The sequence below is a fragment of the Gymnogyps californianus genome, chromosome 5 (genome assembly GCF_018139145.2).
Source record: "Gymnogyps californianus isolate 813 chromosome 5, ASM1813914v2, whole genome shotgun sequence".
Lineage (NCBI taxonomy): Eukaryota > Metazoa > Chordata > Aves > Accipitriformes > Cathartidae > Gymnogyps > Gymnogyps californianus.
Window position 1 is genome coordinate 501198 of NC_059475.1, and position 68224 is coordinate 569421.

Below are 68224 nucleotides of genomic sequence, written 5' to 3' on the forward strand. Positions count from 1 at the left end.
TCCTGTATGGTTTCTTCTGTGTAGGATAAGGCTGAGCCTTCCCTCCCTTCAGGCCCCTTCTGTGAAACCTTGTTGGGCTATATAATGTCTTTGAAATGCTTCACTGTGCCGCGGCTGATCAAAAGTAACCGGAGAGGGGACCTGGATGGGCAAAGGAGGACGCCCGCTCGCTAACTGCTAAGATCAGTCTAAAAGGCCTGTTGAAAGAGTCCCAAAGTCCAGCCTGGGATCTCATCACTTGCTAGACATCGTAGCAGGGCCAGCTAGATTTTCCTTGAGGGTAGATCTTCTGCCTTCTTCCTCGGCACTGGAAGAAAAGACGAGAGCGCATCCCTTTCTCTGCCATTGCTGAGAGGCCTCTCAGCGGAACAGCTCTGCAGGGGGGAAGGCTGGGGGCTTGGGCATTTTTGGTGTTCTGAATATGTGCAGGTAGAAACAACTGTGGACTGCGAGGCACGTGCGTCCCTCTCCCTCCCGACGGAGATGTGTGCGGGAACTGAGGGGCTACCGTGGCGGGGCCGCGAGTGCGGTGGTTCAGTTTTTGCAGAAGAACAGGGGAGGTGAAGTGGTTTTCCCAAGGTGATACTGGAAGTCTGTGGCAGGGCTGGCGCACGAATGCAGCTATGCTGGTGCTGCGCTTCAATTTCAAGTCCGTCCTTCTGGTACGCTTGTTCCCACACCCCTGCAAATCCGTGCCCTTCTAATGCAATCAGAATCAGGGCAGGTGGAGATACATAGCTCAGGACTGCTCGGCTTCCAGCATGGCACAACAAGGCTGCGCTGCCAGTTGCTTTAGCAAGAGGTGAGGGCAGCACGCTCCTGCTGCGGGGGACTCTCGTGCAAGAGGAATCTGAACAGCCCCTGGGAGCAGTGGAAATAGTTATTCTGGATTCCTCCAGCCAGGAACCTGCCGGCCAGTTCCTGCCTTCCAAAGTGCAAGGGTTGATTTGCCATGAAATTTGACCATTTTTTTTTTTGTCACAAAACTTGCAGGAAAAGAATTTCCTCTGCGGCTTCTCCCTCGCTGTCAGATTTGGCTGAAATTGGGCAATGTATTCAAAAATGGGATTGACGAGGGACAGGCAAGACAGAGGACTTGATTGCAGACATCTCATTTCCTTAGGAAATCGGGCTAAAAATAGGAAAGGAACATAACGGAGGCTTCTTTTTCTTGACAACCCCCCCTCTTCCCCAGCTGGGAATCGGCTTTTGTCCTGAAATCTGAGGTTTATTGCTCTTGCTGTCGTCTTCTGGGCTCCAGATGTAGTCAAGCCGTGAACGTGTCTCTCGTCAGCTCTGGAGAAGCGGTGCGGGAACACGGTTGTTGCGAGCGGGTGATGCACGGCAAGACACACGCGGGGAAGCACACACCAGCTTGCGATGGCAAGATGAATTTCTGGGTGAGGTCTGCTCGCTCTCCGAGGAGAGCCCTCCAGGCTCCCCCAGCACAGTCCCTGTTTTAACCAGGGCCCCCCCGCTCCAGCCAGAGCTTTGCCCCGGCAGCATTAGCAGCTACGGCTCTCCTGTTGGCAGCAGCAATACTTTTGATAACCCTTCTCCCCGTTCAAGGTGAGACACCCACTTAGGCGCTGGTTGTGTGCTAATGTCTTCTGTAGGCATCGGCGATGTTTGCTTTCGACACATGATACGGTCTATAAATATCGGGCGGGTTTCGTGTTACCTTGAGCACCGTCCAAGGCGGCGTGGATGGTCTGTGCTCTGCTGCAGGCAAAGTCACCCAAGATGGTCAGGCAAAGAGATCCTCGTGCCAGAGAAATGACTAAAGCCTTCGGAAAAGAGACTGAGGCCCTAGTGCAGGCATTTGACTGCTCCGCACCCTCGGTCAGGTCTCTTCTGCTGGAGTTCGCAGCGCTGGTGTCATCCGTGCATCTGTGCCGCAGGGGCAAGCTGCGTCCTGGAGTTTGCTGAAGACAGTCGAGATGTTGCAGGTCTTTTCCCCTTCTTCCCAGTGCTCTGTGCACCCACAACACACATCCATGCCCGCTCCGGCTGCTGCTCTGAGCAGTTACACATTACCTGTGCCCGCGCTTGTATATACACACGCACACATAACGCCTTGCTCTTGGGTACTCCTTTACACTGTTATTTAACAGCCTTGCAATGCTGCTGCACCAAAGCACATGCAAAGTTTGGTTCCAGGCCTGGTGTGAAGTCTTAGCTCTTTGATATCGATGGGGATTTAGTCGCTGATTTGCGCGGAGCCAGGATTCGCTCCTTACCTTGCTCGTGGTCGAGGCAAGGGCTGGGCGATGTGCTACCAGCCGAGTCTGGTGAGGACCACACTGCACCTGAAAGACGGGATGAGGGGAAAGACCGGGGGCTAAGCCAGCTGGTCTTGTCTTTATTAACTTGTCTTGCACACAGAAGTGGCCGAAGATGAAATCGTGATTTCATGCAGGGATCGGGGTGGGGGGGAAGGCAGCGCCCTGGCCGTGTTTCCCCGCCTGGGGAGGTGTTGCACCGCTTCTCCACTCTTTCCTCGCTTTGCCCCCTTTCAGGCGAGCAGCTCTCCAGGCCAGCAGCTGCCTTTCTTTTGGCGAAGGGTGCCGGCGAGAGCCACCCCGAGCTGCTTGCCTGCGGGGAAACTGAGGCGCGATGCCCGACGCGCCCCTCTCCCAGCTCCTGCGGGACGAGGTAGCGGCCGCCTCTGCTGCCTGACCCCGGGGGGCACCACCTCCGCGGGAGGAGGAGGAGGAAGAGGAGGAGGAGGAGGTGGGCATCAGCTGGGGACCGCCTGCACCGAGCCCAGGGGCTGAGCCCGGCCCGGCCCTCGGGGCGGAGCCGGCGGTGCAGCGCCCGGCGGAGCGGGGAGCGCGGCGGAGCCCCGGCCCCGGTCCCCGGTGCCGGTCCCGGTCCCGGCATGAGCTTCCCGCGGCCCCTGCGCCGCTCCGTGAGCCTCAGCCCGGGCCGGACCCTGCGCCTCGTCGTGCTGGGGCAGAGCGCCGTGGGCAAGACAGGTAGGACGGGGCTCCCCGGCATCCCTCCGGCACCCCTCCCCGCGCCCCCCGGGTCTCCTTCCCCGGGAAGAGGGGTCGAGCCCCCCCCGGAGGTCCAGCCGGGGCTGGGCAGCAGGTCGGGGGCTGTTTCAGAAAGCCGGGATGGGGAGCGAGTTCCTCCGGGGCGGCTGCGGCATCGCCCAGGCGGGACCCCCGAGCCCGTTTCGTGTCGGGGCACGGAGTTTCCCTCCCCTCGAGTGGAAGCGGTGGGCGCTCTGCGGCCGGGGGCTCGTCCCAAGGGGTCTTGTTCCATGCCAAAGCGGTCGCCGGCTGCGCGGCGAGCCCAGGGCGGTGGGTCAGGGTGGGAGGCTGCAGGCCGTGGGAGCTTTCAGGACCAAACGCCGAGCTCAGGTTGGTGCTTTACCGGGTACTTGGAGTTTGCTGCTCGTTTTTAGCAACAGGAGTGGGGTTTGCAGAGCCCCGTGTTGCAGCGCTGTGCGTAGCTTTCCTTTAGGAAAACCCTCTTTCCCTGCACTTTGCCCAGTGCTCTCCATCTGCAGCTGCTGGGGTGGGGATTTGGGATGCTGAGCCGGGAGCACCTGAGCTCTCTTCTTCACCCCCACACCTGCCCGGGGATCATCCTTCCACCCCTTCCCGCTCCTCTACCCCGGTCTGCGAGCACCCCGGGGTGAAGGCGGCCTCCGCTCCGTTTCTGCGCACCATTCAGCGTGCCCGGAACAGGGTCGAGAGGTGCTGGTCGCTGGCAAGGAAAGGTGCATGTCCACGTTGTTTTTATGGCAGTGGGGCAGGGGAGCAGCGCTCCACGCAGAGCTTGGGGGGGGCACATGGCCGGGGCTGCTGTGTCCTTGGGGACAGGGCAATGTCCTGCTGGCTTGTCGCTCCGGAAAAGGCATAACCTTTAAATACGCTGCAGCGGTGGCACCTCTGCCTGGCCCGCGGCCAGCGGCTTTGGCTGTTGGTGCCGCTGAGGTTGCGTTTCCATATACAGTAACCGGCGAGTTCCTCTTGCCCAGCGTTAGTGAAAAATCATGATTTCCCTGACTAAATTAAAGGAGGCAACTCCCAGATCTCAATTAGCAGCCCAGCGCCGGGGAGCAGGAGCACGGGAACGGAGCTCAGCTCCGGGCGTACCCAGAGCACCGGGGAGGGGGGGTCCATGCGCGGTGTTTGGCCTCAAAGTCCCTGCAAGCAGATGGAGCCGCGAGCGACCGTCGTACAAAGCGTACCAAGCGCTTTGGCTCGCCCCCCACCCCGGCCAGCACATACGCGTTTCCCCTGCCAGCGTTAATCCCACCCAGCGTGGAGCGGGCGCCTGGGAGCTTTGGGCCCCTCCTGCGGGCAAGCGAGAGGCCGTTGTGCCTCCTCTGTAGGGTCGGATCGTGCCGAGGGTCTTTAAAGGTTCCTCCAGCCGGGTTCGGCCCCGGCGCCCTCCTCGGTGGCTGCCGCGGCAGGGCCGGCTATCGTGCGGGGCCGATCTGCCTTGCAGCGGCTCAGCTCCGTGGGTGCCTGCAACCTTCGTGCCCTTCAGCAGCGCGTTTTTTGCCATCCTTTTGGGCTGTGATGGTAACACAGGCCATGAAATCAGGGCAGAGGGAGGTAATCGATACCTGGCTCATGCAGAGGAGAGCCGAAGCGTGCCAGGAACTGGGAGTAGACCCCAGGAATGGCAGGCACGCGATCCCCAACGGGCTGGCAGCCGCCCTGACGAAGGGCTCTTGCCATCTCTGTCCCCTTGGGTGCTGTCCTGCACGTCCTCTCCTGCAAAGGGACAGCACGTCATCTTCCCTGGGTGCTGTGCCCGAGCTGCCTGCGAGCCCCTGCGCCAGACGGAGCCGGGGGCGAGGAAACCTCTAAGAGCTTTCCCCTGCCCGGCGGGGCGGTTAACACCCTGGGCAATGGACCGTGAGCATCTGGCCTGAGGGACCCGCCTGTGAAATGCGAGGAAGGAGTCAAAAGCATCAGCATCATCGCTCGAGCTCCCGCGGGGCTGGGGAGGACGGGCTGCGGGAGGCGGCGGGGTGCTGGTCCCCAAGGCAGGGGAGAGACGGGGCTGCCCGAGCTGGCCGGGAGAGGAAGGGTGCGATGTGTGGGGATCCCCTGTTTTGGGGAGGGGAAGCAGGAGAGGGTGAAGGTGGGTTTCATCCAAGCCCATCCCTGAGTTGCCAAGCTCCCGGTCCTGGTGGGATGGGAGGGCTGCGAGCGGACCCCGTGCTGGAGCATCGCTGGAGCATCGCACGGGCGAGCTGTTGGCATCCGCCCCCTTGGGAAGCAGAAGCCAGGTTGGGAGAGCGGAGGGGGCCGAGGGTGTGAACAATCAAAAGGGCGATTAAAATCTGGGTGGCCGCAAAAGGGGGAAGAAACCCCACAGGTCTCAGCAAGAGAGGTCGATTTTTTGGAGCAGTTCAGAAATCTTCAAGATCTGGTGATCCGAGGTCCCAGATCCTCGGAGCGGGGACGGGTTTGGGTGCAGACCCGTGGCTGAACCCCGGCAGTAGTTTAAAGATTTGGCCGGGGCTGTGTAAATCACCTGCGGGAGGCTGTAAATCCAGCCCAGCCAGAGCTTGCGTTATCTTCTGTCTTCTGCTGTTGATGCTAGCCAGTGTAAACTTTGCCATACTTCAGAGGAAAGCTCTGCTTACAAAACACGAACCGAAGATGAATTGATGCTGTAAGCCGTTACGTTCGCAAGAGAAATGTGTTATGCAGCAGCATAAACAGAGCGGCACGTGGGCGCGCGGGGCTCGATGCGATCCTGGAGGTACCCAGCCCGTCCCCGCAATGGCAGGTTAATTGCGCGTCGAACCATCCCGTGGTCATCCCTAGAGACCAAACTGAATATAAAATTAACCCTTCCAGCTTTGGGGCTCTCCAAGGAGAGCCCTTTCTGAGATTATTGATGTTCAAGATGGGGGAAAAAAAAGAATTCCTTATAAGGCTGCGTGGATGTGCTGACGCCTTTCTGCCTGCATCCGCTTCTTCCGATTGGCAGCTTCGCTTGCGTTCTTGCGCTCCAGCCAATTTTTAATCAATTTAATTGGCTCCTCTTCTCGTACAGCACCATGCGCTCCGGCTTTGGGTGGCTGCCTAACATATGACACAGAATCAGGTGCTTTCTAGAAATCGAGCCTGACTTGTCTCGCTCTCCCCCTGATAATTTGGTCGCCTCTTTGAAGATGCTGATACATGCCTCCTGCGGGATCCTTGGTTATCTCCGCAGAGCAGTTTTGCTAAATTACGTGCTTGTTCCATCAAATCCCTTCTCTGACGGGCAGGGTTTGAAACCCAGGGGTGGCTCAGAAGGCGAGAGGATGGTGAATTGCCCAAACAGGAGCCAGGCAGGTGTAGGAGGGCAGGAGGAGCCGCTTGGGGCAGAGATGCTGGGGCTGAAGAAGCAGAAAGCCTAGTTCAAGTGGGAAGCCACGTTCCCGGGGCGAACGCACAGATCCGGACCGGCGCGGTGTGGGTGTGCAGGGGCGAGCCATGGGGAACGTTGGCTGATGGCCAGCTGGGACAAACTGCCCCCGAATTTGCGTGGGGAAAGCAAGCTTGGTGTGGGAGTGCATCAGTCCTGCTTGGTGTTAGCTTTTCATCAACTTCTTGTGGTTTTGAGGGGGTTTAATGTCGTGTCCTGGGTTCGCTGAGGTTTATTCTCCCCTCACACTCCCCTCCCCTCTGTCTCCTTCCTCCTCCTGCGCTGCTGCCTGCTGCGCAGCTTCTCCATCCTGTCCCTCCTGGGCTCTGCACCCCTGCCTTGCTCTCGCTGGGTTTTTTTCCCCCGTTCCCACTCGTTTTCCACCAATTTCACTTGCTGCTCCTGTTGCCTTTCCAAGCCAGCTCTCAGCCTCTCCGCTGCCTTTCACTCCTGTCCCCACACAGCCTGCCCGTACTCATTACCGTCATTAACACCTTGAAGGGCTTAAGCATCACTTCCATTAGCCGTGCTCCTGTGCTCCCTTCAGCCTCCGAACCATGGGTTTCTCTGTCTACACCAGAAAATCACACCCAGGCATCGATGGTGCATTTTCAAAGCAGCTGCGTTGAAAAGGTGTTACCTACAAAAGGCCACGTGGAAGGTTTTGCTTTGAACCGGCGTATCGGCAGCATCAGGCACGTGGATCGGCTCCTGAGCACCAAGGCAGCCTGGAAGGTCCTTTGAATTAGCTTAGACCTCGAGGACCAAGTGTGACGATTAGTTGTGTTGCCTCACTCTTTCCAAAGGCAAGACGTTTCTGAAACAACATCTGAGAGGGTGTTTGCGCTGCTGCCGACTTTTCTCCCCAAAACGCAGCTCCCCTTTTTGCTCTGTGGGGAAGATCTGAGAGCCAGAGGAAAGCTCGCTCCTCTGCAAGGGTGGAGAGCTGCTTTTGGAGATGCTAGTGCTTTCCAAGGCCACCCTGTTGCATCCTAAAGGCAACTCCCTGCAGAAAGATATTCCGAAGGGTAGGGATGGAGATGAGGGTGAGTAGAAAAATAAGCCTTTGGGCTTGGCCAGGGGGTCCTTCACCAGCAGAAGGGATCTCAGGAGATGCAGGTGGTCACCTGCAGTGATCTCTTCTCAAGACTGGTCACTTCTCCTGCTGATGCGAAAGCTCCTCCAGTGCCGGGGAGTTTCACTGGGGCAGGACCAGACCCTGCACCGCCTCCTTTGATGTTTTCTGAGCAGAAGAGGTGTAACGTTTGAACCTCCCGTTGCGTTTGCTCCCTTGCTTTTTCAGCTCCATGACCCAGAGCCGAGTTCCCCGTAGCGCTGCCGTTACGGGACTGCTCCCAAATTATCCCCCGGCAGCCAGAGCTGCAGAGTTTCTCCTCAGTCCGAGCCAAGCTGCAAACGGCAGCCCCGGCATGCAGACACATCCCCACCCGCCGCCTCCACGCGGCCACCGGTCTCTGCCAAATCACCGCCACCCAGCAATTATCCCATCCTGGACGAGATGACCCATTTTAGCGAGCCGCCGCGGGCTCTGTATGCCATGCCCTCACTCTGTGCGTGGCCGAACAGCACCGCGGCTTTGCTGCCGTTCCTCCTTCCCCGTGAAAGCCCAGGAGTGACCGCTGGCTCTCTGCAGTCACAGGCTCCAGGCCATGGTTTTCCCTTGCTGGGCAAAGGAGTTCTCTTGCCGTCAGTCCCTGGCATAGCCTTGGAGGCAAGTTCTCCGCTGCTGGTAAATTGACGGCAGCCAAGCACCACCCGCTCCTCCTCGCCTCTCCAGTATCTCCCCTTCAGCCCGAGCATCGTGGCCTCCTCGCAGCTCTCCCGCGGCTTTTTTATGGGCTGCTTGAGGCTGCAGGTGTGAAAAGTCAAGTAAAAAGTATGTCGGCTTTGCTTCAAAGCAAGAACACGTCTCTGGCCAGCTCTTCAGCACCATGTTCCTGCACCCGCCCTTGGGATGTTGCTAGCCTCGCCGCACTCTTCCCAAAATGAAGCCGGCGTGGTAGCATCTCACCAACGGCTTGGCAGCATCTCACCTGCTTCTGCCCACTTGCACGAGCACCAGTCTCCTCTTGTCACCTCCCCGTGCCACCCAGGGTGCCAGCATGGGGCCCGCGATGGTCCTGCTGTGGCGCCGGGGGCTGCTGCGGTGCCGGGGCAGGCTTCCCCGTGTGCCGGCTCTGGAGCAGGAGACGGTGATAAAACCCAGCACTTCTCAGGGCAGGGACAGATGCGTTTTTGTGGCCCTTTGGCCACATCGGGGACACCGAGCGAAGCTTGGTGCTCCGTTAGCAGGAGCGACAGGCACGCTCTGGCTGCCTCCCTGCCCTGTTCAGACCAGCAGGATTTTCAGCACCTCCAAATTGCTTCATTACTTAGAAAGCCTTCGCTTTTTCCCCCGTTTCCCGTTGCTGGCCATTTGCCAGCTGAGGCTCAGCCCTGTCTGCGGTCCCCCTTGCTGGAAATACCTGTCTAGAGACCTTGCACAATGGCAAAGCTTTTGCTGCCCTTTCTGGAGAAATGGAAGGAGTCTCTCCGATTCCTTTTTGCAGTCCCTAGAGAGCTTGCCCACCTCAAACAAGCCCTTGCTGTGGAGCCGAGGTCTGTCTCCTTCAGCCTGGCCGGATGGAGAGAGATGATGAGAGGCAGTACTTTTCCCCAGCGAGGAGAAAGCCCTTGCCATGTTTGATGGAGCTATCAGGCAAGCCTCCAGCATCAGCAGGCCTCCACCCAGCCTAGCATTAGAGCGTAATTTGGGCTTTGCATCTCCCGGTCTCTGGTGCAGGGAGATGGGGTAATTGGATAAGAGGGGTTTAATTGCCCGCACTGCTGTGCTGCGGCTGTTCCTGCCTTTCCTTGCCCTTGCAAGGAGGAAAAATCGGGCCAAAGGATTCAATCTCCGTGTTGATGCTGTGCCAGCAGACGGAAGGGGCAGGGGTGTTTTCGCGGTGGGGGGTTGCTTCGTCCCGCTGCGTGCCGGGGAGCTGCCGGGCAGCAGGACTCCTCGCAAGGAGGAAACAGAGTCAGCGGTCCCCGCTTGTGCCCAGCATCCCCGTGCTGGGGACGGGGATGCCCAGGCGCAGGCATGGCAGGAGGGTGACGTGTCTGCCCAGGGGTGGGCTGGTCCTTGGGACGTCTGCTCGGCTCTTGCTCCCCCAGCTCCTAACGCTGCCGGGTGCCTTGCCGGGGCTGTTTTTGCTGCAACGCGTGGCTGGCGTAAGGGGGACCTCCCGGTTTGCCGTGCCCTGTGTTCCTCCGACTTTGGCCTTTTGATGAATTTGATGAGATTTGGTGCCAACGGCCTTCCTTTCTCTGTGCGGTGTGCCTGGGTCAGGTTAAACAAACAGTGCTGAAATTCATGGGACCCATCCAGGCAGTTATACCGTCAGCGCCGGTGATATAGAGGGAGAGCCTGGCCCGGCACCCACTGGCCCCCACGCTGAGCTCGCCATTGGAAAGCGGTTGGCTGGAGGCCGCCGAGGGGATCGCTCACCCGGCATAAAATTTAAGCACGCGCGTAAATCTTTGCAGGATCGAGGCCAGAAAATGCAATTTATCAGCCCCGGCCGTGCAGGAGGGTGAATTCCACGTGCGAGGAGCCGCCTTCCGCCTGCGCGCCTGGGTGCGTTCGCAGGGTGCGGCTCTGCCTGGGCTTTGCCTGCTGCCTTGCCTGCTGCCATCCGCCCAGCGCGGTGAAACGCCTGCGGTCTTGGCCGCCTCCGGCAGAGCCCGACCGCCTCTCGCTGCCGCGTTCGGGGCTCCCGAGCTGCCGCGTCCGCACGACCCAGCAGGACGTTTCTGACAGCAGCAGCGCAGGAGAGGTTGCTGTGCTCCGGCAAGGCGAGAGGTTGGGTTAGCCGGTCTCGGGGGAGCCGCCGGTGCTTTCCATTGCCGCTGGGCTGCATTTCATTGACGTGACGGGCGTTTTGCTGCCGACAATGAGCAGGCAGCTTTGGGCAGAGGTGCCTGGTGTGTCGCTCATGGAGCTGGGCAGAGACCTCTTCCGCTGTCTGGGGCATCTCGTCGCGCAGTGGGTTTCGGTCCTTGACGTAAACATTTGCAAAGAACATGCAAAAACCATCTAGCCTTTTCCCGGGGCTGCAATGAGGTTATTTTGAAATGCCCGATGTCTGCGAGCTCTGGAAATGTTTTAGGCTGTGTAGGAGCGGTGAGGTGCGAGCTGTCAGCCTGGGTGGGCTCCTGCCTGTCCCGACACGCTTTTCCTGCGTTGTACATGGGGTAAAGCAAGGCAGAGGACAGCCTGCACTGGGCTGTGCCGTCATCTGAGGTCTTTGGGGGGAGAAAAGCGGGCTTGTAGCAATCTTGGTCCAAGGCACCCACCTGGGCAACCGTGATCCTTTCCCAGTCTGCTTCACCCTCACCTTTTGCCACCAAGATCTGGCAATTTGCCGCTTTATTGTAGTCTTCTCTGGTCATCATAGGGCAGCCCCGGCCAGCATGCAGCAGTGACCCAGCCTGCCTGGGAGCCTTTGAAGACACTTTTCCCATCCCTGCAATCACCTGGCCCTCATGGGGCTGGGTTTGCAGCACCGCTGCTGGGATGTCTTCTCCTGGTGCCCACGTGGGCACGCTCCATCCCTCCTGCCTCAGTCGGCCGATGTTTCTCTGCAGTTTGATCTGACAACCGTAACTGGGTTTGTTGTGGTTTTTTTACAGCATTGACCGTAAGATTCATCACCAGGAGATTCATTGGAGACTACGACCCAACCCTCGGTAGGTAAAGTCCTTTTTCTTGTTGCTGTCGCTGCTGCCACCGGCTCAGCCTGGAGACTCCGGTACAGCCAGCGCCGCTCCCACAGAGCTGACTCTGCTCCCAAACTCACCGGATTCATTCCTCTTCTTCCTCGACCAGGCTGGCAGCGGTCAGAGCCACCAGCCGTCGTGGCACCTCCCTGGCTCTTGCATCCCCTTTTCCTTTTATGTTGTTTTGTTAAGGCAAAATCTGTTGGGGCGAGCCATCGGCATCGCACAAGGAAGCACAGCGTGCTCAGTCATCCTCAAGCAATTTGCTGGGAGATGGCTTTTAAGGGGAAGGAGGTATCCTATCTAGGAGCAGTGGCTAGTGCTTTCCTGTCTTCTAGGGGCCTGGGGGGTTTTTTTTTTTGCACTTGGGTTTGAGTTTTTTTGGGCACTGAAGTCATGTCCCTGCTGAAGTATCCCAGAAATGACCAGTTGCTGGCTGTGCATCCTTCTGCCTAACTCCTGCTGTCACCCGCCGGGCTGGGAAATTGGGGATGTCTCTGCGTTGTTCTAACCCAGCTGGTTCACGGGGGACCCAAGGGAAAGGCTTGGTTTGAAAAACAACCCCGCTGTTGCCCCGTCTGTCCTTTACATCCCTGCTGCTCGCTTGTTATGGTGACTGTCGTGGTTTAACCCCAGCCAGCAACTAAGGACATGACCGATGCTTTTCCCCCCCCCAGAGTGCAATTTGTTTTTCCTCTCTGCCTGCTGCTGCTTCCTCCTGTTGGGCTCGCTCCGTAAGATGTGATAAAAGACAGAGACCATACGGGGAGCATACCTGGTGCTCCCCCGTGTTGGAGGAGGGAGAGGGTGCCTGGTTTATCCCATAGATGGCCAAGCCAAGCGGGTGGCACACGAACCCCGGTGTGACCGAGGTGCTCCATCTGCACAGAGCGAGGCGTCCCGTCAAGCAGCGCTGCGCCCAGAGCGGTTGCTAAGCAGAGTGCCGGCTGCTTTTATTGCCTGATGATATTAGTGAAGCTCGAAGCGGTTTTTGTGCTGGAAGAGCTGCCCAGATGCACGCCTCGCAGCCGCTTTTACTGCTTGGTTAGAACTGAGCCGCTCCCCCGCTGCTTCGGAGTAGGAGTTCAACGCCGGCTGGGCAAAGGGCTGGCTTAGGAGCATGAGCAGGGTCTCAAAACAAAACCCAGCTTTTCATACCCTCCTGCTGAGCCCCTCTTCCTTTGCAGAAGCATCGCTCCATGACCCCTTTTTGCTCCAACGCTTCGGTCACCGTTGCCCTTTTATTTCCAGCAAAGTGAAAGCTGGCCGGGTGCTGGCTGGGGGTCTCCGCTGCCCATCGTCGAGCCACGGGCTCGATGCCGTGGGCGCAGGGCTGCCCTTCCCAGGCGTGGGGAGACAGGCTGAGGACCAGCTCAAGATGTGGACTCGAAACAGAGGCCACATGGGCTGTAGGTTGCAGCAGGTGAAAATCGACTTCTCCAGCACGGCTTGTATGGAGGCCACCTGGGCTGTCATTTGCCACCCGGGGGCTTCTCTCACACACGCTTTTCTGTCTGTCCTCCTCCAGAAATGATTTACAGACACATGGCCGTCATCGACGGGGAGATGGTGCACTTCGAGATCCTCGATACAGCAGGACAGGTGAGCTCACGCCGTTTCGGAGCTGGCTGACCCTGGAAAATACCATCGGGGAAGCGCGACTTGCCGTTGAAGGCAGTCCCTGCTCTTCCACTAGCTTTAATCTGTTGTACCCGAAATATTGATCAAGATCTGTTTATCTCGGAAAAAGGATGTTTTGGAGAATTTATGTCTCTCTAACATCAATTACAGTGTGGCTTCAGCTAAGTATTTCCCCATTCCCCTTACCGGTGTGCGGCGCAGCTCTGCTCCCCGTGTCAGTGGAGCATCCTGACGGCAGGGAGACAGCTGAAGGGAGCAGGAGGGTGCTGGGTCGAAGGACCCACCACGCACCAGGATTGCGGGCGATGGAGAGCCCTGTGCTGGCTTCCCCTCTAGCAACAGCTCTGCCTTTGCGTACCCGCTTTAGCAGCACTAACTCTCCCCTCGTCCACACCAGGATGGGGCTGATTGCCGTCTCCATCCGTCATTTTGCCCAACCCATCAAATTCCTGCCCTGGGCTACCTGTGTTGCTTTGCAAGTCACTGCTGTGTGCAAGCCCAGGGCCAAAAACCTTCAGGGAGATGGTGACGGGCCCCCTTGGGAGGTTTTCTAGGTTGCAACCAGCGGTGTTGGTCTTTAGGAGATGCTGGGGCTTCTGGTGTTAATACGAGCTCGTCTGCCCCGGCAGGAGGAGGATTCCCTGCAGATCGAGGAGAAGATCAAATGGGGCGACGGCTTCGCTGTGGTCTACTCGGTGACGGACAGATGCAGCTTCGATGAGGTCATGCGGCTGTGTTTCCTCATCAACCACATCCACTCCAGCCCCAAGCGGAGCAGTGGGAGCGAGCAGCCACCTGTGGTCATCGTGGGCAACAAGAAGGACTTGCAGTTTGACAGGATGGTGTCCACGGAGGACGGCGAAAACCTCTCCAAAGCCTTGAAGCTTCCTTTCTATGAGATCTCCACCCGGGACAGCTATGAAGAGACCGTGGCGGTGTTCAACACCCTCTACCAGGAGCTCATGAGACAGGGGCATTTCTCCCCGGGCTCCTTCAAGAGGAGGACAGTGTCGAAGCTGATGGAGAAGATCCCTAAGATGCAAGCCAGCTCCACCTTGAACTCAGCGGGCCGGAGCCTCAGCTTTAACTCCTTCAGGGACTACATCCCCGAGTGAGCGTCCCCGGTGCGGAGGCGAGAGCGACGGCCAAGCCGGGACGGAGGGACAGGTTATCCTGCTGCCAGGGCGCCTGCTGCTTCAGCCCCGGGGTTGAGAGGCAGCTCGTGGGGCTGTGCTGGCTCCCGGGAGGGGAAGGTCAAGAGGTGGGGAGGGTGGGATTGGGGTACAACAGCCTTTTAAAGCCCGTAGGTTTTTACAAACGGGCTTTGTGTCAGCAGGGAAGATGTTCTTCGTCCGTCTGACCCCTTTGCTCCCGCTTCCTCCTCCTGCACGGCTGAAGTCAGTAGCGAAGGTGGTTTGTGGTGACTTCAGTGGTGTTGGGTCAACCCTTGGAGGCTCAGAAGCGTTTCGGCGGGGATCAGACCCAGCACAGATACGTCTGCCTGGGTTTTCCCGCTCCCCTAAGAAAGCCTGCTGGGTCTGTTTGTGCCCCGAAGTGTGCACCCCACAACGCCGGGGTGACCCCAAGGGTCGCACGGGCTCCCGGGCTGTCATCAGCCATCCCTCCCCTGGGGAAAATGGCTGTTGCTTCTGCTGCTTGGTGTTGCTGGTGGGTAAAATCCTCTGGCTGCTCAAAACCTTTCCAGCCTGGCCAGCTGCTCCGGGGGGTGGTCGCTGCCCACATCCCCCCCTCAGTGCCCCCAGACCCACCCGCCGCAGGGGTCGGTGGGTGGCGGAGGGCTGCGTCCCCCTTTGCCTCTGCTGTGGTCCCCCCGAAGAGCCGGGCCAGCCGGTTTGCCCATCTGCAGCCACCAGCGTCCGTCTGTCGGAGCCCGGGGCTGCGTTTCCGTACTGGTTTTCCCCTGGGTTTGTGAACTGAAGGCGCTGCGGAGGGGCAGACCCCCCGTGTCCCCCAGTGTCCAGCTCTGCTGGAGCCCTTCTCCCTCCCTGGCTGCTCACAGGCTGGCACCCAGGGCCTGTTTAAAACCAAAACAGAGCTCTGTTTACAGTGGGGGGGGAGAAAGCCTGTTAATCCTTGGCTTTTCTAAAAAAACATTTTTTGGCGCACTCTCCTTTAATAACACTGTAAATAAAATCCTGGGCAAAGGGCAGTGAAGGCGGCAGATGTTGCTGCTCCATCTCAGGCTGAAGGCACCGCGTGCTCGGTACTTTGCTGGGGTTTCTGCCTTCGCCGAGTCTGCCCCTTAATTTTACATCTCCATCTCGCTCGAGGCAGCCCGTCTCCAAGGGGAGGCAAATCGGACAGACTGCATTTCTGGTACACATTGAAACCTTAGGCTAAGATCACGCTTCTCCATCCCAGCGGAACAGTATTCCTGCGGCAGCTTCTCCCGTTAATGCCTTTGCCCTGCAACTCAGCTGAGCGTAGCGCAAGCAGAACCCCCTGGGTGGCAATTTGAAGCATGGATGCAACGGAGCTGATGCCAGGAGGTGCAAATGATGCCTCTAGCAGGGACCCCCTTGTCTGCTTATTGATTGCCCCATCCCCAAAGGGGAAATGGCTGGGGCCTGAGGATTTGTCTCTTTGCACAGAGGCAGGGCAGCAAAGGCACGGAAAGGAGCAGGGCTTGCAGCCGGCAGCATCTTCTCCCTGCAGCACCACTTCTCTCCCTCCCTCCCGCCTGCTGCGGAGTGCTGCGCTGCCGTTCGAGGTGAATGTGCTGGAAGACCTGTGGTGTAACACGCCCGTGTCCCCCCCCGTAGCGACCTGTTGCATCGTCTGCTGCTGCGTCCTGTGACAATAAAAGCCGAGTTAGCAACCGCCTGCGATGCTCTCGTGCCTGTGAGCGCGGGGACGGGGTTCTTTTATCGTGCTGTTTCCCTTTCAGGGAGACTGTAGCAAAGGGGTGCGCAGTGGGCAATACACCCTTTAAATTAGGGCCAGGCATCTCCCTTACCTTCTGCCCGAGCCCCAGCACCACGTGCCTTCCTGGCTCCCTCCATCTCGCAGCGATGGGGAAAGTGCAGGCAGCGATGTGTGCCCAGGGAGCGTATACAGCAGGGCTTCCTCCGGAGCATCGCAGCCTGGGGAAACCGCTTATCCCACCTCCCCTCCCCGCTACGAAACCTGCACAGACACCCCTTCCCCTCCTACAGCTCCCAAAGATGTTTCCTGGGGCTGCTTGCATCTAGCCAAGGGCTTTCTCTCCAAGGGTTTCATTAAATCCCACCTTTGTTCATATACTCACATCCCTCCCGTGGGGTGAAAACGAAGCCCGTCGAGGGGCTGGGCCAAAAGAGCAATTTGGGACTGCTGCTTTCCAGCATCTTAATTAAAATCCTGAATGCCAGCAGTTGAATTGCCTGAATTGCTGCCGGGGGCTGCTGGTTCAATCACGGCTCTGCGTACGGCGAGAGCAAAACTGGGGGCTTTAAAGCCTTGGAGAGCTGGCCAAGGGGAAGCGAGGGCTGGGGGGGGTTTTTTGTTTGTTTTAATTTTAGGGTTTTTTTATGGCATTCCCAAGCAAGCTGAACACTGCGAGCTGGGCTTGGGGTTTTGTGGTCTGGCAGCCGGAGCGGGTGTTTGCTGCCCGGCTGGCCGGGGCTGGCTGGAAAAGAGTCGCTTTCTGGAGACGCTGAGCTGGCTGCCGCTGCCACATGCCAGGGACCCGGGTCAGCTGAGATCCAGCCCGACCAGGGAGCCGCCAGGACGGGGACAGAAGAGCCCGGTAACTACAAAGACGCAGCCTTCAGCCTCGCTCGCTGACCCCAAACCCAGCAGCTCGGGGCCGCGTTAACAGTCCAGCTCAAAAGGGATTGAAAACCCATTGGGATGCTGAACGTATGCTCGAGCCTTTCACCACGCCACAGAGGTTTTGGGTGTCTTTGAGCACATCGCTTAAGTCCCTGATGTCCCCAAGGCTTGTCCAAGTATTTCCTTGCTGGCTCGAGCTCCAGGTCGGTGCAATGCCGGGCAAGGCAGAAACCCCCGTTATTCGGCATGAATTATTCGAAATGATGAATGAGAGAGGACCAGCCGCCGGGAACAGCATCCTTCAGCGCTCCTGGTCTCTGGGAACAGAGGAGCACTCGGCACAGCGAGGATCGCTGTCCTGAATTAACCCCAGCACTTTTTTTATAGCACAAGGAATTCAGAAAGGTTTTCAGCCAAAAGCTCAGTGCGGTCGCTGCCCGCGCTTCAGCCCGCAGCCCCCTCGCCGAGGCCAGGAGGCAGCTTGGCCTTGCACGCCTGCTATAATTAGCAAGAAACCTCATTAGTATCAGGCTCAGCTGCCTTCAGAGAGGCCAGGGGGAGCTCGTCAGGGCTGTTAATTGCTAATTACTGAAAGCCTTTAGTGGCTCTCCTGGGGGAGTTTCCCCTCTCAGCTACAAAGCCTTGAGGGTGCCACATCCATCATGGGTGGGAAAAGGCTTGGTGGGGAGGGTTGTGTCGTGTTGCTCTTGGGGTGGGCTCTCTGTGGGGACCCAGGGATTAAAGGTGCCCTTGGGGGTGATGCATTGGGGCAGCCCCATAAATCCTAAATCCCTGTGGTGGGGGCTCTGCAGGGCTCAGGCAAGAGAAGAGGAGGAAGAAGAAGAAGAAGGTCGGTCTCTGCCTTCCTCGGAGCAGAGGCTGCAGCTTTAGAGGCTCGGGGAGGTGAGTTAAAACCAGATCCCTGGGGAGGAGGTGCCCAGACCTCCATTCTGCAGCCCCGTGGAGGTGCTTGGTTCTGTGGGGGTGCGTGGACCTGCAGCCTCCCCCTTGCTGAGAAGGGCAATGCCACTAAAATAACGTTTAAGGGGATTTTGGGGGTGGAAGCCAGGAGTGTGTGGAGTGAGGGGCTGTGGTTTGGTTTGCCTTGGAGACCTCCAAAAAAAAGAAAAAACAAAACCCCACCCCTGTGGAAGAGCAGGCTCCAGGGCTGCTTAATAACCCATGCAGGAGAGAGACTGATGGAGCTGGGGTGTCCTGTACTGATCCTCTGGGCAAATGTTCCTGTGTGTTGTCGGAAAATGCCACCCCCCTGGGGACAGGGGGGTGTCCAGAAGGTTGTCCTGCACCTGGGGACCATCGCTCCTTCGAGCCCGATGTCCGGGCTGTCCTGGCTCAGCTCCACGGAGAGAAGCTGAAGAGTTTTGGTCTCATCATCCAAAAGGCATCTCCAGGGCAGTGATTTAATTTGGTGAGCATGTAGGCTGCAAATCTGCTTACCAGATTTCTGGGAAGCTTGGAAGAGGCAAATGAAACAGAAATGTCCTTCCCAAAAGCTCCCTCGCCTGCCGGTCACCACCAGCAGCTCCCTGGCATGCCAAGCCTCCTCACTACCTCCCCTTAACCCCATCTGCAAACGCCTTCACTGAAAAAGCAAGGTGTGTGTGTATCCCGTGGGCTGAGATCGGTACGTATAACGTATTTTTTTTTCCCCTACGTTGCACTCGGGTTGAGCCCTCTGGAGTGAGACGGGGCAGGAGCTCTTTGTGCGGATGCTCGAGTCCTGACGGTACCTGCTCCTCTGCTTACACGCCCCGTGCAGTTTTGGGGAGCTTCCTCAAAAATTAAGCCAGCTACGGGGCTGGGACTCAACTCTAGCAGCCAAAGCCTTGCTCAGAAAGATAAAACCATGCTTAGGTGGGGATGGGAAGGCTGACTTCAGCGGGAGGTGTGATCACCTCTTAGCAAGGGGCACAGAATAAGCCTACGAGGTGGAGTGGAGCTGCTTTCTCTTTGCAGCTGCAGCCTTTATCATCAAGCTTGTGCCCTTTTTTTTTTTAAATAAAAAATAGTGGGTTTGGGCTTTTTGAAGGCTTTACCCGGAGGAGCAGTGTGTGGATCTGGCCTTGCCGCAGCTCCAAACCAGTTCCTGGGGGCGAGGGGGAGAGCGGAGCTGCTAGTGGCATCTTCCCAGCAGGCGCTGCTTTTAGAGACCCAAAATAAGTGAGACCTCTCCTCCTAATGAATTGCTTTGATTTAAGCTCAGAGCAGAAAGATTGAGATTGTCTGGGCGTTGCAATGTTTCCTGGCTTTAAGATGCCCGAGCTGGGTGGCTGGGGGTTTCTGGGTGCTGGGTCTGGGGGTGCAGGAGGGCAAGTGCCCGATAAAGGCGGTTTTCCTTGGCACGGCAGGCTCCTCTCCCCCAGATTAGCAATTTTAGGTGAGTCTTGTGCCTTGAGTGTGTTGGGCACATGGGCTCAGTCCCTGCCACCCGCTCACCACCCTGGGTGTCCCCTAAATATCGGGCTTTGCCTGGGGTGAGAGGGGGGACAAGGGGTACACGGGGGCCGTTTCCATCCCATCGGCACCGACCAGTGTTGGCAGCCGGAGCCTGTGACTTTCCAGCTGCTTCGAACGGCCGCTGTGACACATCCATGGGTAATTTCGGGGAGCTCAATACCTGCGGGGTGCTCCGTGCTGTCCCCCCGCCCACCCTCTGCCCGAAAAACTGCTGCTCGATGCGAGACCGCGCTTAAAGCTCAGACGGGCTGTGGAGGGATGCACACAACTTCTCGCATCTTGGTGCTCCTGGTTCAGGCGGACGCGATGCGGGGCGGGAAGAAACAATAGTTCCGAGCAGTCGTTTCCAAATGCTGTTACTATTTATATGCCCACGTTTTCAATGCGAGTCCTGCTGCTTGTTTTATTGCCATTATAAATAGCTGTGAAGTTGCCTGGGAGTTCATGGAAATTTGGGATTGCTTTCCAGGGGGCTGAGATTTAGGGTTTTCAGGAGCTATATCACCCTTTTCTCTTTTTTCTTTTAAACTGTTCAATAGCCGAGCTGTAATAACGAGCACAAGGCTCTATAAGGCACAGAGAATTTCAGCACAGCCAAAGGCTTTTGCTGGCCCTGAAAGGAAAGGCTGGGAACTGCAACAGGGAGAAAAGCAAAAGGAAAATGCCCACTGCAGCGCATCAGCTGGCTTGCTCCTGGGTTTGATTTTTAAGGCATCTCCTCCAGGTTGGGCAACAGCAGATAAACCACGGGTAGGTACCGCGGTGGAGGTGCGGGCAGGAGGATGGGTACATCCGTGCTGTCAAGGTTTGGGCAATCTGCTTTGGCTCATCACTATATCTCCTGGTGTGGATACATAATGGAAAAAAATTGGGGTTTTGGGTGTAGGCTTTTAAGGTAACGTAGGATCCATCCCCGCAGTGAGAGCTTGGCCGGAGCCTGGGGGATGAGGCTGCTCCCCCCTGGGGAAAACTGAGGAGAGACGCCAAGTCCTGGAGGCACTGTGCTGCTCCCACCAGTTTTCTTTTGTTCTTGGCCAACCCACACATCTTTTTTTTTTTTTTTTTTTTAAATAATAATATTAAAAAAAAAAAAAAGAAACAAACCCAAACAAGCATCCGCAGTGTAGGCTGGGCGTACTGCTGGGAAGCCGTGGCTGTAATCACTGGCGCTTTGAGGCCACAGGAAAATATTGATGGTAAGGGCTGGTCCTCTCCAAGTGCAACCCTGTGCTGCTCACCTCTGCTCATGTACACAGAAAATCCCTGTGGCTGTCCATGCTCTCTGTTTTTCCAGCCAGCCTGAAAGGTAACAACAGGATTTTTAAAAGGATGCTGTATGCAATCTACAGGGCATACTGCGAAGGAAGCCTCTCTTAAGGGCCGCTGATCCTAAATCCCAATGGGAATAAGCCTTAGTCCCCGTTTTCTGGGTGTTTCACCAAAAAGCTTTGATTCCTGAGCTCTGCTTATTGATGCTGATGGGTTAAATGTATTTCCAGCTGCCCACCCCTTCCCCGGACACCAGCAGCTCCTAGGAGTTGCATCCCACCCACCCCAGCAAAAGCCCTCGAGCATTTGTAAATCAAAGCCTTTTGGAGGTGGCACACATGCCCCTCAGCGTCCATGGAGCTTGGAAAGCCCCATCGGATGCAAAATGGGACACTCAAGGTCTTTTCAGACCTGCAAAGTCAGGAAGGTGGAAAAGATGCCCCATTTTGCAGAGGAGGAGACTTAAAACTGTAAAAAAAGAAAAAAAACCTCTGCAAGAAGAGGGGCAGGTCAGCTTGCTGGAAACCAGGCGAACTGCCCCAAAATGTTTGTTCTCTTGCGACCGCTCAAGGAGAAGTGGTTTTTCTTGGCGGTTTGAGGAAGATTAACGCAGGCAAAGCGGGGCTTCAAGCTGTTCGCGGGAGCCAGGTTGTGCTATGATTTGTGACGGGCAGAAAAATCGGTAAAAATATTCCTCCACCCTCAAAAAAAAAAAAAAAAGAGGTGATGAGAGGGTTCAGCCCCGAATCCCCCGCGCAGCCGCCTATTTGCAGAGCTGGGGGGGGGCTAATTTGGCAGGGTGTGCAAGGAACAGATTTGAGCTGCTTTTTAAGAAAAGCTTTTTAAAAATCCCCCCATTTCCCGGGGATCCCACCCGGGTGCAGCCCCCCCTTAGCCCGTTGCATCGGCACTGCTGTGCTGATAGCAACCGCTGGACTCGCCGTCCCTGGGTTTCTCTAATCCCATCTTGAAGCGACTCACGGCCCCTCTGCCATCCCACAGCCACAATTTAATCGTGCACCGTGTGACAGAGCGTTGCCTGGAGCTGCTGCTAAATAACCCCATCAGTCACCCCGTCACACCCCCCCCCCCCCCCAGCCCGTTTTGGGGTGAGGAATGGGGAATTGCCGATCCCTGTGCAGCTCCTCTGGATTTTTAGGGCTGCCACTGCATCCCCATCCATCCCTCTCTACCCTGGACCAGAGGATTAAACCTTCTTGGTGCACCGGGGACCACAGCCCCATCCCAAAGATCATTTTTCTGATCTCTTCTGCCCCATTTCTGCATGGTTTTTAGCCAAATCACACTCTTGCTAGGGCAGATGGATTTATAAAACCTCATAAAAAGAGTGGCAAATCGCACCCTAGTAATTCGGTCGGCTCGGGTTTATGTTGTAGCTGAACAGCTTTGAATCACCACGGGATTTTATTAACTTCTACTTGTTGCCTTTTTCCAGGTCGTGGGCTGTGTTGAGCAGCGCAAGTCCTGTGACCTTGCTTGTAACACCTTTGGTGGAAAAAGCACCCCTTCTTCCTTCTTTTTTTTAATGTTTTTCCCTTTGTTTTAACTAGTTTTCAGTCCATAACCTTGATAGCTTTTTTGGGGGGGGGGTGGGGGCGTCCCGTGAGAGTTGTGACCTCTTTCCTTAGCACTTCACACCCAACCCCGTCTCCATCACCTATAGCTTTGCTATAATCTCTTCTAACCTGGCAGCTGGAGAGAGCGTTTTCCCAGGTGATCCCGGTCCCTTTTTGGACGGACATCATTGTCCTCCGCCTCATCTCCAAGCTTTTGGTGAAGCCTGCCTCATCCTTTCTCCTCATCCGGGATCCAACCTTTTCTCCCCGCTCTGGAGCCCCTGCCAGCGGCTGGGGAGATGCTTGTCCCGATGTGATCGACCCATTTCCCCCTCCATCCCATCCTGGATGTTGCCCCAGCTGAAATGAAAAATTAACCCTGGAGGTGCCTGTGGGAAAGACCCCTCCAGCGGCTTATTTGGGGCACGGCCAAGGATTTTCCCGGTGGATTCGGCAGTCCTGAGACTCTCCCAAAGAGCAGTGTCTCCTGGGGTGAGTAGTGCTTTTGTCTTTGGGTTCAGGGCTTGGGGCTGTTGGGGTTTCACCTGGATGCAGGATGGGGAAGATCTTTGAAATCTCTATTTTTATTTTTTTTTAACAGCTTGGCAGCCGACAGGTTGTAACATTGCTTGTAAAATCCCAGTCTTCCCTGATCACCCACAGGCAGGGGGAGGACTGGTGGGATGAGTGCGTGGGGCATGGAAAAGGGGATGGAAACCCCAGATTCCCAGAGTTTTCTGCACTGGTGGGGATTGCAACGGTCCCAGGTGGCTGCTTGCCTCTGCAAGGGTGCTCTGCTTTCGGGTGCAAGCAGCACCCATGTCTGCAGCCCTGGAGATGACCCGAGGGGGGCCCCAGCAGCTCATTTAGTGTGAGGTAGAAACAGGGAGAAAATCCTCCAAAATATAATAATAGTAGTAGTAATAATAATAATAATAACAGAAAAAGCCAAAGCAGCAGAACGGGGAGGCTTAGCGCTGCCACGACTCCCTCGCGTGTGGATTCGCAGGTGTGTAGTAAGGGCTCAACCAGAGCCATCTCGATAACTTTGCAAAGAATCCCTTTAAAATTATTCCTGTATAAATAAATGCTTTTTAAAATTATTTTTTTAATTTCCTGCCTCTGTTTCTAATGTAACGACCTGAGGGTACGTGCAGCCCGCGAGGGAGCAGGGTGGGAGGGAGCATGCGGTGTCTCGTCTTAGATAACGCTCTTGGATAACGCTCTTGGGTTAGTTTGGATCAAGTTGCCTCGGCTGCAAAGGTCTCTGACGTGGCCGGGAGGAAAAACGACCCTGAGGGAAGAGGAGAAAAACCCGCTGCCCAGCCCGACAGCGGGAAAAATATTGGGGCTCGAGCGCTCAGTCGGCGACAGCCGCTTCTGGGGGCTGCTAAAGCATCTTCTAACCTGCCTGTAGGTAAAAGAAACGCCGCTGCGCCTTTGCTGGGAGGTGGTGGCGGGGGGATGCGACGGGTGGGTGCGCTGAGCCGGGGAGAGGTGGCACCCGTCCCTGCCGCGCTGTCGGCCCCCAAAGGCAGCGTGGCAGGCGGGGGCAGCGGTCGGGGCAGCCTGGGGTGCGGGGAGAAGCCGGTCCCACCCCACGAGGTTGTCACTGCAGGCGGGCAACCACCCCATGAGGTTGTCACCGCAGGTGGGCCCTTGCCTGGGTGCCCGTTCCCTCGAGCGAGGGCTCGGCCAGCGCTGCTGGACCATGCCAGCAGGTAATATTTTCTCCCTGCTCTGTGCGTTAATCAAATACTTTTACAGGCAAGAGGGAAGGGGGATGGAAAACCGGTGTTGCATTCCCCTCCTCTTTCTCTAACCACCCCTGCAATATTTCTTTTTTTCTGCGCCCCCTCAGCTATTTACTGCTGCTTTGCAAACTGAGAAGCAAAGCTACGCTGCTTCACGAAGCAAAAACCCAAATATCCGCGGAGGCTCGAGCGTTTCCCATCGGCTGCTGCCCCGTCTCCCCTCCCCGTGGCTTTCGGCCACGCGTGTACTTCTCCGCGGCCCCGGACGGCGTCGCTGAGCGGATGCCGCCGGCTGTGCCAAGGGGTTGAGCTGACACCCGGCACGGGGTTTTGTGGTTGAGCCGTCGTCGCAGCCAGCGCCGAGCCCGGCAGCGGGATTTGCCGTGCAGCAGCGAGCAGAGGGAGGCTGCAAAAGAGATTTCTCTTACCTTTGCGTTACTGCAAAGAGAAAAGAGTTGCAGCTTAATTTTTTTTTAACCTTTTTTTTTAATGTTCTTTTGGAGCAATCCAAGAAGAGGGTTTTCTTTCTGCTGCTGCTGCAGGAGAGGAGAGAAAGAGGAGCCGGAGCATCCCCCTGTGATCGCACCATGCCACTCGCCCGCCCCACCAGCCGAATCCCCAACGCCGCTTGGACCTCGGGCTTCAGGGAGATGACGGAGCCCTGGAAAGGTGCCGTCGGCTGCCTCGGCGTGGCAGTCTTCTTCGCCATGACCATCGGCATCATCTCCTGGCAGGCGCTGGAGCAGTCACCGGAGGAATGGGTGCTGCAGGGCCGTGCCGGCGGGATGCTGTGGGAGCGTCGGCGGGGTGCCCTGCTCCTGCGGGCTCTGCCGGCAGGGCGGACGGTGGCAGTGATCGCGGTGGGTGGCGTGCCGGCTGCCGAGCCGCCTCCGCCACGGGACCGCTGCTGGCACGACGGTGGGCAGTTCTGCTACGCCTGGGAGGAGGATGCCGAGCTCCGGCTCTCCCTCGAGCCCCCGCCAGCCCCCGCCACCGAGTGCTACGGCGTCCGCTGGACCCCGCTGCGCCCCGACGTGACGCTGAAGGTAACGGGGACCCCCGTGCCCTTCTCTGAACCGTGGCGTTTGGGGTAAAACGAGCCAAAGTGGGGAGGACCGGGCCTGAACACACAACTTCCCAGCACAGTTATGGGGCTGCACCATGGGCTGGGGGCACCCCATCTCCCAAAGCCTCCAGCACGTGGAGGGTCCTGGATGGGGAAAGCCCCTTGGGAAGCCTCGTGCCCTGATGCTGAGTTCCCAAAACACCGAGGGGCCGCGGCTGCCTCCTCCCGGTGCCGCATTGGTAACCCCAGGGTGGGAGAACCGTGTTTATATAGAGACTGAATAAATAACTGCTTAAGATCACAATGTTGGCGAGAAACGCGAGGAGCTCAGAAAGGTCTCTTCCAACCACACACACAATGTGGCAGCTCTCTCGGGATGGGATTAATCCATGTCCGCTGCTGCAAAAATTTATGGGGGCTTTTTTTTTTTTCCCCTGTGTCCTTCCCAGTTTTCTCCCTCGGTTAAATAAAAGCAGACTCTGAAAAGGAGCCTTAGGGAGGAGAAGGAAAAACCCCGCCGGACCGTGGTGCCCTGTTGTGGGGAGCCCTTGGGACAGGCAAGGGAGCAGGATGGGATCCTGCGGGGATGGGGAATTTTTCCCCTTTAGCCATAAATTGCCTGTTGACATCGTTTTGGGCCGGTGGAAGGTGTTGCCTGAACACAACCGCTGCGCGCGGGGCTGGTTTTCCTTTGCTGACATCAGTTTGGGGCAGTTGAGAGGATGAGCGAGATAGAATAGGTATTTTCCCACTTTAAAAAACAAACAAACAAAAAAACAAAACAAAAAACAAACCCAAAACAGACTGTTGGAAAATATGATCCAGCGAAATTTAAGAGTTAAGAATAGGCTCTCTTTTCCCTCTGTTTCCCAGCTGGTGTAGCTAGTTCAGCTGACACCTGGTACGGCTATTCCCCGAGCCTCCAGGGTTTCCACTTTAATAATTTACATCTCCTCTCCCCACCCCTTAATGAGACTTAACCTCTCTCTGCCCCCGCGGCAGAAACAAGCTCAGGGCTCCAGGAGCGCTGCCCGAGCCTTGGGATCGGGGTCGGGGTGAATGAAAGTACGTTGGGTTGAGTTGGGAGGTGGCTGGGTCCCTCTCTGCCCGTCCCAGCCTCCCTCCGCAGCCCCAAATCCCCGGGCTTTCGGGGAAGCCCGTCCCCGCCTGTGAAGTCACGCGGGATGCTAAGTCCTGCTGATCCCCTGCTTTGGCAGAAAGGGGAAAGTTTTAGAGGCTTTGAAGCGAAAATCGATGGTTTCTGAAAGGAGGCGGGTCAAGGATGGGGATGTCCCCCCAGGACCCGTGGCTTTTGGAGGTGGCTTGTTGCTCTGCTGCCCTGTCAGCCCTATGAGAAGTGCCCCAAACGCCCGAACTGATTTAGTCTCGCTGAGGGAAGTACTTTTTATTATCAGCCCTCAGGGAAGAGGGAGGCTTTGCCTTGGGAGAAGGCAGAAAACCCACAAGTTACCCCGGGGACACTGCGGTGCTATTGAGATGAGCGCTCACGACAGGGTTAAAATCTCCCTGCGTGCACGTAGGTGGGGATAGCTGCAAATTCAGGTTGTAAACTCACCCCAGAAACACTGCAGAAAGTAGCTAGGAGAGGTTTGTTTTTTTTTTTTAAATCCCAAACAAGCAGATTTTTTCCAAGCTGGGTTTGTGAAAGTGCCTTTGCTGCATTTTAAAGCGGCTGCCTTGAATTTTCCACCTCTGCTGTCACTCTTGTCCTGCAGCGACGCGCACCTGCGAAGCCTCTTCAGCCTCTTCGCTGAAACAGTTTTCAGCACCTTTGCACCAGCAACTCAAAAACCCGTTCATTTTTGATAATTGTGGTTGGGTGCAGCAACGTAACTGGGTGGGCTCTCCGAGGCGCGGGGTGTCGTGCGTGGGTGTTACCTCTGGGTCACCAGGCTGCTTCGTAGCAATTTTATTTAGGTTCATCTATCTAAAACTGGCAGGCTTGGGGGAAGAAGTCTTGTGGTTTGGTTGGTTTTCTTTTTTTAAAGGAAACCATAATTTTTAAGCTACGGAGTTTTTATTCCCGCGGTGGGGCTTTTATATTCCTCCACCTGGCTGCATGTTGAACGCAGACACGTACAGGGAAAAGGAAGAAAAATCGTTGTCTTTGGCTTTAATTAACAAGTCAAGACTTTTTTTGTTCTTCAAGGCAAACAAAGCGCATAACTTGTACTTTTGACTCTTTCTACAATGTTTTTTTTCCTCTTCCTACTCTTACACCATTTGATAAATTTAATAAACTGCAGGCTGAGAAATCAAGCAGTTAGGCAGAATCTCAGCATTTTTTTTTGTACCTGGGAGCCCAGCTCTTGTTCTCATGGAGGAAAAACTTAAACCCAAGTGTCTTCTACTGGGTTAGATGCGGAAAGCAAAGAGTGAGCACCCGCTGCTTTTTGCATAAAACACCTAAATCTCATGGGGTTGGGATTTTTGTTCCTGGGAAAAGACCTGTCCTGTGACTGCTCTGACAACACTGGAATAACACGCAGGGGTTTTGCCTCTCCAAATGCAACTATTCGCACGTTCATCCTCACCCTGAGGCATTTCTCGCCATCCGATGATGCTCTCTTGGCTGCAGGATTGCTTCTCCATGGCCAACGTCTCCTGGTACGGAGGGGCGAGCATCCGTGCCCAGCGCTGGCCGCTCAACGGCGCCGAGAGCCACGCGCAGCCCTTCGTCAGCGGCGACTTCAGCAAAAACCCCGCCGGCTACGGGCCTGTTCTGGAGAGGTACTTTTTAGGCTCGACAGGTAATCGCATCCTTCCCTGTCCAACATCCTATTGCTTTGATCCCTGTGTTCCTCCATCCCTCTCCTCATCTATAAAGCAACTGGTTTAAGAACAGGGTAGATGTCTCCGAGATTAAAATATCCTACAAATGGAATGACAACTGGCAGCAGGACACAAGAGACGAATCCCACGCTGCCTGATCCCTGTGGAAAAGGCCGTGATATTAAACCTCAGCGCACCTAAGCTGCGTTGACAAGCCAGTGCCTGAGAGGATGGGGTTGGCCCAAGTCACCCCAGGGAAATCCCAGGCTCTTGGTGTGTCTTTTTTTTAAGCAGAGATCTGTGTCCATTGCCGCATCCTCCAGCTCTGCTCGAGTGCCTTCACCCTGAGCTGACGGGTCCCTGACGCTGCTATGGGATGCTGGATGCGGGCATAAGTTTAGCTGCTGTTGTCATTTTTTGGGTGGCTATTTGGATTATTCTGCAGGATGCCAATCTTCAGATATTCCCCCACATTAATCAATTGATCTGCGACTGCTCTGCATTGACAAAGCTGAAGCTGCTGCCTAAGCTGAACGCAGAGCAAAAAGGCAAGAAATGGAGCAAATCCAAAGGCCTTTTGGAGTTTAAAAGGGAATAGCAGAGGCAGAGAGCGGGGATTTGCTTGCCTGGCCAGATCTGTGGCCGGGATCAATCCGGGAGGTCCTGGTACCAGTTAAGCTCTGCCCCGCGCATCCCTGTCCCAATGGCCACCGGCGCGAGGACCAAGAGGAGCCAGGCGCTTGCTGAGACACCATTTCCCTCTTCTCTCCCCACAGGAGTGACGGTGACAGTGGCGCCCGACGAGCCCCTCTTCCTCTCGCTGGAGAGCAACAGGCATTTCTGCCTGGAAACGCCGGCGGGGAGAGCGGCGGTGCCCCTGCGCTACCTCCTCTGCGTCAGCCCGGACGTCGCCGTCGCCCACCGGCACGTGGGCAGCCAGCTCGCGGGGCAGGCGCGGGCGCTGCCGGATACGGCCCTCCTGGGGTAAGATGCTCCTTCCCTCCCGGCTACGGGGTGGCTTTCCAAGCCCTTGTCCTGGTCGCTGCCCCGAGCATCTCGTGCCGGCACAAGGTGTAAACCCCTGCCCGGCTCTTTTCCACCACGCAGGTCTCCGATCTGGCGGTATTACGGCCCGGCAGGTTCAGCTGCCAAAATAAAACGAGGTTTGAGGTCACTGGCCAAGAGATTGAAGCGGCATCGTCTTCAGGAGGGGGTCCTGGCCCTGGGGGAGCGCTGCACCGCCATCCTCGCCGCCGCGGTATGTCCCGTCCTGCCGGCCTTCGGGCTCGAAAGGCAGACGGAGAGCTGCCGTCGGCCCTGCTCTCGGCACCGTTAAATCCCTGCGTGTAAAATGTAAACGCACCCACTTTGCGGGGTGGGGGCTGTGAGCCTCCCCTCCCTGAGAAGGGGTTCTCGGTTTGGAGTTCCACCCCGCGCAGGCGGTGACACCAAGCAGCCGGTGCTCGGTGGCTTTGCCGCTCCTACAAAACACCTCTTCCTGCCTTTCCCTCCCCACAGGACCACGTGCCCTCGGAGCGGAGGAAGAGGCACGACTCGACCCGTGCCTGGGACCCTTCCCTGATAACACCGCTGCGGCTCTCCATCACGCTGTCCCCGTACACCAGCATCGCCTCCCCACTCTTCCTGCGCGCGCTGCGGGACGGCGAGGCGGCGAGCTACTGGCTGAGCCTGCAGCCCCGATTCGGGGGCTGCTCGGTACGAGACCCTCCTCCAACCCCGGAACCTGCTGCTCAACCTAAAATCAAAATTAAAGCGGAATAAATACCCGCAAGGCGGGGACGACCTGATCCTCCTGCATTTGGGAGCAAACCCTACGGGCGCAAAGCAATGCCTGGGGGAGCAGCTTTTCTCCCCTTTCATAAGGAAGCAGCTTTCAAATTTCCACTTCCAAAAGATATTCTTAAAAGTTGTTGGTGTTCAGAAAATCCCCCCAATTCCCTCTTTCACAGTCATTTTAATGATATGCCGATTTGCCATCAAGTTGGGGATTTGGGGGAGTTGAGAGAGGGTTTACACCTTTGTGCATTGCAGCACGACGGTGCAAATTGTGGCAGGGCGGGATGAGGGCAGAGCAGGCATCCTCGGGCCTTGCGCCCCGGGGCTGGCGGGATATTTAATGGATCTGACAGAAATTTTCGTCCTGTGCCGCAGGTCCCGCTGCTGACCACGTGGAAGGGGCGGCTTTGCGCCCGCCTGAACGTCACCAGCGAGGCAGCGCTGAGCTGGTACCTGGCACGTGCCCGGCGCCTGCGGCAGGCGCTGGGAGCCACGTACGTGGTCTTCGAGGGCGCCGAGGGCAATGCTTTCCTGGAGCAAGCTGTCCCACCTCCCGCCGAGCTGGCGGGCGACCGATACACCAGGGCGCTGGCGGCGGCGCTGGCGACACTGGGAAACGCCACTGTCATCAGCGCCGGTGCCGGGTGGGTACCAAGGAGAAGGTGCTTTGCTGGAGCCGATGGCTGCGTGAGCTGCGTGGGAGATGGTTGAGGTGATGCTTTAAATGCGCCCTCGGGATGCCGAGACACCGCTCAGCACCCAGGGAAGCAGTGTGGAGGTGGTCTAGGGCAACATGTAGGGAGGGGTCGCTCTCATATCTCCTCTTCCTCTCTCTTTCGGAGCATTTTAATTGTATTTTTTTTAATGTCTCGGAGCATAAAACTGCTTAAATGCATTAATGCCAGATGCAATAAAAATGCATCTTGTCACCTATGGCCATTCAAGCATCAGGTCGCTGCCTCTTCTGCAGGAGGGAGAGCGTGAACCCTGGAGTCCTGGCCAAATCCCTGTGTCGGCAATTGCTCGTGGTGTCAAACGACTGCAGTTTTCTGACTTTTCATGCTTGCATAGCCCACAACAGGGTTAACTTATTAATTAGCAGTTGTAACATGCCTCGAGACCCTTTGGTTAAAGGCACCAAAAACTGTTACTTTTTTCCCCTTATTTTTGTGTTTGGCAGATGCAAAGCTATATGCAGGCTGTTTGCAAAATGACTTATTTCATGTTGTGGATGAGGCATTGATGGTAAATTGGATGAGAAGGCAAGTTCAAACAGTTCACTTTCAAAGAAAAAGCAAGGTTTCACATGCCGAGGTGGTGACGGGCTCTTACTCAGCCATCTGCAAAACCAGAGTGGTGGAAATAGCCCCTTTTCTAACCATTTCTGAGTCCCTCCAGGATCATACCTTTCCCGGCGGGCAGCTCCCATACCAGAAGTGTTTCATAAACCGTCGCATCAGCCTTACCACCTCCTAAGATGAAAAAGTGTCCCTGGGAGAGCTTTGGGGAGTCAGCAAATGGGTGGGAGGTTGAGGAGGAAACCAAACTCTAGGAGCAAGCAGACTCAGACCAAAAAGCTCCCTCCCCGTGGTTAGATGAGCTCCAGGCCATTTTTCAAGCCAAAGCTCATCGTGAAGGTCCAGATTTGACCCTTTTTGGCCACCAGAAGCACTGTCTCCTGCACCGGGCTGCTTGATGACATGACCCCTGCCCCCCCCCCCCCCCCCAAGCAAACCCAAGGCATGGAAATGCTACTGGAAAAAAAATTTTTAAAAAAATATAAGGAAAATAATGTGTTCCTCTGGCAGATAGATAAAACTACTGTCAGGAACGACAGCCACACAGTGTGCAACAGATGAGCACAAATGAAAGCCGGGAGGAGAAATCCTCCCCGCAGGACTCGGCCCGGGGCCATCTGTGTCGCAAGGAGAGTTCGTGCTTTGGGTTTGGGGAGCGGCGTGGGCCCGGGGCTGCGGGTGCTGTTGGGGTACCCCAGCCAGTGCCGCAGGTACGGCTTTTGTGAGCGTTTTCCCACCAGGGACGGCGTTGCCATAGGAGAAGCAGCAAGACGACGGCTACAACCCAGAGTGTGGCTGTGCTGCCACCAAGGTGGGCCACCAAATTGTGGTCCTCGTGAGATCAAGCCAGGAGAAGGAAAGCTTTGAAGAGGGGATTTGGGGAGAAGGAGGAGGATTGGGGTTGCCGAACTTGGCAGGGCAGGCACAGTGGGTGGCAGTGGTATTGGGGAGCACTGGTTTCCCTCCAACGGAGATGCCAAGCGGTTGGAGAAACCCGTATCTGACCACAGCGACTGCCAAGACAGCCAGGCGTCGGAGAGTTTTGGCTCCTGCGAGCCCTCTAAAACCGCTTGGTTTGTGCTTGTTTCCCCCAGATCCAGTCATCTACCGCTCTTCGTCCAGATGAGCCCGCTGTGCTCGGACTGGAGCCACGCTGGGCTGAAGGGGGTTATTCCCTCCGTGCTGCACTACAGCCTCTTGGGCTACAACTTCTTCATCCCCGATGCAGTAGGTAATAACTTTCTTTTCTGCTTTTTCCCCTATTTCTGGCTTTTCTGCAGAGATTTTTTGCAGCAGTTGTTCAGGCGAGAGGAGCACAGGAGGTGTGTTTGTGCTATATGAAGGCTTGAAGCTCTTTGTTCCCGGTACCCAATTTTCTGCCGTGCTGACTTGATTGAGTTGAATGTTACTAGGGAATCGACTGAGGAATTGAAAACAAAAAAACATGTTGTAAATTTTAATAGGCAGCCCCAGAAGCAGCCAGGTCTCTGGGGATGCCCTTCGCAGAGCTCCTTAACCGCAGGCGGAGGGCAGCCCGCCGCCTCTCGCAGCTTTGCTTGAGCTAAAACCCACGCGGCAAAAGCAAGGAGGGAGCCCACAGCCGGGAAACTGCATGCCCAGGCTCCTGGCTGGGAAATAGATGTTCCTAAAACACCAGCAGCCGCGCTCCAAGTTTGCATTTCTGCTCCAAAGCACAATGGCTTGAGAAATCCTTAAATAAAAACACTATAAAAGTTGAGAAACAATCCTTTAATCGGGGCCAAGCAGCTCGGTTTTCCCCTCTTCTGGGAGGTGACCGGGTTATTTGTGTTTAAAACATGCCCCAGACACGCAGAGGCTGCACGTGAAGTGTCAGACCCAGAGAGCCGAGCTGCAAAGGCAGCCCTGGAAAAGGGGGTTGCTGAGCAATTTTTTTTTTTTTTTTTTTTTTTTTTTCAGTTTGGCCTCTATTTTTAGCCAGTTTTCCTTAGAAAACCAGGCTTAGGCAATCGCAGCATGACAGTTCCCTCCGCGAAGAGATGTTGAACCCGTTGGCTTATTTCAACCGAGCTGGACGAGGGAGCAGGTCCCCCTGCACGGAGAGGGTTGCGGGGGTGTGGGGGCCATCGGGCTGTGTCAGCGGGGCTGGGGAGCTGCAGCAGTGCACAGGGGCCGCTCGGGCTGGGAGAAGCCTCTGGAGGAAATGGGGCTTTGCAGATGGTTTGGGTGAGCCCTCGGCGTTGGGGGCTCTTGTGCCGTTTCTAGGGGAAGCTGTGCCAGATTTTCAGAGCAATGGCTCCTAGGGCTTCATTTCCCTTTGCCTGCCCCATCCCATCCTCTCCTGTCCTTCCTAAGCCCCTCTCTGGTGTTTCAGAGGGGAACTGGAATCCCCTTCCACTACAGGTTTCTGACTGATTAGTTAGCAATACTCTGCTTCTCCGCCACTCTTCGCTATGAATTTGAAGGGATCCAAATTACAGGAGTATTTTCCCGTGATGCTTCATCTGTGCACATCAAAGTGGCAGGGAAGTCCAGCGTTTTCCCAACGCTTTTCTTTGTGGGAGACAAATTCCTTTGTACAATGTTCTGCTAAAATTTAGAAACTCCTGATACGACATCCCCAGCGTGGCTGGTCCGAACATGGCCACAGATGGATGTCTGTCTGACACGTGCTGGTGGTGCTCAAGGAAGAAAAACATGGGTGGGCAGAATTCAGCTCCTTTTTGCAATGGGGTGGCATGTCCTGCCCGCATGGCGAGCAGGTCGTTTGGGACTCGTCCCATGATGAGATGCCCTCGAGCAGCTTCACTCGGCTCCCTGTTCCCGGCAGGAGGGAGCCTGGCCGGTGACGCCCCAGGGGACCCGGAGCTGTACGTGCGGTGGCTGCAGATCGTGACGTTTCTCCCCGTGATGGCCTTCAGCACGCCGCCCTGGCTCTGCTGCGACGCCTGGGTACGTACCCCCACGCCCCGCAGAGGAGGACACGGTGTCCCTTGTATGACAGTCACCCCCGAGAGCCACTAAGGTCCTTACTGGGGAACGCTGAGGCTCAAAACCACTGCCCTGTTCTTGCTACCCACAAAACCCTGCTCTCTGCCCCAGCAACCAGATCGCTGTACGCTCTCAGCAGTATTTTTGCTGCAAAATTCATGTGAGTGTTTGTGGCTTTATGCTTCACAGCTATGTGCAACACGGGGCCGGTACCCGCAACGCCTGTGGAAATGACAGCAGTCGTCACGTGTCTCCCTCCCTTTTTGCTGCTGGAGTTGCTTTATTATAGTTTGATCAAAGAGTTAACATCTACAGCAGAGTGAAGCCTGCAGATTCGCATTCAAGATCTTTTTAAACAGTTGGAGGCATTTTCCCAGGGATGTCACCTTTAGGGCAATAAAAGGGGACAGCGATTCTTAAAATCGGGGGCACAGGGGGAAATGTCATTAAATCTCTTTGCCAGCAGCAAAAGAGTTCGCTGCTTTGGTTAGACATCAACACCCCGGCGGATATCACCCGCCAGCCCCTGTCCCCAGCTTTCGCATCTAAATGGGAATAAATCCACTGTACCAACCCTGTTTGCACCTTGTTAGCTGCCATAACTTGATCAGGACATTGCAATTTGGTAATCTCTCTTCCCAAGGGAATATTTTTTTTTTTTTCTGCTTGCTTTGCTGTTTATTGGATGAAGGACTTGTCATGGGTTTCTTTTTCTTCCCCCATGCTGCAGGTCCTGAATCTTACCCAGCAATGCATACAGAGGCACCGGGACTTTGTTGTGCCACTCCTCATAAAATACAGCGAGGAATGGCTTCATTTGGGGTACCCCATCTTCCGGCCGGCGTGGTGGCTCAGCCCCACGGATCCAACTGCTTTTACCATCGAGGACGAATTTCTCATCGGAGATGAGGTAGGAGACGCAGGGACTGAGTGCCCTCGAAGGGTAATTGGGGGCAAGTCAGGTGCCCCCTGCGCTCGCCCATCCGCCTCTCTGCATCCTACCTGAACGCAGTGCTCATACAGAGGTTGTGTGAAACCAGAGGGCTGGCGGGACCCTGTTGGCAGGCTTGCAATTTATTCAAAATGAAGAGTCAACAAGACACACTTTTTTCCTTTTGTTTTTTAATATCAAGGTATTTTTCAGTCATCTCTGCCAGCAGACACCTCCTGATGGTCAGCATCGCTCATTTTCCCCTTCTTTTTGGGCTGATGATCCCATCACTTGGAGCTACAGCCCGCAATAACCAACATTAACGACGTGCAGCTCCCTGGTCCTCTCGGGGAGCTCCTCTAGCCACGTTTTGGGGTTTTTTGATCCTAACCTAACACAACCCAGAACAGATGGAGAGCATCAGAGAGCACAGACCCTGGGGCCCAAATTCAGGCTCACATCAACGTCCCAGTTGAGCTCGCCCATCCACATATTGCCTATGGGATTTACTCACTTGAATCTATATTTTACCCCACTGGGAGCTAGAGTGAGGATTTATTCAGCCCATATGAGTGTTGTAAATGGAGCCCATCAGATTTGAGCCCATCAAATTTATAAGGCCGCAGCAAGTTAGGTGAATGCTATCAAATATCTGCAGCACGTTTAAGATGGATTGATGTTTTTATCCATTTTCCTAGTAGAGATTTAAAGACGGCTGGCATCTGTTTCCCCGTAGCTTTTTTCCCCTGCTTGTTCAGATTTCAGTGGTTTCATGCTGTAACTACTCCTTGCAAGTCTGGTGTCTTCACGCTTTGGTCATGGCTTGTGTAGTGGGGAGTTTCTCCAGCCGCCCTCCCTGCGGATGTGTCCCTCTCATCCTGCTACAGCTTGTGAAGAGTTCATTTAGCACATAGATGGCACGATGTTTAATGCGATGTATGGCTGCTTTAAATCAAAAAGGTCTTGGAAAGGCAATTCAGGCCTTCTGGAAAAGACTTTTCTTAAAGGAAATTGTGCCTCATCCTCCCATTTTTGTAAGGAGACTTTTTATTTTGTGCTGTGGCATCACTTTATCTTTGTCCCTCCTGCTTTGCCTGGGTGCAGGATCCCAGCAGCTCAAGATTTTGGCAGTTCCCGCAGTTTTTTTCATTAAAAGCATAAAGTGCTTTTAATAAAGAAGTAAAGCTCAACAGGAGTTTCTTTCTTGTTTTAACAGAAAAGCAGCTTGTGCTGCAGACTTATCTTTTCAGGCTCTGCTTGCAACCTCCAACAGATATTGCAATACCTGATTTCCAAGCTTAGGTTTCTGGCCGCAAATTCTGTGGATCCAATTTATAGATTTTTTTTTTTTTAAAGGAAACTTTCACTGCAGGAGATTACTTTTTAAGAAGCAGCAGAAAGACATTTTAGCAGAGAGCTCAGATAATCAGCTGGGAAGCTTTTAAAATACAAATCCTTGGCACAAATGAATTTTAGACCAGCATTGTGCAAGCACAGAGGTTGGAGGGAGCCGAGACATTTCTGCGGTCCCAACGTGCTGCAGAGCACACGTTTGGGCAGTAACGGTGGTATTAGTTATAACTGTGAGCAAGCTAAAACCTAGTTCCTTCCCCCAAAATCTCTCGAACTGAAAAATCCCTGATGCAACTGAATCGGCCAGGGCAGAAATGTGGTCTGCATTAGTGAGGTGAGATTCCTGGTAAAATACTGCAAACTCAGGGAGGAAGAAACAAAAGGTTGGAGCAGCTTTAGCCCTCTCTCCCAGGAGGCGCAAAGCTTTGGCTTGGCTGAAAGCTCCTAAAATATGGTAAAATGTGATGTCTGCTCTGTAAACTTGTCAGGGCCAAGCATTTCTGATAAAGCATGATGTGGGGCTGGCAACAAGCTCGCCTGATTTTTTTTCTTCCCCGACCCAAAGAGCCTGAGCTTGTGGCGGGAGAGCCCAGACAGGGGATGTTTTGACTTCCAAGCTGGTGTTTGGAAGCTGGAAGAACAGAAATGCACCCCAAAACCGGCTTTGGTGCAATTTGGAGCATCATTAATAACAAACTACTGGAAAATACAGAGGGTGGTTCTGTCCCGGTATGGTCTGAGGCAGGACTAAGAGTTAGGATGCTGGGATAAACCTTTTTGAGCATCATCCCTCCGTGCAAGCAGCTGCTGCAGGGTGCTGATGAACACAGCTTTGTGCTATTGCTGAAGCCCTCCCACTTCTGAGTTGTGCCCCAGGCTTTTTTGGGGGTAACTCTGGGCTGGGAGGACAGCCCTGCTTTGAAATCTGATTTTCAGGCTGTGATTTGTACACTCGTTACTTCCAGATCTCTTGGCAGCACACGTTCAACCTGAATCAGGCCAGACAATGTATCTGTCAAATTAGCAAGAGTGCTCGATGAGCAGTTTTTATGTCAGATTTTTGCTGACTACAAAGGGAAACAAGTATCTGCTGCCTTCGAGCAGACGGGAGAGCGATGCCTTTGGGTTTCTGCAAGCGTTTTTGGGACGCGGTGGTGTGGGACCGCAGTGGTCGGGGTGTTTTTGATCCTTGACTAGAGGTCTTGAAATTGGATTTAACACTGCACAGCCATATTCCAGCATTGCTCATCAGCAAATTTCCACTACTGGGAAAGGGAATTGGAGCTGACCGCTATCGAATCCTTCCAGCAAAGCATGTTGAAATATAATAGCAAAGAGACAAGTTGCACCGATTTGGCAAAAAAATATAGTCGGGTGCTGTTTTGTGGCTGTGACGCAGCATCGCTGCTTGCCAGTGCCATCTGCCTGGCGAAAGCGGATGCTGCAAGAGACAGGGAAGCCAGGTCTTGCTGCCAAATATATTTGTAAAGGCCAGGAGGGTCAAAAGTGTGCCCCGAAGTGTGCCAAACACCACGCTGGCTCCCTGGGACGATGCTGCCATGCAGCTCAAGGAGCATCACTAAGGGGTGCAGGGATGAGTCCCCAGCACTTGCTCTTTGCTGTTGACCAGGACCTCAAAAATGGGGTTTAAGAGGCACTGATCCATAAATTTCATATTCAGTTTTCACTACTTAGCCCTTTGTTCCCCCCCTCCTTTTAATGGCCTTTCTAGAGTTTTAATTTTTTTCCTATCATCCCCTTTCTTCATCATCATGTGAACCCAGTTCTGCACAAATACAAATCAAAGCCTCGGTGTTCAAGCAGATTTAAATTGAAGCCAAAGCAGCTGGTTTTGTGTGAGTTTGGGTTTTTTTCTTTTCAGAAAAGCTTTGCTTTACTTGCAAAACTCTCATTTAGGGCCCTGAAAACCTCTTTCAGTTTCTGAAGTGAAATAATTTATCAGGAATAAATATACTCAGAACGTTGGAAACTGCTTTTCCCATACAGCAAAAAAAAAGAAAACCTCCAAAGGCCGTTGGAGACTGGATTACCTTGACTAAGTCATTGGGGAGGAGCGAGCAGAGCGCACTTCTTATGCCTCATGTCCAAATGAGACTCACTGATGTGTGACCCAAGAGCAAATTTTTTTATGCTTTTATTTTTATATGCTTTTTTTAATGCAATTACCCATTTGCCAAGGCCACCCGCTGAGATTTTCATGAACGTTTGAGGGCATGGGGCAGGGAAATCCCTTGAATCTCCAAAGGGGCCTCGAGTCCATAGAATGATAAATGTGAATATGTTGCTTGAGATTGTGTATATGTGATGATGTATATTTTGAACATGAGCTTTTCCTAGGGTTTATGTAACCTGCAAAACTTAATTAGTCTGAGAGGCTGAAACACAAATCTTTCTCCTAAATGCAGGAACGGAAAGGTGGGAAGGGAGGGTTAAGTCGCCTGGAGAGCAGCCCCGGGCAGAGGGCTTTTGAAGCCCTCCTTTTTAGCAGCCTGGGCCTAAAGCTCTTCTCCCACCCCTATAACATGTTCATTTCCAACTGAAATACAAGTTTCTGCTTGGTTTCATGTCAGATTATATTTGACTTCATTGAATAAGTCGTACCAAAGAGACTGCCTCAACCAGATCCTCCCAAGCACGGGGTCATGGGAGGAACGGGAAATTCCCTATGCAGCACAGGGATGTGTCTCTCCCTGACTCTGTGCCACCAATTCCCACTGCAATCCTGTAACACCTCCTCCGAAGCTGCTTTGTGTGCGCCTGAGCCCGCCAGCAGCACCTGGGATTTACTGCCCAGCCTGTGCTCCTGCTCCGCCTGCATCCACCCTGTCTTGCTCAACCTAGAAGCGTGAGCTTTGTTTTGCAGGAAACACAGATTTCTGATGGGCTTTTTTGTTCAGGTCTTCCAAAATATGAGCCGGATGGACTCTAGGGGCTACTGGAGGCAGGGATGATCCCAGTCCCAGTCAAATGAAGGCCACTGCATCATCTTTTCTCACTGCGATTCAGGAAGCCTTGCGCTTACCAGCTTTGGCCTCTGCTGCTTGCATGGCTGGATGCTCTCCTTTGCAGCTATGAGCCAAACTTCTTGATCTTCTCTGTGGTTGCTCCACAGTGCCTTCGGCCTTGTGGTTTGCTTGGCGCAGCTAGCGGTATGTCCTGGCTAACCCTCCAACTGCCAAATTTCTTTTTTCTTTTTTTTCACTGCAGGTCCTGGTTGCCCCAATAACAGAAAAAGGGCAAACATTGAGAGATATCTACCTGCCTGGGGAAGGGCACCTATGGATGGACACCAACACTGCCCGCGTGTTTGACGGAGGTACCATCCTCAGGAATTACTCCGCCAGCCTTGCAGAGGTGCCGGTTTTTGTAAAGACCTCCTAAATTCACAGACTGCTGCAGCTTTTGGACAGTTGACCTCTTTCAGAGCAGCACTGGCCACATGTGCTCGCTCTTCCTTGAGACTATTTCAGCCTATTTGCACTTTTCCAAGAGCCTTTTTTGCTGTTTTTTTTTTAATTTCAGAAATTGTTTGAATCTTTTATTATTCGCGGTTATTCTAAAATAGTGGAAATACAGCTTTGGCACAAACATACATCCACACAGAATGTTGACCTATATCTTTCTAGGGTTTTCCCACTGAAATGTTTGTGTGCGTATGTTTAGGTGCTGCCTTGTCCAGAGAATGGATTTTCCAGAACAGGAGATAAATGAAAATCAGCTTATACCCGATGGGATGTTTTGCATCTAAAGAAAAAAGTATATACAGGGAAAACTAAATATGATAGCTCTATTCATGTGCATGGACATCACATGTGCTAAGCGCTGCCTGCTTCTCTCAGCTGATGCTGTGTGTATGGTCCCCCAGGAGACTTTGGTAGCAAGAGCCCGACTTTGAGGATAATTGGAAAATTGGGTGAATTCCAGGTCTATCAGAAGCAGGTTTCTGTGGAAGAAAACTAAACGTGATCAAGCAAAGAAGTGGCTCTAAGAGAGCATGATGTGGACAGACAGGATGATTGCCCGCCTTGGAGTACAAACTCCAGAGCTCAGCACCAAACTCCTGTGTGCCCCAGCTAGTGCTTTTCACCATTTGTTGAATGTTATGGTTTTTTTCCAATTATTTCTTGCAGTGCAAGAGGGATCCAGTGTGACCGGCCTTCTTCCATCCGGCAGAAAGTACATCTATAGGCAAAACAGATGTCCCACATGCTGAATAGGCATTCAGGGAGACCATTAGGTGTGCTGATGGATTATGGATTAATGGGACATTAACGTGTACTTTAATGGGGTGATTTCAGAGGCTGGCATTTGCGGGCAGGGACTAGGTGATAGCGGGACTGGAGTGAAGAGCAAGTTTTCGCCTGTAGACCGTGCTGCAGGCAGTGCTGCCTGGCTTGGGCAGATCCAGCCTCCAGCAATGAATGGTATCAGCTAGCACCGTGGTTTTTTGTGGATAACTGCTGCTGTACCGAGCCATGGCTCTGCTGAAAAAATGAGCTGTAAGGGGTACCAGCTCCTCCCAGCAATTTTTTCCCTGAGAATGACTGGAGGGAAAGCAAAACAATATGCATAAATCTGTTTCAGCCGCGGAAGCCTAGGAAACTGAGAGGTGATGAGCTGATGGGGGGAGCCCCTCAGCTACTTGCCTGGTCCACAGAGGTATGTGATGGGGCCAGGGAGAAGCACCCAGAGGAAAATGATGAGGGCAACCCAAGGCACACCCAGGGGCCCAGGCCACTTCAAAATACCCATGAAGGTTCCTGAGACACATCAAAAGGCACAAACTGAAACAAAGGAACCTCTCGCTAACCGTAATACAAAACTCGTTTATTTGGAGGGAGGTCAAGCCCTGGAACAAGTTGCCCAGAGGGGTTCTGGAGGCTCCATCCTTCGAGATCATCGCAGCCTGAGTGGATGCAGCCCTGGGCAGCCTGCTCTGGCTGCCCCTGCTCGAGCAGCGGGCTTGGACTAGACGATCTCCAGAGGTCCCTTCCCACCTCCTCGAGGCCGTGATTTCCCACGAGAGGAGACGAGAGGAGAGCTTTCTGCCGTGGATTTCATTCCTCAGCAGGAGCAGTGGGGCTGGCTCGATCCTGTTCGCTGCCGCTGCCGGAGTCAGACACAACCCGGGCTGCGACTGTCCCACTGCCACCACCTCGAGGGCCTTCTGTGTCCCTGGGCTCGTTGCGCTGCCCCGGCAGGCGTTGGTCAGGGGGCAAGCGTGTTTTCCTTCTTGGTAGGGCGTGCTACCGGGCCCTGCGCCTGGCACGGCTGCGGGCCCTCCGCCGGGATCGGCTCCTTGCTGCACGCCATTGCCTGGAGGAGTTGCGTCCTCCCCGCTGCCGGTGCGCTCTCCTCCCAGAATAAGCTGGGACTTCCCATTCAGGGCTTAGAGCTCGCCCCTCGTCCCAGTCCCTCCTCCTTTGCCACTCCCGCTGTGCTCGGCCCCCAGTGCTGCGGGATCTGCGCCGGGATCGGCTCCTCCCTGAGAAGGCCGGGATGTCTTGTTCAGGCCTTGGAGCTCGGCCCTCATCAGGATCCCTGCTCCTCCACCGCCTCCGCCTTGCAGAGGAGTCATGGGCCGCGGTGCCCGGGTGCCCTGTGTGGACTTCCGGGCCTCGCCTGGGGGACCTGCTCCGTTGCCTCTCCCAGGCACGGGAACGCTCCCTGTCCCTGCTCCACCACCGTCGTCTGCTGTGGTGTCCCCATGAGTGCTCCCACCAAGGTCGGCCCCTGGTGCTGCGGGATCTGCGCCGGGACCTGCGCCGGGATCGGCTCCTTGTCGCATGCCGGTCCCTGGAGGAATCCCAGCCAGCCCGCCGGCGGTACTCGCGCCTCCCTGAGAAGGCTGGGACGTCCCATTCGGGCCTTGGAGCTCGGCCCTCATCACGAGCAGCATCCCGAGCCCTTCTCCACCTCCGTCTCCTGCTTCTCGAGGAGTCGTAGCCCCGGGCGTGCTGAGCCTGTCTGCGGCCATCGTGGTGTCGCCTCGGGGACCTGCTTTGGTCCCTCCCTGGGGCCCCGGCATGGCCACCGCCACGGTCTCTGCTGGAAGAGCTGTGGTGCTGGCGGCCTGAGGAACGCCACCGCTGCCTCCTTTCTGCAGAGCGGCGTCGAGATCTCCTTCTCTCGTCGTAGTGCGTGATGTCATGCACCTCATGGCTGTGGGCTCCCAGCTTGGGGAAGATGTGCTGAACAGGCTGACGGCAGTTTGGGCACACGGCTTTTCTGCGGGCCCACTCTTGTATGCAGGGAAAACAGAAACAGTGCCTGCACGAGCTCACGCAGGCTTCGTTGCTGATGGTGTCCTGGCAGATTGAGCAGTTGGGGTCCTCGGAGGCATCCAGCGGTGCGGCCTGGGGCCCCTGGCTGGTGCTGGCAGCAGGGGAAGAGGCGCCCTGTTCTGCCAAGTCCTCCTCTGACGCCATCTCGTGCTGCAAACAGAAGAGATACAAAGCTCATGGCCTGCCCTGGAGAGCCAACCTGCAGGAAGCAGCACAGATGCCGAAGAGGTGCCTGCTCTGCCTCGGGGCCGTGCTCGTGCTGCCACCAACGCCCGGGACCGTCCCGGGACAGACGAGTGACACCGGGGCATCTCCGTCTACTCCTGCTCTCTGGGCAGGGCGGTCACTGACCTCTCGGACACGTGCAGGCAGGAGCTGGGAAGGCAGGAAAGCCGTTCCTGGCCTCTCAGCAAGGGCAGGATAAGGGTTGGGGTGCGGCAGGGCAGGACCGGTGCCCCGGGCCCTGCCGGCGTTCCCGTCCGGCAGATCCTCTCTGCGCCCTCGGCAGGGAGCCCGCGGGATGGGGGTCCTTCGTCCCCCCACCTGCAGATGGCTGTCCCCCACGCGCGAGGACAACGCTGTGGCCTTCAGGGCTGCCCCACGCCTCAAAAGGATTGATGTCACGGGCATCACAGTGACTCTCTGGTGACATCACAGAGCTTTTGGGGACCACACCCAGAAGACACAAGCCCCGGCCTCGGGGGGCAAGCGTACTGTGGCCAGCGCTGGGCTCCCCAGTACAAGAGAGATGCGGACATACTGGAGAGAGTCCAACACAGGGCCCCAAGGATGCTGAAGGGACTGGAGCATCTCTCCTATGAGGAAAGGCCGAGAGAGCGGATGATCAAGGGAGCTTACATGCCTCAGTCGCCCACAGGCACCAACCTCCGGGTAGTTTTCCTCAAGTCTCTTAATTGCCAGGCAGATCCTGACTAGAATAAAATAGAATGGAATAGAATGGATTAGAATGGAATGGAATGAACGGAGTAGAATAGAATGGAATAGAAGGGAATGGAACGGAATAGAATAGAATAGAATAGAATAGTTCAGTTGGAAGGGACCTACAACAATCATCCAGTCTAACTGCCTGACCACTTCAGGGCTGACCAAAAGTTAAAGCAAATTATGTTGCACCAAAGGCTCCTCTACCTTTTCTTGTTTCTCAAACTTCTGGTCAAACCTCTGCCCTTCTTAGGGCAGGACGGTGACTGACCTCTCCAACACGTGCAGGCAGGAATTGGGAAGGCAGGAAAGCGGTTCCTGGCCTCTCCGCAATGGCAGCCCCAGCCAGTGCACAGCAGCGTGCCCGAAGCCGAGTGGCCCCTGCCCTGGGCGGCTGCAGTGCGGAGCTGGTACCTGTGTTGGGGGTGAGCACTGTCCGGGTGTGACCTGGGGCTGCGGGGCTGTGACATCACAGAGGTGTCCCCACCCGCAGGACTGTGACCTCACTGCAGTGTCCGTATAATACTCACGCCACCACCCCGCGTGTCTCAGTGTGTCTGTGCCGGACACAGCGCAATGAGCGACAGCAGCTGTCTTCTCGCCCTCGGCATCCTGCTCCTGGCTGCTGGGGCCGTCCTGCTCGGCAGCAGCCGATGCCGACAGGTATGGGGCCGCTCGGGGCCAGGGGGACCACTCGGGGCTGGCGGTGGCAGGGGCTCCCCCCAGGCAGGTCACTGTGCTCTGCTCCTGTGCCCACAGGGTGACAGATGGAGCCGGCGATGCTGGAGATGGTGGCAGCGAGTGACAGCACCGGAGCAACGTAAGTGCCCTGCGGGTCCACCCTGCACCCCGGGGGGTTCCTGGGTACATCCCTGGGGCAGGAGAGGGCAGGGCAGGACCCCAGCACAGGTGGACAGTCCCTCGGGCCGCCAGTGTCCCCAGCCCCACGGCACTGGCACCCCTCCCTGTTTTGCAGGCAGCTGCACCCACTGCAGCAAGGCTGCCCAGGAGCTGCAGCAACTGATTCTGTCGGCACAGAAGAGGCCCAGGGCGTCACTGGGGCCGGCCTCCTCGGCCGCACAGGACCCCGGCATCTGGCAGGCGGCATGGCAGGCCCTGGGGGAGCTGGGGGAGCGGGGCCGCCTGCCCTGCCACAGCTGCGGCTTCTCTGGCTCCTCCGAGAGCCTCAGCCTCCCTGAGAGCCTGAAAGACATTGACCTGACCCCGGACGGAGGAGCCCCTGGAGAGCTGGGGTCCGCCTGCTCCCTCGGGCCCGTGCGTGGCAGTGGAGCCTGTTCAGCACTGAAGATGCACGTGGCCAGGAGAGGACTGGAGGTGCGGCTGGGGGCCCTGCCTGTGCCGGTGCAACTGTCCCAGCAGCGAGCGGCGCTGCAGCAGGGCCGCCGTGTCCTGCCGAAGCTTATCCGGCCGGGGCAGAGCCAGCCCTTGCTGCGGCGCAGGCTGTGCCCCTCGCTGCAGGGGAAGGCGGACGCCATCGCGGACAACATCAACCAGAAGGAAGTCCGAAGGCTGTGGGGGGACCCCAGCCCCACCGAGGAGTCCCTCGCCCTGCTGGTGCCATGCCCCCCACCGCTGCTCGCTCCCCTGGACCCGCAGCTCCCCCAGGAGCACAGCGTGTGGGGGTCCCGGGCCCTGGGCCAGGCCAGCGCAGTGGGGCACCCCGGGGAGGGACGGCAGGAGCTGCACTGCTGGCACGGCTCTGAGGAGTCTGTGCATGCTCCTGTGCCCCGGGGCACTGGGTCGCTGGCTGAGCAAACGTCTCCCCTGGACCTCTCTGCGAGCAACCAGCACCTGGACTCTTTCCTCGCTGCCAATGATGGTGTCTGCTCCTCCATCCGACCACCAGCACCGGGGAACATTGTGCGTGAGAGCCTCCTTCACCCAGATGGGCAGCTACGGCAGAGCGAGGAGTTCCTGTGGCCTCTTGGTTTATCCTTGGCCCTGCCAGCCCTTCCCAAGCTGGACAACAAGGCAGCGGGACCGGCAAAAGGACCAGCAGCAGCATCAGCTTCAGTCCCGCCAAAGGAAGACGTTGGCCTTCAGACCAACTTCACCACCAGCCAAGGCAGGTGTGAGGCCAACCTTGCGGACACAAGCCGGCCTAATGCTGCAGTGCCTGTCGTCATCTCAAGGCTGGAGCTGAGCCAGGAGGTGCACAGCAAAATCTGGGTGCATACTGCAAGGAAATGCCTGGAGATTAAGCTGCAAAGGCTCCCTGTGGCAGTGCAGCAGTCCATGGAAATGCTGCGTCAGTCACTGCCCAAACGCCTGTGGACTGGGACCGGTCCCCTGTGGCCACGCCGTGCCTGTGCCCGCTTCCTCAAACCCCAGCGCCTCTTGCAGCTGGACCAGGTCGTGCGACAGCAGCGCGAGGCATCCCTCGCCTGCCCGGTGCCCTCCACAACACCACGTTCCCGCCTGGTGCCCACGTACTTCTACAGCACCGAGGCGATGTTCATGCCAGAGGAGCAGCGCGAGACCCGGGAGCTGCACATCGGCACCAAGAGACTGCAGCGCCGCAGGGACCAGCTTGGCACAGAGCGGCTGTCAGAGCGAGCAGTGCCCAGGGAGGAGGGTGGCCGGGGAGCCACCCTGCCCAGCACACCCCGCGCAGCCGCACCGGCACCCAGCACCTCCCTGGCCCCCGGCAGCTCCCCACCAGTCTCCCTCGAGACGCTGCACTGGAGCAGGAGGCAGCTCCTGCGGGCGCTGGATTCTGGCTTTCAGGACATGGCCCGTAGCCGGAGACAGCGAGATGTGCCGCAGAGCCCCGGTCCCGCACCACCTCTTTCCCCTCCATTGCGCCTGGGGAAGCGGAGTGGGAAGACGGCAGAGGGGCGGAGGGTGCCCACCACATCAGCCACAACGAGGAGGCCTTGAAGTGGCTCTGGGAGGGACAAGCGTGGGAAGACGGCAGGAAGGGAGAGGGGCAGACAGATCACTCCGATGATGGTCCAAATAAATCCTGTTCCTAGCCCCGCTGTGGGAGTCGCTCGCTTTCTGTGAAGCGCCGGCAAATTCAGAGTGGGATGTGCGCGCAGGCTGGAGAGAGGAGCCAGGGAAGGGGTGTCCCTGGGGCAGGGTGCTGCTGACTGCTGTGGGGGTCCCTGCGGGTGACACGGGCTGCTGCCCCCATCCGTGCCTGTCAGTGCCTCTGTGCCACTGAGGCATGTAAGCTCTGTTGATCATCTGCTCTCTCAGCCCTTCCTCGTAGGAGAGTGTCGTGGTTTAACCCCAGCCAGCAACTCAGCACCACGCAGCCGCTTCCCCCTCCCAGTGGGGTGGGGAGGAGGAAAGGAAAAAAAGTAAACTCGTGGGTTGAGATAAGAACAGTTTAATAACTCAAGTAAAAATAAAAATACACGACTAACTAAGAATAATAAGAATTGTAATGAAAAAGAATACAACCAAAAAAAAGAAATAAGTGGTGCACAATGCAATTGCTCACCGCCCGCTGACCGATGCCCCAGCAGCGATCCGCCCCTCCCAGCCAACTCCCCCCAGTTTATGTTCTGGGTGTGACGTTCCATGGTATGGAATACCCCTTTGGCTAGTTGGGGTCAGCTGCCCCGGCCGTGCTCCCTCCCAGCTCCTTGCACACCTGCTTGCTGGCACAGCATGGGAGACTGAAAAGTCCTTGGCTTAAGATACGCGCTCCTTAGCAACAACTAAACCATCAGCGTGATATCAACATCATTCTCACCCTAAATCCAAACCCCAGCACTGTACCAGCTACTAAGAAGAGAGTTAACTCTGTCCCAGCCGAAACCAGGACAGAGAGATGCTCCAGTCTCTTCATCATCTTCCTTTGTGGTCCTTTCTTGCACTCTCCCCAATATGCCCATGTCTGTCTTGACTGTGATTACAGGGAGTTGTGGAAGAAGAGCGGTGCCTTTGTTCAAATTAAGGAGAGAAGGCCTGAGTTACGCTTTTCAGCCATTCCTAGTGTATCTGTGAACAAGCGTTCTCTCTAGTCTGTCCATGTCTGTCTTCTACTGGGGAGCCCAGCACTGGACACAGTAAATGAGGATTCCCAAGGGGCGGGGGATAACCTGTGCACCGTAGCCCTGCTAGTTAGGGCCAAAGGTGTGGGGCTTTGTGAGAAACGAGTGACCAACCCATCCGGCCTGGCTCGCGTTTGTGCCACCAAACACACGTCTCTGCGAGGACGAGCGCCAGAGAGACCCGTCTCCAAAGGCTTCCTTCAGAATCCCTGCAGGGAAACTGGCCCTTGTCAGAAATCGCTCATGGATCTTGTCTCGGGGCAGACGGCTCAGATAGGTCCGATGAATGAGACTTTGCAAAGACTCCAAGGTCAGGATCTGCCTGGCGATTAAGAGACTTGGGGAAAACTACCTGCAGGTCGGTGGCTGTGTTTTGTTTTTCCCACAAAGCTGCACACCTTTGGCCCTAACCAGCAGGGCTACAGTGAACAGGTTATCCCTTGCCCCTTGGAAATACTGGGTTACTCAGCACGTTGCACCCAAGGCTCTTTTTTTTTAGTGATTCTGAAACCTCAGGTCATTTTTATTTCTATGCTTTGGACTTTCCCCAGAAGGATGTCCTGCTTTCATCTCCTTTCCTGGCTTGAAGAAAGCACTGACGCTGCAGTTTCTCTAAGGGCTCTGCCCCACACGGGGCTCTGGGGAGGAAGGGCTTTGTGAAGGAGTCTCCCTCACACTCCCCTCCACGGACACATAGCCGGGAGGCCTCAAGGCCACAAGCATGAACAGGAGCGACGGAGAACCTCAGCTCACCCTCTCACCATTCCCTATCCTCTGCCATTGCACACTGCACTCCCCAGGCCCAGGCCCCTCTGCTCCTGCGCTCCGCCCAGGCTTGTGGGGGCAGAGGGGCTCCCTTCTCAGCCGTATCAAGTGACAGGACAAGGGAGAACGGGCACAAACTGAAACAAAGAAACCTCTCGCTAACCGTAATACAAAACTTGTTTATTTGGAGGGAGATCAAGCCCTGGAACAAGTTGCCCAGAGGGGTTCTGGAGGCTCCATCCTTCGAGATCATCGCAGCCTGAGTGGATGCAGCCCTGGGCAGCCTGCTCTGGCTGCCCCTGCTCGAGCAGCGGGCTTGGACTAGACGATCTCCAGAGGTCCCTTCCCACCTCCTCGAGGCCGTGATTTCCCACGAGAGGAGACGAGAGGAGAGCTTTCTGCCGTGGATTTCATTCCTCAGCAGGAGCAGTGGGGCTGGCTCGATCCTGTTCGCTGCCGCTGCCGGAGTCAGACACAACCCGGGCTGCGACTGTCCCACTGCCACCACCTCGAGGGCCTTCTGTGTCCCTGGGCTCGTTGCGCTGCCCCGGCAGGCGTTGGTCAGGGGGCAAGCGTGTTTTCCTTCTTGGTAGGGCGTGCTACCGGGCCCTGCGCCTGGCACGGCTGCGGGCCCTCCGCCGGGATCGGCTCCTTGCTGCACGCCATTGCCTGGAGGAGTTGCGTCCTCCCCACTGCCGGTGCGCTCTCCTCCCAGAATAAGCTGGGACTTCCCATTCGGGGCTTCGAGCTCGCCCCTCGTCCCAGTCCCTCCTCCTTTGCCACTCCCGCTGTGCTCGGCCCCCAGTGCTGCGGGATCTGCGCCAGGATCGGCTCCTCCCTGAGAAGGCCGGGATGTCTTGTTCAGGCCTTGGAGCTCGGCCCTCATCAGGATCCCTGCTCCTCCACCGCCTCCGCCTTGCAGAGGAGTCATGGGCCGCGGTGCCCGGGTGCCCTGTGTGGACTTCCTGGCCTCGCCTGGGGGACCTGCTCCGTTGCCTCTCCCAGGCACGGGAACGCTCCCTGTCCCTGCTCCGCCACCGTCGTCTGCTGCGGTGGCCCCATGAGTTCTCCCGCCGAGCTCGGCCCCTGGTGCTGCGGGATCTGCGCCGGGACCTGCGCCGGGATCGGCTCCTTGTCGCATGCCGGTCCCTGGAGGAATCCCGGCCAGCCCGCCGGCGGTACTCGCGCCTCCCTGAGAAGGCTGGGACGTCCCGTTCGGGCCTTGGAGCTCGGCCCTCATCACGAGCAGCATCCCGAGCCCTTCTCCACCTCCGTCTCCTGCTTCTCGAGGAGTCGTAGCCCCGGGCGTGCTGAGCCCGTCTGCGGCCATCGTGGTGTCGCCTCGGGGACCTGCTTCGGTCCCTCCCTGGGGCCCCGGCACGGCCACCGCCCTGGTCTCTGCTGGAAGAGCTGTGGTGCTGGCGGCCTGAGGAACGCCACCGCTGCCTCCTTTCTGCAGAGCGGCGTCGAGATCTCCTTCTCTCGTCGTAGTGCGTGATGTCATGCACCTCATAGTTTTGGGCTCCCAGCTTGCGGTAGAGGTGGTGAACAGGCTGACGGCAGTTTGGGCACACGGCTTTTCTGCGGACCCACTCCTGTATGCAGGGAAAACAGAAACGGTGCCTGCACGAGCTCACGCAGGCTTCGTTGCTGATGGTGTCCTGGCAGATTGAGCAGTTGGGGTCCTCGGAGGCATCCAGCGGTGCGGCCTGGGGCCCCTGGCTGGTGCTGGCAGCAGGGGAAGAGGCGCCCTGTTCTGCCAAGTCCTCCTCCGACGCCATCTCGTGCTGCAAACAGAAGAGATACAAAGCTCATGGCCTGCCCTGGAGAGCCAACCTGCAGGAAGCAGCACAGATGCTGAAGAGGTGCCTGCTCTGCCTCGGGGCCGTGCTCGTGCTGCCACCAATGCCCGGGACCGTCCCGGGGCAGACGAGTGACACCGGGGCATCTCCGTCTGCTCCTGCTCTCCGGGCAGGGCGGTCACTGACCTCTCGGACACGTGCAGGCAGGAGCTGGGAAGGCAGGAAAGCCGTTCCTGGCCTCTCAGCAAGGGCAGGATAAGGGTTGGGGTGCGGCAGGGCAGGACCGGTGCCCCGGGCCCTGCCGGCGTTCCCGTCCGGCAGATCCTCTCTGCGCCCTCGGCAGGGAGCCCGCGGGATGGGGGTCCTTCATCCCCCCACCTGCAGATGGCTGTCCCCCACGCGCGAGGACAACGCTGTGGCCTTCAGGGCTGCCCCAAGCCTCACAAGGATTGATGTCACGGGCATCACAGTGACTCTCCGGTGACATCACAGAGCTTTTGGGGACCACACCCAGAAGACACAAGCCCCGGCCTCGGGGGCAAGCGTACTGTGGCCAGCGCTGGGCTCCCCAGTACAAGAGAGATGTGGACATACTGGAGAGAGTCCTGACCCTGGAGTCTTTGCAAAGTCTCATTCGTCGGACCTATCTGAGCCGTCTGCCCCGAGACAAGATCCATGAGCGATTTCTGACAAGGGCCAGTTTCCCTGCAGGGATTCTGAAGGAAGCCTTTGGAGACGGGTCTCTCTGGCGCTCGTCCTCGCAGAGACGTGTGTTTGGTGGCACAAACGCGAGCCAGGCCGGATGGGTTGGTCACTCGTTTCTCACAAAGCCCCACACCTTTGGCCCTAACTAGCAGGGCTACGGTGCACAGGTTATCCCCCGCCCCTTGGGAATCCTCGTTTACTGTGTCCAGTGCTGGGCTCCCCAGTAGAAGACAGACATGGACAGACTAGAGAGAACGCTTGTTCACAGATACACTAGGAATGGCTGAAAAGCGTAACTCAGGCCTTCTCTCCTTAATTTGAACAAAGGCACCGCTCTTCTTCCACAACTCCCTGTAATCACAGTCAAGACAGACATGGGCATATTGGGGAGAGTGCAAGAAAGGACCACAAAGGAAGATGATGAAGAGACTGGAGCATCTCTCTGTCCTGGTTTCGGCTGGGACAGAGTTAACTCTCTTCTTAGTAGCTGGTACAGTGCTGGGGTTTGGATTTAGGGTGAGAATGATGTTGATATCACGCTGATGGTTTAGTTGTTGCTAAGGAGCGCGTATCTTAAGCCAAGGACTTTTCAGTCTCCCATGCTGTGCCAGCAAGCAGGTGTGCAAGGAGCTGGGAGGGAGCACGGCCGGGGCAGCTGACCCGAGCTAGCCAAAGGGGTATTCCATACCATGGAACGTCACGCCCAGAACATAAACTGGGGGGAGTTGGCTGGGAGGGGCGGATCGCTGCTGGGGCATCGGTCAGCGGGCGGTGAGCAATTGCATTGTGCACCACTTATTTCTTTTTTTTGGTTGTATTCTTTTTCATTACAATTCTTATTATTCTTAGTTAGTCGTGTATTTTTATTTTTACTTGAGTTATTAAACTGTTCTTATCTCAACCCACGAGTTTACTTTTTTTCCTTTCCTCCTCCCCACCCCACTGGGAGGGGGAAGCGGCTGCGTGGTGCTGAGTTGCTGGCTGGGGTTAAACCACGACACTCTCCTACGAGGAAGGGCTGAGAGAGCAGATGATCAACAGAGCTTACATGCCTCCGTGGCACAGAGGCACTGACAGGCACGGATGGGGGCAGCAGCCCGTGTCACCCGCAGGGACCCCCACAGCAGTCAGCAGCACCCTGCCCCAGGGACACCCCTTCCCTGGCTCCTCTCTCCAGCCTGCGCGCACATCCCACTCTGAGTTTGCCGGCGCTTCACAGAAAGCGAGCGACTCCCACAGCGGGGCTAGGAACAGGATTTATTTGGACTATCATCGGAGTGATCTGTCTGCCCCTCTCCCTTCCTGCCGTCTTCCCACGCTTGTCCCTCCCAGAGCCACTTCAAGGCCTCCTCGTTGTGGCTGATGTGGTGGGCACCCTCCGCCCCTCTGCCGTCTTCCCACTCCGCTTCCCAGGCGCAATGGAGGGGAAAGAGGTGGTGCGGGACCGGGGCTCTGCGGCACATCTCGCTGTCTCCGGCTACGGGCCATGTCCTGAAAGCCAGAATCCAGCGCCCGCAGGATCTGCCTCCTGCTCCAGCGCGGCGTCTCGAGCAGAGGTATGTGATGGAGCCAGGGAGGAGCACCCAGAGGAAAATGATGAGGGCAACCCAAGGCACACCCAGGGGCCCAGGCCACTTCAAAATACCCATGAAGGTTCCTGAGACACATCAAAAGGCACAAACTGAAACAAAGGAACCTCTCGCTAACCGTAATACAAAACTCGTTTATTTGGAGGGAGGTCAAGCCCTGGAACAAGTTGCCCAGAGGGGTTCTGGAGGCTCCATCCTTCGAGATCATCGCAGCCTGAGTGGATGCAGCCCTGGGCAGCCTGCTCTGGCTGCCCCTGCTCGAGCAGCGGGCTTGGACTAGACGATCTCCAGAGGTCCCTTCCCACCTCCTCGAGGCCGTGATTTCCCACGAGAGGAGACGAGAGGAGAGCTTTCTGCCGTGGATTTCATTCCTCAGCAGGAGCAGTGGGGCTGGCTCGATCCTGTTCGCTGCCGCTGCCGGAGTCAGACACAACCCGGGCTGCGACTGTCCCACTGCCACCACCTCGAGGGCCTTCTGTGTCCCTGGGCTCGTTGCGCTGCCCCGGCAGGCGTTGGTCAGGGGGCAAGCGTGTTTTCCTTCTTGGTAGGGCGTGCTACCGGGCCCTGCGCCTGGCACGGCTGCGGGCCCTCCGCCGGGATCGGCTCCTTGCTGCACGCCATTGCCTGGAGGAGTTGCGTCCTCCCCACTGCCGGTGCGCTCTCCTCCCAGAATAAGCTGGGACTTCCCATTCGGGGCTTCGAGCTCGCCCCTCGTCCCAGTCCCTCCTCCTTTGCCACTCCCGCTGTGCTCGGCCCCCAGTGCTGCGGGATCTGCGCCAGGATCGGCTCCTCCCTGAGAAGGCCGGGATGTCTTGTTCAGGCCTTGGAGCTCGGCCCTCATCAGGATCCCTGCTCCTCCACCGCCTCCGCCTTGCAGAGGAGTCATGGGCCGCGGTGCCCGGGTGCCCTGTGTGGACTTCCGGGCCTCGCCTGGGGGACCTGCTCCGTTGCCTCTCCCAGGCACGGGAACGCTCCCTGTCCCTGCTCCGCCACCGTCGCCTGCTGCGGTGGCCCCATGAGTTCTCCCGCCGAGCTCGGCCCCTGGTGCTGCGGGATCTGCGCCGGGACCTGCGCCGGGATCGGCTCCTTGTCGCATGCCGGTCCCTGGAGGAATCCCGGCCAGCCCGCCGGCGGTACTCGCGCCTCCCTGAGAAGGCTGGGACGTCCCGTTCGGGCCTTGGAGCTCGGCCCTCATCACGAGCAGCATCCCGAGCCCTTCTCCACCTCCGTCTCCTGCTTCTCGAGGAGTCGTAGCCCCGGGCGTGCTGAGCCCGTCTGCGGCCATCGTGGTGTCGCCTCGGGGACCTGCTTCGGTCCCTCCCTGGGGCCCCGGCACGGCCACCGCCCTGGTCTCTGCTGGAAGAGCTGTGGTGCTGGCGGCCTGAGGAACGCCACCGCTGCCTCCTTTCTGCAGAGCGGCGTCGAGATCTCCTTCTCTCGTCGTAGTGCGTGATGTCATGCACCTCATAGTTTTGGGCTCCCAGCTTGCGGTAGAGGTGGTGAACAGGCTGACGGCAGTTTGGGCACACGGCTTTTCTGCGGACCCACTCCTGTATGCAGGGAAAACAGAAACGGTGCCTGCACGAGCTCACGCAGGCTTCGTTGCTGATGGTGTCCTGGCAGATTGAGCAGTTGGGGTCCTCGGAGGCATCCAGCGGTGCGGCCTGGGGCCCCTGGCTGGTGCTGGCAGCAGGGGAAGAGGCGCCCTGTTCTGCCAAGTCCTCCTCCGACGCCATCTCGTGCTGCAAACAGAAGAGATACAAAGCTCATGGCCTGCCCTGGAGAGCCAACCTGCAGGAAGCAGCACAGATGCTGAAGAGGTGCCTGCTCTGCCTCGGGGCCGTGCTCGTGCTGCCACCAATGCCCGGGACCGTCCCGGGGCAGACGAGTGACACCGGGGCATCTCCGTCTGCTCCTGCTCTCCGGGCAGGGCGGTCACTGACCTCTCGGACACGTGCAGGCAGGAGCTGGGAAGGCAGGAAAGCCGTTCCTGGCCTCTCAGCAAGGGCAGGATAAGGGTTGGGGTGCGGCAGGGCAGGACCGGTGCCCCGGGCCCTGCCGGCGTTCCCGTCCGGCAGATCCTCTCTGCGCCCTCGGCAGGGAGCCCGCGGGATGGGGGTCCTTCATCCCCCCACCTGCAGATGGCTGTCCCCCACGCGCGAGGACAACGCTGTGGCCTTCAGGGCTGCCCCAAGCCTCACAAGGATTGATGTCACGGGCATCACAGTGACTCTCCGGTGACATCACAGAGCTTTTGGGGACCACACCCAGAAGACACAAGCCCCGGCCTCGGGGGCAAGCGTACTGTGGCCAGCGCTGGGCTCCCCAGTACAAGAGAGATGTGGACATACTGGAGAGAGTCCTGACCCTGGAGTCTTTGCAAAGTCTCATTCGTCGGACCTATCTGAGCCGTCTGCCCCGAGACAAGATCCATGAGCGATTTCTGACAAGGGCCAGTTTCCCTGCAGGGATTCTGAAGGAAGCCTTTGGAGACGGGTCTCTCTGGCGCTCGTCCTCGCAGAGACGTGTGTTTGGTGGCACAAACGCGAGCCAGGCCGGATGGGTTGGTCACTCGTTTCTCACAAAGCCCCACACCTTTGGCCCTAACTAGCAGGGCTACGGTGCACAGGTTATCCCCCGCCCCTTGGGAATCCTCGTTTACTGTGTCCAGTGCTGGGCTCCCCAGTAGAAGACAGACATGGACAGACTAGAGAGAACGCTTGTTCACAGATACACTAGGAATGGCTGAAAAGCGTAACTCAGGCCTTCTCTCCTTAATTTGAACAAAGGCACCGCTCTTCTTCCACAACTCCCTGTAATCACAGTCAAGACAGACATGGACATATTGGGGAGAGTGCAAGAAAGGACCACAAAGGAAGATGATGAAGAGACTGGAGCATCTCTCTGTCCTGGTTTCGGCTGGGACAGAGTTAACTCTCTTCTTAGTAGCTGGTACAGTGCTGGGGTTTGGATTTAGGGTGAGAATGATGTTGATATCACGCTGATGGTTTAGTTGTTGCTAAGGAGCGCGTATCTTAAGCCAAGGACTTTTCAGTCTCCCATGCTGTGCCAGCAAGCAGGTGTGCAAGGAGCTGGGAGGGAGCACGGCCGGGGCAGCTGACCCGAGCTAGCCAAAGGGGTATTCCATACCATGGAACGTCACGCCCAGAACATAAACTGGGGGGAGTTGGCTGGGAGGGGCGGATCGCTGCTGGGGCATCGGTCAGCGGGCGGTGAGCAATTGCATTGTGCACCACTTATTTCTTTTTTTTGGTTGTATTCTTTTTCATTACAATTCTTATTATTCTTAGTTAGTCGTGTATTTTTATTTCTACTTGAGTTATTAAACTGTTCTTATCTCAACCCATGAGTTTTACTTTTTTTCCTTTCCTCCTCCCCACCCCACTGGGAGGGGGAAGCGGCTGCGTGGTGCTGAGTTGCTGGCTGGGGTTAAACCACGACACTCTCCTACGAGGAAGGGCTGAGAGAGCAGATGATCAACAGAGCTTACATGCCTCCGTGGCACAGAGGCACTGACAGGCACGGATGGGGGCAGCAGCCCGTGTCACCCGCAGGGACCCCCACAGCAGTCAGCAGCACCCTGCCCCAGGGACACCCCTTCCCTGGCTCCTCTCTCCAGCCTGCGCGCACATCCCACTCTGAGTTTGCCGGCGCTTCACAGAAAGCGAGCGACTCCCACAGCGGGGCTAGGAACAGGATTTATTTGGACTATCATCGGAGTGATCTGTCTGCCCCTCTCCCTTCCTGCCGTCTTCCCACGCTTGTCCCTCCCAGAGCCACTTCAAGGCCTCCTCGTTGTGGCTGATGTGGTGGGCACCCTCCGCCCCTCTGCCGTCTTCCCACTCCGCTTCCCCAGGCGCAATGGAGGGGAAAGAGGTGGTGCGGGACCGGGGCTCTGCGGCACATCTCGCTGTCTCCGGCTACGGGCCATGTCCTGAAAGCCAGAATCCAGCGCCCGCAGGATCTGCCTCCTGCTCCAGCGCAGCGTCTCGAGCAGAGGTATGTGATGGAGCCAGGGAGGAGCACCCAGAGGAAAATGATGAGGGCAACCCAAGGCACACCCAGGGGCCCAGGCCACTTCAAAATACCCATGAAGGTTCCTGAGACACATCAAAAGGCACAAACTGAAACAAAGGAACCTCTCGCTAACCGTAATACAAAACTCGTTTATTTGGAGGGAGGTCAAGCCCTGGAACAAGTTGCCCAGAGGGGTTCTGGAGGCTCCATCCTTCGAGATCATCGCAGCCTGAGTGGATGCAGCCCTGGGCAGCCTGCTCTGGCTGCCCCTGCTCGAGCAGCGGGCTTGGACTAGACGATCTCCAGAGGTCCCTTCCCACCTCCTCGAGGCCGTGATTTCCCACGAGAGGAGACGAGAGGAGAGCTTTCTGCCGTGGATTTCATTCCTCAGCAGGAGCAGTGGGGCTGGCTCGATCCTGTTCGCTGCCGCTGCCGGAGTCAGACACAACCCGGGCTGCGACTGTCCCACTGCCACCACCTCGAGGGCCTTCTGTGTCCCTGGGCTCGTTGCGCTGCCCCGGCAGGCGTTGGTCAGGGGGCAAGCGTGTTTTCCTTCTTGGTAGGGCGTGCTACCGGGCCCTGCGCCTGGCACGGCTGCGGGCCCTCCGCCGGGATCGGCTCCTTGCTGCACGCCATTGCCTGGAGGAGTTGCGTCCTCCCCGCTGCCGGTGCGCTCTCCTCCCAGAATAAGCTGGGACTTCCCATTCGGGGCTTCGAGCTCGCCCCTCGTCCCAGTCCCTCCTCCTTTGCCACTCCCGCTGTGCTCGGCCCCAGTGCTGCGGGATCTGCGCCGGATCGGCTCCTCCCTGAGAAGGCCGGGATGTCTTGTTCAGGCCTTGGAGCTCGGCCCTCATCAGGATCCCTGCTCCTCCACCGCCTCCGCCTTGCAGAGGAGTCATGGGCCGCGGTGCCCGGGTGCCCTGTGTGGACTTCCGGGCCTCGCCTGGGGGACCTGCTCCGTTGCCTCTCCCAGGCACGGGAACGCTCCCTGTCCCTGCTCCGCCACCGTCGCCTGCTGCGGTGGCCCCATGAGTTCTCCCGCCGAGCTCGGCCCCTGGTGCTGCGGGATCTGCGCCGGGACCTGCGCCGGGATCGGCTCCTTGTCGCATGCCGGTCCCTGGAGGAATCCCGGCCAGCCCGCCGGCGGTACTCGCGCCTCCCTGAGAAGGCTGGGACGTCCCGTTCGGGCCTTGGAGCTCGGCCCTCATCACGAGCAGCATCCCGAGCCCTTCTCCACCTCCGTCTCCTGCTTCTCGAGGAGTCGTAGCCCCGGGCGTGCTGAGCCCGTCTGCGGCCATCGTGGTGTCGCCTCGGGGACCTGCTTCGGTCCCTCCCTGGGGCCCCGGCACGGCCACCGCCCTGGTCTCTGCTGGAAGAGCTGTGGTGCTGGCGGCCTGAGGAACGCCACCGCTGCCTCCTTTCTGCAGAGCGGCGTCGAGATCTCCTTCTCTCGTCGTAGTGCGTGATGTCATGCACCTCATAGTTTTGGGCTCCCAGCTTGCGGTAGAGGTGGTGAACAGGCTGACGGCAGTTTGGGCACACGGCTTTTCTGCGGACCCACTCCTGTATGCAGGGAAAACAGAAACGGTGCCTGCACGAGCTCACGCAGGCTTCGTTGCTGATGGTGTCCTGGCAGATTGAGCAGTTGGGGTCCTCGGAGGCATCCAGCGGTGCGGCCTGGGGCCCCTGGCTGGTGCTGGCAGCAGGGGAAGAGGCGCCCTGTTCTGCCAAGTCCTCCTCCGACGCCATCTCGTGCTGCAAACAGAAGAGATACAAAGCTCATGGCCTGCCCTGGAGAGCCAACCTGCAGGAAGCAGCACAGATGCTGAAGAGGTGCCTGCTCTGCCTCGGGGCCGTGCTCGTGCTGCCACCAATGCCCGGGACCGTCCCGGGGCAGACGAGTGACACCGGGGCATCTCCGTCTGCTCCTGCTCTCCGGGCAGGGCGGTCACTGACCTCTCGGACACGTGCAGGCAGGAGCTGGGAAGGCAGGAAAGCCGTTCCTGGCCTCTCAGCAAGGGCAGGATAAGGGTTGGGGTGCGGCAGGGCAGGACCGGTGCCCCGGGCCCTGCCGGCGTTCCCGTCCGGCAGATCCTCTCTGCGCCCTCGGCAGGGAGCCCGCGGGATGGGGGTCCTTCATCCCCCACCTGCAGATGGCTGTCCCCCACGCGCGAGGACAACGCTGTGGCCTTCAGGGCTGCCCCAAGCCTCACAAGGATTGATGTCACGGGCATCACAGTGACTCTCCGGTGACATCACAGAGCTTTTGGGGACCACACCCAGAAGACACAAGCCCCGGCCTCGGGGGCAAGCGTACTGTGGCCAGCGCTGGGCTCCCCAGTACAAGAGAGATGTGGACATACTGGAGAGAGTCCTGACCCTGGAGTCTTTGCAAAGTCTCATTCGTCGGACCTATCTGAGCCGTCTGCCCCGAGACAAGATCCATGAGCGATTTCTGACAAGGGCCAGTTTCCCTGCAGGGATTCTGAAGGAAGCCTTTGGAGACGGGTCTCTCTGGCGCTCGTCCTCGCAGAGACGTGTGTTTGGTGGCACAAACGCGAGCCAGGCCGGATGGGTTGGTCACTCGTTTCTCACAAAGCCCCACACCTTTGGCCCTAACTAGCAGGGCTACGGTGCACAGGTTATCCCCCGCCCCTTGGGAATCCTCGTTTACTGTGTCCAGTGCTGGGCTCCCCAGTAGAAGACAGATGTGGACAGACTAGAGAGAACGCTTGTTCACAGATACACTAGGAATGGCTGAAAAGCGTAACTCAGGCCTTCTCTCCTTAATTTGAACAAAGGCACCGCTCTTCTTCCACAACTCCCTGTAATCACAGTCAAGACAGACATGGGCATATTGGGGAGAGTGCAAGAAAGGACCACAAAGGAAGATGATGAAGAGACTGGAGCATCTCTCTGTCCTGGTTTCGGCTGGGACAGAGTTAACTCTCTTCTTAGTAGCTGGTACAGTGCTGGGGTTTGGATTTAGGGTGAGAATGATGTTGATATCACGCTGATGGTTTAGTTGTTGCTAAGGAGCGCGTATCTTAAGCCAAGGACTTTTCAGTCTCCCATGCTGTGCCAGCAAGCAGGTGTGCAAGGAGCTGGGAGGGAGCACGGCCGGGGCAGCTGACCCGAGCTAGCCAAAGGGGTATTCCATACCATGGAACGTCACGCCCAGAACATAAACTGGGGGGAGTTGGCTGGGAGGGGCGGATCGCTGCTGGGGCATCGGTCAGCGGGCGGTGAGCAATTGCATTGTGCACCACTTATTTCTTTTTTTTGGTTGTATTCTTTTTCATTACAATTCTTATTATTCTTAGTTAGTCGTGTATTTTTATTTTTACTTGAGTTATTAAACTGTTCTTATCTCAACCCACGAGTTTACTTTTTTTCCTTTCCTCCTCCCCACCCCACTGGGAGGGGGAAGCGGCTGCGTGGTGCTGAGTTGCTGGCTGGGGTTAAACCACGACACTCTCCTACGAGGAAGGGCTGAGAGAGCAGATGATCAACAGAGCTTACATGCCTCAGTGGCACAGAGGCACTGACAGGCACGGATGGGGGCAGCAGCCCGTGTCACCCGCAGGGACCCCCACAGCAGTCAGCAGCACCCTGCCCCAGGGACACCCCTTCCCTGGCTCCTCTCTCCAGCCTGCGCGCACATCCCACTCTGAGTTTGCCGGCGCTTCACAGAAAGCGAGCGACTCCCACAGCGGGGCTAGGAACAGGATTTATTTGGACCATCATCGGAGTGATCTGTCTGCCCCTCTCCCTTCCTGCCGTCTTCCCACGCTTGTCCCTCCAGAGCCACTTCAAGGCCTCCTCGTTGTGGCTGATGTGGTGGGCACCCTCCGCCCCTCTGCCGTCTTCCCACTCCGCTTCCCCAGGCGCAATGGAGGGGAAAGAGGTGGTGCGGGACCGGGGCTCTGCGGCACATCTCGCTGTCTCCGGCTACGGGCCATGTCCTGAAAGCCAGAATCCAGCGCCCGCAGGATCTGCCTCCTGCTCCAGCGCAGCGTCTCGAGCAGAGGTATGTGATGGAGCCAGGGAGGAGCACCCAGAGGAAAATGATGAGGGCAACCCAAGGCACACCCAGGGGCCCAGGCCACTTCAAAATACCCATGAAGGTTCCTGAGACACATCAAAAGGCACAAACTGAAACAAAGGAACCTCTCGCTAACCGTAATACAAAACTCGTTTATTTGGAGGGAGGTCAAGCCCTGGAACAAGTTGCCCAGAGGGGTTCTGGAGGCTCCATCCTTCGAGATCATCGCAGCCTGAGTGGATGCAGCCCTGGGCAGCCTGCTCTGGCTGCCCCTGCTCGAGCAGCGGGCTTGGACTAGACGATCTCCAGAGGTCCCTTCCCACCTCCTCGAGGCCGTGATTTCCCACGAGAGGAGACGAGAGGAGAGCTTTCTGCCGTGGATTTCATTCCTCAGCAGGAGCAGTGGGGCTGGCTCGATCCTGTTCGCTGCCGCTGCCGGAGTCAGACACAACCCGGGCTGCGACTGTCCCACTGCCACCACCTCGAGGGCCTTCTGTGTCCCTGGGCTCGTTGCGCTGCCCCGGCAGGCGTTGGTCAGGGGGCAAGCGTGTTTTCCTTCTTGGTAGGGCGTGCTACCGGGCCCTGCGCCTGGCACGGCTGCGGGCCCTCCGCCGGGATCGGCTCCTTGCTGCACGCCATTGCCTGGAGGAGTTGCGTCCTCCCCACTGCCGGTGCGCTCTCCTCCCAGAATAAGCTGGGACTTCCCATTCGGGGCTTCGAGCTCGCCCCTCGTCCCAGTCCCTCCTCCTTTGCCACTCCCGCTGTGCTCGGCCCCCAGTGCTGCGGGATCTGCGCCAGGATCGGCTCCTCCCTGAGAAGGCCGGGATGTCTTGTTCAGGCCTTGGAGCTCGGCCCTCATCAGGATCCCTGCTCCTCCACCGCCTCCGCCTTGCAGAGGAGTCATGGGCCGCGGTGCCCGGGTGCCCTGTGTGGACTTCCGGGCCTCGCCTGGGGGACCTGCTCCGTTGCCTCTCCCAGGCACGGGAACGCTCCCTGTCCCTGCTCCGCCACCGTCGTCTGCTGCGGTGGCCCCATGAGTTCTCCCGCCGAGCTCGGCCCCTGGTGCTGCGGGATCTGCGCCGGGACCTGCGCCGGGATCGGCTCCTTGTCGCATGCCGGTCCCTGGAGGAATCCCGGCCAGCCCGCCGGCGGTACTCGCGCCTCCCTGAGAAGGCTGGGACGTCCCGTTCGGGCCTTGGAGCTCGGCCCTCATCACGAGCAGCATCCCGAGCCCTTCTCCACCTCCGTCTCCTGCTTCTCGAGGAGTCGTAGCCCCGGGCGTGCTGAGCCCGTCTGCGGCCATCGTGGTGTCGCCTCGGGGACCTGCTTCGGTCCCTCCCTGGGGCCCCGGCACGGCCACCGCCCTGGTCTCTGCTGGAAGAGCTGTGGTGCTGGCGGCCTGAGGAACGCCACCGCTGCCTCCTTTCTGCAGAGCGGCGTCGAGATCTCCTTCTCTCGTCGTAGTGCGTGATGTCATGCACCTCATAGTTTTGGGCTCCCAGCTTGCGGTAGAGGTGGTGAACAGGCTGACGGCAGTTTGGGCACACGGCTTTTCTGCGGACCCACTCCTGTATGCAGGGAAAACAGAAACGGTGCCTGCACGAGCTCACGCAGGCTTCGTTGCTGATGGTGTCCTGGCAGATTGAGCAGTTGGGGTCCTCGGAGGCATCCAGCGGTGCGGCCTGGGGCCCCTGGCTGGTGCTGGCAGCAGGGGAAGAGGCGCCCTGTTCTGCCAAGTCCTCCTCCGACGCCATCTCGTGCTGCAAACAGAAGAGATACAAAGCTCATGGCCTGCCCTGGAGAGCCAACCTGCAGGAAGCAGCACAGATGCTGAAGAGGTGCCTGCTCTGCCTCGGGGCCGTGCTCGTGCTGCCACCAATGCCCGGGACCGTCCCGGGGCAGACGAGTGACACCGGGGCATCTCCGTCTGCTCCTGCTCTCCGGGCAGGGCGGTCACTGACCTCTCGGACACGTGCAGGCAGGAGCTGGGAAGGCAGGAAAGCCGTTCCTGGCCTCTCAGCAAGGGCAGGATAAGGGTTGGGGTGCGGCAGGGCAGGACCGGTGCCCCGGGCCCTGCCGGCGTTCCCGTCCGGCAGATCCTCTCTGCGCCCTCGGCAGGGAGCCCGCGGGATGGGGGTCCTTCATCCCCCCACCTGCAGATGGCTGTCCCCCACGCGCGAGGACAACGCTGTGGCCTTCAGGGCTGCCCCAAGCCTCACAAGGATTGATGTCACGGGCATCACAGTGACTCTCCGGTAACATCACAGAGCTTTTGGGGACCACACCCAGAAGACACAAGCCCCGGCCTCGGGGGCAAGCGTACTGTGGCCAGCGCTGGGCTCCCCAGTACAAGAGAGATGTGGACATACTGGAGAGAGTCCTGACCCTGGAGTCTTTGCAAAGTCTCATTCGTCGGACCTATCTGAGCCGTCTGCCCCGAGACAAGATCCATGAGCGATTTCTGACAAGGGCCAGTTTCCCTGCAGGGATTCTGAAGGAAGCCTTTGGAGACGGGTCTCTCTGGCGCTCGTCCTCGCAGAGACGTGTGTTTGGTGGCACAAACGCGAGCCAGGCCGGATGGGTTGGTCACTCGTTTCTCACAAAGCCCCACACCTTTGGCCCTAACTAGCAGGGCTACGGTGCACAGGTTATCCCCCGCCCCTTGGGAATCCTCGTTTACTGTGTCCAGTGCTGGGCTCCCCAGTAGAAGACAGACATGGACAGACTAGAGAGAACGCTTGTTCACAGATACACTAGGAATGGCTGAAAAGCGTAACTCAGGCCTTCTCTCCTTAATTTGAACAAAGGCACCGCTCTTCTTCCACAACTCCCTGTAATCACAGTCAAGACAGACATGGGCATATTGGGGAGAGTGCAAGAAAGGACCACAAAGGAAGATGATGAAGAGACTGGAGCATCTCTCTGTCCTGGTTTCGGCTGGGACAGAGTTAACTCTCTTCTTAGTAGCTGGTACAGTGCTGGGGTTTGGATTTAGGGTGAGAATGATGTTGATATCACGCTGATGGTTTAGTTGTTGCTAAGGAGCGCGTATCTTAAGCCAAGGACTTTTCAGTCTCCCATGCTGTGCCAGCAAGCAGGTGTGCAAGGAGCTGGGAGGGAGCACGGCCGGGGCAGCTGACCCGAGCTAGCCAAAGGGGTATTCCATACCATGGAACGTCACGCCCAGAACATAAACTGGGGGGAGTTGGCTGGGAGGGGCGGATCGCTGCTGGGGCATCGGTCAGCGGGCGGTGAGCAATTGCATTGTGCACCACTTATTTCTTTTTTTTGGTTGTATTCTTTTTCATTACAATTCTTATTATTCTTAGTTAGTCGTGTATTTTTATTTTTACTTGAGTTATTAAACTGTTCTTATCTCAACCCACGAGTTTACTTTTTTTCCTTTCCTCCTCCCCACCCCACTGGGAGGGGGAAGCGGCTGCGTGGTGCTGAGTTGCTGGCTGGGGTTAAACCACGACACTCTCCTACGAGGAAGGGCTGAGAGAGCAGATGATCAACAGAGCTTACATGCCTCCGTGGCACAGAGGCACTGACAGGCACGGATGGGGCAGCAGCCCGTGTCACCCGCAGGGACCCCCACAGCAGTCAGCAGCACCCTGCCCCAGGGACACCCCTTCCCTGGCTCCTCTCTCCAGCCTGCGCGCACATCCCACTCTGAGTTTGCCGGCGCTTCACAGAAAGCGAGCGACTCCCACAGCGGGGCTAGGAACAGGATTTATTTGGACTATCATCGGAGTGATCTGTCTGCCCCTCTCCCTTCCTGCCGTCTTCCCACGCTTGTCCCTCCCAGAGCCACTTCAAGGCCTCCTCGTTGTGGCTGATGTGGTGGGCACCCTCCGCCCCTCTGCCGTCTTCCCACTCCGCTTCCCCAGGCGCAATGGAGGGGAAAGAGGTGGTGCGGGACCGGGGCTCTGCGGCACATCTCGCTGTCTCCGGCTACGGGCCATGTCCTGAAAGCCAGAATCCAGCGCCCGCAGGATCTGCCTCCTGCTCCAGCGCAGCGTCTCGAGCAGAGGTATGTGATGGAGCCAGGGAGGAGCACCCAGAGGAAAATGATGAGGGCAACCCAAGGCACACCCAGGGGCCCAGGCCACTTCAAAATACCCATGAAGGTTCCTGAGACACATCAAAAGGCACAAACTGAAACAAAGGAACCTCTCGCTAACCGTAATACAAAACTCGTTTATTTGGAGGGAGGTCAAGCCCTGGAACAAGTTGCCCAGAGGGGTTCTGGAGGCTCCATCCTTCGAGATCATCGCAGCCTGAGTGGATGCAGCCCTGGGCAGCCTGCTCTGGCTGCCCCTGCTCGAGCAGCGGGCTTGGACTAGACGATCTCCAGAGGTCCCTTCCCACCTCCTCGAGGCCGTGATTTCCCACGAGAGGAGACGAGAGGAGAGCTTTCTGCCGTGGATTTCATTCCTCAGCAGGAGCAGTGGGGCTGGCTCGATCCTGTTCGCTGCCGCTGCCGGAGTCAGACACAACCCGGGCTGCGACTGTCCCACTGCCACCACCTCGAGGGCCTTCTGTGTCCCTGGGCTCGTTGCGCTGCCCCGGCAGGCGTTGGTCAGGGGGCAAGCGTGTTTTCCTTCTTGGTAGGGCGTGCTACCGGGCCCTGCGCCTGGCACGGCTGCGGGCCCTCCGCCGGGATCGGCTCCTTGCTGCACGCCATTGCCTGGAGGAGTTGCGTCCTCCCCACTGCCGGTGCGCTCTCCTCCCAGAATAAGCTGGGACTTCCCATTCGGGGCTTCGAGCTCGCCCCTCGTCCCAGTCCCTCCTCCTTTGCCACTCCCGCTGTGCTCGGCCCCCAGTGCTGCGGGATCTGCGCCAGGATCGGCTCCTCCCTGAGAAGGCCGGGATGTCTTGTTCAGGCCTTGGAGCTCGGCCCTCATCAGGATCCCTGCTCCTCCACCGCCTCCGCCTTGCAGAGGAGTCATGGGCCGCGGTGCCCGGGTGCCCTGTGTGGACTTCCTGGCCTCGCCTGGGGGACCTGCTCCGTTGCCTCTCCCAGGCACGGGAACGCTCCCTGTCCCTGCTCCACCACCGTCGTCTGCTGCGGTGGCCCCATGAGTTCTCCCGCCGAGCTCGGCCCCTGGTGCTGCGGGATCTGCGCCGGGACCTGCGCCGGGATCGGCTCCTTGTCGCATGCCGGTCCCTGGAGGAATCCCGGCCAGCCCGCCGGCGGTACTCGCGCCTCCCTGAGAAGGCTGGGACGTCCCGTTCGGGCCTTGGAGCTCGGCCCTCATCACGAGCAGCATCCCGAGCCCTTCTCCACCTCCGTCTCCTGCTTCTCGAGGAGTCGTAGCCCCGGGCGTGCTGAGCCCGTCTGCGGCCATCGTGGTGTCGCCTCGGGGACCTGCTTCGGTCCCTCCCTGGGGCCCCGGCACGGCCACCGCCCTGGTCTCTGCTGGAAGAGCTGTGGTGCTGGCGGCCTGAGGAACGCCACCGCTGCCTCCTTTCTGCAGAGCGGCGTCGAGATCTCCTTCTCTCGTCGTAGTGCGTGATGTCATGCACCTCATAGTTTTGGGCTCCCAGCTTGCGGTAGAGGTGGTGAACAGGCTGACGGCAGTTTGGGCACACGGCTTTTCTGCGGACCCACTCCTGTATGCAGGGAAAACAGAAACGGTGCCTGCACGAGCTCACGCAGGCTTCGTTGCTGATGGTGTCCTGGCAGATTGAGCAGTTGGGGTCCTCGGAGGCATCCAGCGGTGCGGCCTGGGGCCCCTGGCTGGTGCTGGCAGCAGGGGAAGAGGCGCCCTGTTCTGCCAAGTCCTCCTCCGACGCCATCTCGTGCTGCAAACAGAAGAGATACAAAGCTCATGGCCTGCCCTGGAGAGCCAACCTGCAGGAAGCAGCACAGATGCTGAAGAGGTGCCTGCTCTGCCTCGGGGCCGTGCTCGTGCTGCCACCAATGCCCGGGACCGTCCCGGGGCAGACAAGCGACACCGGGGCATCTCCGTCTGCTCCTGCTCTCCGGGCAGGGCGGTCACTGACCTCTCGGACACGTGCAGGCAGGAGCTGGGAAGGCAGGAAAGCCGTTCCTGGCCTCTCAGCAAGGGCAGGATAAGGGTTGGGGTGCGGCAGGGCAGGACCGGTGCCCCGGGCCCTGCCGGCGTTCCCGTCCGGCAGATCCTCTCTGCGCCCTCGGCAGGGAGCCCGCGGGATGGGGGTCCTTCATCCCCCCACCTGCAGATGGCTGTCCCCCACGCGCGAGGACAACGCTGTGGCCTTCAGGGCTGCCCCAAGCCTCACAAGGATTGATGTCACGGGCATCACAGTGACTCTCCGGTAACATCACAGAGCTTTTGGGGACCACACCCAGAAGACACAAGCCCCGGCCTCGGGGGCAAGCGTACTGTGGCCAGCGCTGGGCTCCCCAGTACAAGAGAGATGTGGACATACTGGAGAGAGTCCTGACCCTGGAGTCTTTGCAAAGTCTCATTCGTCGGACCTATCTGAGCCGTCTGCCCCGAGACAAGATCCATGAGCGATTTCTGACAAGGGCCAGTTTCCCTGCAGGGATTCTGAAGGAAGCCTTTGGAGACGGGTCTCTCTGGCGCTCGTCCTCGCAGAGACGTGTGTTTGGTGGCACAAACGCGAGCCAGGCCGGATGGGTTGGTCACTCGTTTCTCACAAAGCCCCACACCTTTGGCCCTAACTAGCAGGGCTACGGTGCACAGGTTATCCCCCGCCCCTTGGGAATCCTCGTTTACTGTGTCCAGTGCTGGGCTCCCCAGTAGAAGACAGACATGGACAGACTAGAGAGAACGCTTGTTCACAGATACACTAGGAATGGCTGAAAAGCGTAACTCAGGCCTTCTCTCCTTAATTTGAACAAAGGCACCGCTCTTCTTCCACAACTCCCTGTAATCACAGTCAAGACAGACATGGGCATATTGGGGAGAGTGCAAGAAAGGACCACAAAGGAAGATGATGAAGAGACTGGAGCATCTCTCTGTCCTGGTTTCGGCTGGGACAGAGTTAACTCTCTTCTTAGTAGCTGGTACAGTGCTGGGGTTTGGATTTAGGGTGAGAATGATGTTGATATCACGCTGATGGTTTAGTTGTTGCTAAGGAGCGCGTATCTTAAGCCAAGGACTTTTCAGTCTCCCATGCTGTGCCAGCAAGCAGGTGTGCAAGGAGCTGGGAGGGAGCACGGCCGGGGCAGCTGACCCGAGCTAGCCAAAGGGGTATTCCATACCATGGAACGTCACGCCCAGAACATAAACTGGGGGGAGTTGGCTGGGAGGGGCGGATCGCTGCTGGGGCATCGGTCAGCGGGCGGTGAGCAATTGCATTGTGCACCACTTATTTCTTTTTTTTGGTTGTATTCTTTTTCATTACAATTCTTATTATTCTTAGTTAGTCGTGTATTTTTATTTTTACTTGAGTTATTAAACTGTTCTTATCTCAACCCACGAGTTTACTTTTTTTCCTTTCCTCCTCCCCACCCCACTGGGAGGGGGAAGCGGCTGCGTGGTGCTGAGTTGCTGGCTGGGGTTAAACCACGACACTCTCCTACGAGGAAGGGCTGAGAGAGCAGATGATCAACAGAGCTTACATGCCTCCGTGGCACAGAGGCACTGACAGGCACGGATGGGGGCAGCAGCCCGTGTCACCCGCAGGGACCCCCACAGCAGTCAGCAGCACCCTGCCCCAGGGACACCCCTTCCCTGGCTCCTCTCTCCAGCCTGCGCGCACATCCCACTCTGAGTTTGCCGGCGCTTCACAGAAAGCGAGCGACTCCCACAGCGGGGCTAGGAACAGGATTTATTTGGACTATCATCGGAGTGATCTGTCTGCCCCTCTCCCTTCCTGCCGTCTTCCCACGCTTGTCCCTCCCAGAGCCACTTCAAGGCCTCCTCGTTGTGGCTGATGTGGTGGGCACCCTCCGCCCCTCTGCCGTCTTCCCACTCCGCTTCCCCAGGCGCAATGGAGGGGAAAGAGGTGGTGCGGGACCGGGGCTCTGCGGCACATCTCGCTGTCTCCGGCTACGGGCCATGTCCTGAAAGCCAGAATCCAGCGCCCGCAGGATCTGCCTCCTGCTCCAGCGCAGCGTCTCGAGCAGAGGTATGTGATGGAGCCAGGGAGGAGCACCCAGAGGAAAATGATGAGGG

The 68224-nt window shown here is 57.4% G+C and overlaps 2 protein-coding genes across 2 annotated transcripts; both read left to right on the forward strand.

The window, feature by feature from the left end:
• The first annotated feature begins 2881 nt into the window (after positions 1 to 2881).
• On the forward strand, positions 2882 to 14063 carry LOC127016821 (ras-related and estrogen-regulated growth inhibitor-like). Its single transcript, XM_050897565.1, has 4 exons — positions 2882 to 2978; positions 11086 to 11142; positions 12701 to 12774; positions 13443 to 14063. The coding sequence occupies exons 1-4, from the start codon at positions 2882 to 2884 to the stop codon at positions 13926 to 13928; spliced, it is 714 nt and encodes a 237-aa protein (XP_050753522.1). The 3' UTR covers positions 13929 to 14063.
• Positions 14064 to 24233: 10170 nt separating this feature from the next.
• On the forward strand, positions 24234 to 39439 carry LOC127016817 (SITS-binding protein-like). The gene is made up of 10 exons (XM_050897557.1): positions 24234 to 24711; positions 27331 to 27502; positions 28301 to 28508; positions 28632 to 28782; positions 29043 to 29240; positions 29697 to 29965; positions 31714 to 31850; positions 33429 to 33550; positions 34320 to 34499; positions 39102 to 39439. Exons 1-10 carry the CDS (start codon positions 24253 to 24255, stop codon positions 39273 to 39275), a joined length of 2070 nt encoding a protein of 689 aa, XP_050753514.1. The 5' UTR covers positions 24234 to 24252; the 3' UTR covers positions 39276 to 39439.
• The last annotated feature ends 28785 nt before the right edge of the window (positions 39440 to 68224 follow it).

What these genes read in the sequence shown, in the direction of transcription:
- LOC127016821 (XM_050897565.1), top strand. Translation starts at nt 2,882, where the DNA reads ATGAGCTTCCCGCGGCCCCTGCGCCGCTCCGTGAGCCTCAGCCCGGGC. An exon ending in GAGCGCCGTGGGCAAGACAG is followed by an intron (nt 2,979 to 11,085) that starts GTAGGACGGGGC and finishes GTTTTTTTACAG; the next exon opens with CATTGACCGTAAGATTCATC. An exon ending in TCCTCGATACAGCAGGACAG is followed by an intron (nt 12,775 to 13,442) that starts GTGAGCTCACGC and finishes CTGCCCCGGCAG; the next exon opens with GAGGAGGATTCCCTGCAGAT.
- LOC127016817 (XM_050897557.1), top strand. Translation starts at nt 24,253, where the DNA reads ATGCCACTCGCCCGCCCCACCAGCCGAATCCCCAACGCCGCTTGGACC. An exon ending in CCGCCATCCTCGCCGCCGCG is followed by an intron (nt 28,783 to 29,042) that starts GTATGTCCCGTC and finishes CCCTCCCCACAG; the next exon opens with GACCACGTGCCCTCGGAGCG. An exon ending in GGCTCTGCTGCGACGCCTGG is followed by an intron (nt 33,551 to 34,319) that starts GTACGTACCCCC and finishes CCCATGCTGCAG; the next exon opens with GTCCTGAATCTTACCCAGCA.